This window comes from Ranitomeya variabilis, chromosome 4 (genome assembly GCF_051348905.1).
Source record: "Ranitomeya variabilis isolate aRanVar5 chromosome 4, aRanVar5.hap1, whole genome shotgun sequence".
NCBI lineage: Eukaryota > Metazoa > Chordata > Amphibia > Anura > Dendrobatidae > Ranitomeya > Ranitomeya variabilis.
The window spans coordinates 372,215,666-372,287,754 of record NC_135235.1 but is presented as its reverse complement, the minus strand read 5'-3'; the positions used below and the strand labels follow the sequence as shown (position 1 = coordinate 372,287,754).

The following is a 72,089-nucleotide window of genomic DNA, read 5'->3' as shown; positions in this document are numbered from 1 at the left end:
GGTTTTGGGGCCTTTTTTGGAGGTCGATCGTGCGCCACCAGATGGCCGGAGGAATGGTTTGTGAATGGTTTGGTTAAGAACATTACTTTGCTTGAGATTTTCCCGATTTTGGTGGCTGTGCATCTGTGGGGCATTGAATTTCGGAACAAAAGGGTCTGTTTTAATTGCGATAATATGGCAGTTGTTTGTGCTATCAACAGTTTGACTATGTCTTCGTCCCCGGTTATTAGGGTTCTTCGTCAGTTGGTTCTGTCTTGTTTGTCCTTGAATGTTTATGTTACGGCATCTCATGTTCCCGGTGTTCAAAATTCCATTGCCGACTCTTTGTCTCGTTTTCAGTGGGAGCGTTTCCGGTTGCTGGCTCCGGAGGCAGAGGAGACGGGGCTGGAATGCCCAGGGGAACTTTGGAGCATGGTGTCCGGGCTGCGGAACCTCTAATTCAGGCATCCTTGGCTCCCAGTACGTGGTCGGCTTACCAGTCGGTATGGTGTTCTTGGGAGAATTGGTAGGCGTCGTGCGGGGGTGATAATATGGGCCAGGATCAAGTTGGGGTTTTGCTTCTATGGTTGAGACATGGGGCGGACCAAGGATAGTCGGCGGCTAAGGTCGACAGGATGATTGCAGCTTTGGTGTTTGGTTTCCGATTTCGGGGTACTCGCGATTTGACGAAGTCCTTTTTGGTGAAGCAAGCGGTGAATGGGCTGAGAAGAACATGTGCCTGGGGTGATCGTCGGCGCCCGGTGTCGTTTGTGATGTTAGAACAGTTGGGCGCACGGCTGACTGATATCTGTGTTTCTCGTTTTGAGGCGGCCTTATTTCGTCTAGCTTTTTCCCTTGCCTTTTTCGGGGCATTGAGAGTTGGGGAGCTTGTGTCACCTTCTATGGTTCGTCAAGGGGGGCTTTGGGCTGGGGACGTTTTTGTTACCGGGGGGTCTTTACAATTTTGGATTCGGAGGTCCAAGACGGATCAGGAAGGTCGAGGCAAAAGAGTGGTATTGGGTTCCATGCCGGGTTCGGAAATGTCCCATCCGTTGTTGGCAGATTTTTGATAGTTTTCACCCGAGCAGGGACGGGCCTTTGTTGCGTCACAAAGATGGGTCCTTTCTTTCCAGATACCAATTTGTGGCAGTTTTTCGGCAGGCATTGGGGGCCATCGGGCTGGACCCAGCCAGGTTTGCCTCACATTCGTTTCAGATTGGGGCTGCTACAGAGGCAGCGTTGGGTGGTTTGGCTCCTGCGGTGGTTCAGAGGATAGGGCGGTGGGAGTCTGGCCGTTATCGGAGTTATGTTAGGCCTGGTGACGTGTCGGCTGATTGTTGATTCTTCTGTTTTCCCGTGCAAGTTTTTTTTTTAACGTTGTTTGTATTTTTCAGGTTCCTCCTCGCTTTTGGTTTGGATTGTCGGCCACTCATACGTGTATTGGGGCGCGAAGCGGGCGGACGTTCGACAGGATGGAAGACAGCTTGGTTTTTCTAGGGATGTGGCTGTTATCCGGTGGTTGGGTTTCCGGGGCCTGGGCTGGAACAGGGTTATGCAGGAGGTGCACAACGGAGTTCGTTTGGACAGGCCGCCTGATATATTGGTGTTGCATGTTGGGGGAAACGATTTGGGAGTCCGCCCTTGTCGCAAATTGATTAGAGACATCAAACACGATTTACTAAGATTATGGATTTCGTTTCGGGAAATTCTATAGTGTGGTCGGAGATTGTTCCGTGGAAATCTTGGAGGCATGCCAGGTCGGTTGACAAGCTGAATAAGGCCCGCATTAAAGTAAATCGGGCTGTGTCTGGTTTTGTGGTTAGGAATGGGGGCTTGGCAGTTCGTCATTTTGAGTTGGAACGTGGAGGAGATGATTTCCTTCTGGGCGATGGTGTCCATCTGAACGCCGTGGGCAGTGATTTGTGGGCCCTGGGGCTGCAGACTGGAATTGAAAGAGCCAAAGCGGTTAGGGGTGGTGGGGACTCGGGTACTTGAGGGAGGTCAAGTACTCTCGTTGTGGCGGTGGGAGGGGTCCTTGGAGTTGGTGCTAAATTGGCCTGGGGGATCCGTCGGGATACGGATTCTTCAGTTGTGATAAGTTTTGGTTTCGGGTCTGGTGTTCTGGGGGAGTCTTGGCAATGGTGGGCCAGATTCCTAAGTTGGAAGTGGACAATGGTAACCCTTCGGGGTATCTTCGGTGCTCTCGAGCCAGTGGGGTAATGGCTGAGAGTAAACTATGGTGGTTTTCTGTCCACTAGTTTTATCCTATGGTTGACACCAGATTTTTAGCTTCAAGGACCCCTTCCCAGCTTGTTGTACTGTTATATGTTTGTTTGTTTATAATAAAGGCTGCTGTGGCCCTTTATATCCAATTTAGGAGTCATGTCATTATTTTGGGATGGGGTGAGGGTCAGAAACTCATGGGAGGATGCTCATTACCTGGGTATTGACAATACCAATGTCAAGCCCAGGCTGGAGCGAGCCGCCCCCCCCCCCCTCCCCCACGGGCGGCTACGTGGAGGCCAACATGACAGGGTGTTTGGAGCCAGGTTAGGTGAAGTGGGGGTTAATTCTTTAAGGGGGAGGGTTTTCTATGCAGGGAAGGGAGCTATAGTGGTGGTGGAGGGGTGGAGCCTGTCACTCTCCCGCTCAGGAGACAGCGAGCAGTCCCGCCCGCCCGCCCCTTTTTCTTTGGTTAATTTTGAAAGTCTGGTGTGTCAGGGCTTGGGTCATAGTGGCTGTAGGCGGTGGGAGGGGTCCTTGGAGTTGGTGCTAAATTGGCCTGGGGGATCCGTCGGGATACGGATTCTTCAGTTGTGATAAGTTTTGGTTTCGGGTCTGGTGTTCTGGGGGAGTCTTGGCAACGGTGGGCCAGATTCCTAAGTTGGAAGGGGACAATGGTAACCCTTCGGGGTATCTTCGGTGCTCTCGAGCCAGTGGGGTAACGGCTGAGAGTAAACTATGGTGGTTTTCTGTCCACTAGTTTTATCCTATGGTTGACACCAGATTTTTAGCTTCAAGGACCCCTTCCCAGCTTGTTTTACTGTTATATGTTTGTTTGTTTATAATAAAGGCTGCTGTGGCCATTTATATCCAATTTAGGAGTCATGTCGTTATTTTGGGATGGGGTGAGGGTAAGAGACTCATGGGAGGATGCTCATTACCTGGGTATCGACAATACCAATGTCATGAAAAATGGGTTAAGTACAACACATTCCGTCCTGTTACCGAAATTGCTGAAACGGGACTACTTACGTGCTCGAGTCTGCTGCCTAGGTTCAAGGTCCTCCCAGTTGTCCACAACGATGAAGCATATTTGCTCCCAGAGCCGACAGGTAACAAACTGATCAGCATGGCTGCGGTCAGCCATGTTCCACAGCGGCTCACGCACCTCTTCGATGAGGCGGTCCACATCTATCCCACCCTCCTCACATCTGAGTCGGGAGCATGCTGTGAAGACTGTTAAAAAATAAGAAAAAAAAAATTAGTACACTGAAATACAAAACTACCAAAAAATTACTTACTGGAGGCTGACCGCTGCGACGATCACGACGCCAACTCTGGGAGCTGCTGGGAGGACCTTCATGGCATTGGCCAGAACGTGCAGCAGACTAAAAAAAAGGAAAATTAATTATGTTGGATGTAGGCATATGTTGTATGTGTACTATGATGTATGATGATCTGTTTTGTATGTGCTGGGTGCACTGTGAGGTCTGAAGTTTCTGCACAACTTATACTCTGCGCACCCGCTCCTGGCATTTCTCCACCCACCCCGTCTCCTTCTGAGAGGTCCTCGGCTGCTTCAGCTTCCTGTGAAAACATAAGTAATGCATATATAGTGTTAAGCCAAAAATGTAAACAAAAAAAAAAAAAAAGATAAAAATACCTGAATACGACTACGCTGGAAAGGGGGGCTCTCAGAAGAAGACATTTCAATTTTCTTTTATCTGCAAGTACAAAGACACTTCTTAGCTACTATACAATTTGTATTCAAAGCTTTGTGGTCTTTAATACTTACATCACCAGAAAGTCACGATGGGTCAAAACCACTTCTGTCAGAAAGGGCACAGCTGACAATAGTTCGGCCTGGTATGGCCTGGCACTGCAAGTACAAAGACACTTGTTAGCTACTATACAACTTGTATTTAAAGCTTTGTGGTCTTTAATACTTACATCACTAGAAAGTCACGATGGGTCAAAACCACTTTGGCCTGGCAGGGCACGGCTGACAATAGTTCGGCCTAGTACTGCAAATAGAAAAAAAATAGTGAAAGTTATGTGTAGGCTGCTGAATTTGAACATAAAAAGTTGCTCCACAGCTACAACCCCTGGCAAAAATTATGGAATCACCGGTCTTGGAGGATGTTCATTCAGTTGTTTAATTTTGTAGAAAAAAAGCAGATCACAGACATGGCATAAAACTAAAGTCATTTCAAATGGCAACTTTCTGGCTTTAACAAACACTAAATGAAATCAAAAACAAAAAATGTAGTAGTCAGTAATGGTTACTTTTTTAACCAAGCATAGGGAAAAAATTATGGAATCATGAAAAACAAACAAACAAAAAAACACTCCAACACATGACTAGTATTTTGTTGCACCACCTCTGGCTTTTATAACAGCTTGCAGTCTCTGAGGCATGGACTTATTGAGTGTCAAACAGTACTCTTCATCAATCTGGCTCCAACTGTCTCTGATTGCTGTTGCCAGATCAGCTTTGCAGGTTGGAGCCTTGTCATGGACCATTTTCCTCAACTTCCACCAAAGATTTTCAACTGGATTGAGATTCAGACTATTTGCAGGCCATGACATTAACCTTATGTGTCTTTTTTCAAGGAATGTTTTCACAGTTTTTGCTCTATGGCAGGATGCATTATCATCTTGAAAACATCCTTTCAATTGATGGGATAAGAAAAGTGTCCAAAATATCAACATAAACTTGTGCATTTATTGAAGACTAGATGGTAGCCCGATTCTAAACGCATTGGGTATTCTAGAATATGTATGTAGTTTATTTATGAAGATTTTAGAATAATATATTGAATACACAGGATTCATCCGGCCGCGACCAATTAGCGAAGCGTGGTTAAAAATCCTGCGCCAATTGGCGGCCGGACTGCACCTGTCGCTGATTGTTCACAGCCAGCCATGTAGTATATAGCACAGCCACGTAGTATATAACAGCCCACATAGTAAATAGCACAGCCACATAGTACATAGCACAGCCACATAGTATATTGCACAGCAACGTAGTATATAGCACCACCACGTAGTATATAGCACTGCCCGCGGAGTATATAGCACAGCCACGTAGTATATAACACAGCCGCATAGTATATAGCACAGCCCACAGAGTGTATAACAGCCCACGGAGTATATAGCACAGTCACGTAGTATATAACACAGCCCACGGAGTATATAGCACAGCCATGTAGTATATAGTACAGCCCACAGAATGTATAACAGCCCACATAGCATATGACACAGCCACGTAGTTTATAACAGCCCACGTAGCATATAACACAGCTCATGTAGTATATAACAGCCCACGCGCGCAGTATATAACACAGCCCATGTAGTAAAATATACTAGCGAAAAAGGGAGCATAGACACCAAAACGTATAAAAACTATATAAATGTTTTATTTCATTCTCAGTATCAAAAAATAACATACACATAAATATACACATGACAGAATACATAAAAAATTCCAACACGTGGAAAGGAGGAAAAGCCAACCAGTACACTAAATGGTAGGACACACATCCATAATATGACCTGGGTAAGTATCAAATGGTCTCTGAGTTTAACAATGATCCTACAATCAGGAATCATTCCTTGGAGGCCATAGCCTCATATTTCATATAAGCCCATGTTTGTGCATATCAATGAGGTAAAGTAAACTCACCCATAGTAAGTCCGGACTCCTGTGTGGCCTTCCCACAACCCCTGATGCGCGTTTTGCATGATTGCTTTCTCAAAGGGGGAGTGATACGAGTGTCTCGCCTCAACTGCACTTTTTATAGGAAACCGGCACACCAGTATGCACGGCGCATGCGCACCTGAACTCTGCACATAGAAAATTGCTCATTCCATGAGCGTCATTATGCGGCGCACATGAGGGCGAAATCTCGCCTATGGTACCTATAATCATCCGCGCCGCATAAGTTCCAGACGCAAATAAGAATAAAGCAGTGTCGGATAAATTGAAGTGCGCATGGGCACCACTAGCACTGACCTTCCCAGAGCCACACAAAAATCCAAACCGGAACTAAATAGGCCATATGAAAATCAAACGCCTTGCGCATGCGTATGGGAAGAGCAACAATTTCCCAAAGCCGTGCCATGACTCCATCACCATGGTAATCTCGATCCCTGTGCGCACACGCACAAACAGACATATCACGCATGCGGAGTGCATCATATCCCCAAAGCCGCGCCGTGACTCTAACACCATGGTAATCTCGATCCCAGTGCGCATGCGCACGATCGATCACAGCACTGCTGATCTGGAAACAAGATCTAACAGGTAGTGGTATCACACAAGCTACATGAACTGATCGCGCATATGTATACCGTACACAAGAGATATACCATGCAGAAACAATGTAATGTACTGTATATAATCCAGACGAACATTGTGCATCAATATATTGTAAAAAGCCGATCAGGTGAGCAATTTTGTACAGATGATATATCGGTCAACTCACCCATACACTAATGCACAAGGAAAATTCCATTCAAAGGGGAAGGAAGGAGGAGGAGGAAAAAAAAAAAGAAGAAGGAAAAAGAAAAAGAAAAGACCCACAGTGAGGGTCTATTTATATACCTATGATACAATTGAGAAAGTGATATTAACTTAATCACAAAGACAAAAACACCTATATATTCAAAGGAACCCACAAAAAGTTCAGAACGCTATACTATATAGCAAATAAATATAAACAACCCACATGTGATGATAGGATAATAAGTGTGGGGTGAGAAAGGACATAATACATTATAGTGCATAATAAAATGCATATATAGCATTATAAATTAACATATATATGGTTATCCCCCTAAAATCTTCTTCCCATCCTCTCTCCATTCAGTCCAAAACCCAATAAAATATTGTCCAAGTATAAACTTGATAGGATCTTTTCCATGATGTAATGGATCTTGAAGGCCGGAGTCTAAAACAGTGCAGAGATTGCGGATCACATGTAAGGAATTTGACATACAAATACTAAATAACAAATAAAAACACACATAATTAAAAACATACCATGATTCCAAGATATATCTGTTATCAATTGCCTATAATCTAAGTGAAAACGAAAAAGCTGTGGGGACATGACACCCTGGACCAGCAAAGGTGAACATCATGCCTAATTTCCAAAGTTCACAAAAAGGGTACAAACGTTAATTTCTTATTTAAACCCTTGGGTGATAGGATATCTAGGGTGACAATCCACCTACACTCGCGTTGAGCAAGGATTTGTTTCAGATTGCCACCCCTGACACCCCCATGAACGCAATCAATTCCCCTAATTCTCAGGCCCCCGGGGTCACATCCGTGGCATTTCCTGAAATGTCTTGGCAGGGTCTTAAGTGTTGAAATATCTAGTACTTATTTCACCGCTTTGATGTCACGGACGTGCTCCCGGGTCCTGATTTTCAGTTCTCTTGATGTGAGACCTACATATATCAGGGAGCAGGGATAAGTCACGTAGTATAATACATATGATGTATTACAAGAGATATATTCTCTAATCTTGTACTCCCTGCTCCCATCGGAGGATTTGAAGGTCCCACATCTCATTATATTAGGGCATGCCACGCAAGATCCACCACATGGAAAGCAACCTTGCCTCTTAGCACCCTGATTAAATATCACCGGCTGTTTAGCCATGTAGTGGCTATTCACTAACTGATCCCTCAGATTCCTGCTGCTTCTTTGTACCATCTGCAGAAACTCTGACAGGTGAGTAGCCAGGACACTATCACTGCGCAATACCGGCCAATGCCTTCTCAAGATTTCACGCATCGTGTCCCAACGGCAGTTAGACGTTGAGATGTAACTCAGTTTGTAATCACTTCTCTGCTTAGCTTTTTTATTATTATCTGGGGGTTTTAGCAAGTCGTTCCTTCTTGTGGATTGCACACGTCTGTATCCTGATTTGATGCATCGGGTGCTGTATCCCCTGGCCTTAAATCTATCCGTAAGGATACTAGATTGCTGCTCAAAAGGAGTCTCTGTTGAACATACTCTCCTGTTCCTAAGGTACTGGCCAACTGGGATGGCTTTAATAGTTGAATAGCTGTGGGCCGAGGAGGCATGTAGGAGGGAATTTACAGAAGTTTCCTTCCTATATAAATCAGTTTCTATACGTCCGTCCTCTCCGACCCACAAACTAATATCCAAAAAATCAACGTGTTTTCTGTGCCACTGAAAAGTAAATTTCAAATTTAACAAATTGTCATTTAATTGTCGCATAAAATTTAATAGGCTGGTCTCGCTACCCTCCCAAAACATCAATACTTCATCAATGTAGCGAAACCAGCCTATTACTGGGTCCGCGGCCTGTGCCCCGTCGCCCTGGAAAACCTGCCTCTCCCAAAAACCGACAAAACAGGTTTGCATACGATGGCGCACAGGCCACGCCCATCGCAGTGCCCTGCGTTTGTAGAAAAAAACGATCCTTAAATACAAAAAAACTGTGTGTCAAAGCAAATTCCAATAAATCTAAAATAAACTCAGAAAAATGGCCATCCCAGTGGGCCGCCTCAAGGAAGAAGCGGGCTGCCCTGAGACCGTCAACATGTTTGATCGATGTATACAGTTTCTCGATATCAATGGTGACTAATAATGTCCCCTCGTCAACTGTAACACCATCAATTTTGGTAAGTATATCAGCTGTGTCTCTGACATAGGAGGGGAGCGTTTCTACCAAAGGTTTTAAATGGAAATCAATAAATTTACAAATGTTCTCGCTCAACCCTCCTATGCCAGAGACTATAGGTCGGCCAGGGGGATTCACAGCATCCGTATGCACCTTGGGTAGAAGGTAAAATGTAGCTACCTTTGGGAACTTGGGTAAAAGTGCATCAACTACCTTTTATGTGACGATACCCGACTCGTAGGCATACGTTAAAATAAATTCCAATTCGGCGCAGAAAGATTGCATAGGATTGTTGGATAACATGCGGTAAGTATCTTTGTTTCTAAGCTGTCGAAAGGCTTCCCTTTCGTACTTCTCGACCGGCCAGATCACGACATTCCCTCCCTTGTCTGCCGGCTTGATTACCACCGTGTCCAGTGACCGTAATTCTCTTAAGGCTTGTCGCTGCCTAGATGTAAGATTGTCATTACATATATTTTGAGGTATCCTTTTAAGGTCCTCAGTTACCAGTCTACAAAATATATCGACTGGTGGACAAACAGACAAGGGAGGGAATGCCGCCGACCTTGGCACAATTGAAGGTGGGACAGTACCTGTAATCTCAGGTTGTTGCTCATTGAGCAAATCCTCCAAATCCACCAAAGTTTGTTGTTCAGTAGTATCTAGCTGTGGGTCAATCTGATGGTATAATTTCTTAAGAACAAGTTTGCGGCAAAATAGGTGGACATCTTTCTGAGCTGTAAAAAAATCAAAACCATTACGTGGCACGAAATTCAAAACTAATTTTAATAGGTCGCTCTGTGTTTCAGACAAGGGATATGAAGAAAGGTTAATTACTTCAAGATTGGTGTTTTTCGCCTTCCGTTCATATTCAGGGGAGGATTTCTGTTTCCTTTTCTTATTAACTTGGTGACTTCTCAAGTAATGCATATTTTTAGTTTTTTCCTGACCCCAGTCCTGACATTTTCTGAAGCTACGCTTGATTCCTCAGCTGATGTAAATGAAGATATAGAGCCTGACCTCTTTTGTGCAGTGAATCGGCGGCCAATACGATTACCCTTCCATCTATACACCTTGTTTTCTTGATAATCAAGTTTGTCCCGCTGTAATTTTTTTTGCTTTGAATGCCCCAATTACTTGTTCCAATTTAGAGAAATCCTTCTCAAGATCCGCATTTAATTTGTCCAAAGCATCTGGGGTTAATTCACCCTTGATTTTCGCCTGGATGTTGTCAATGTCTTTTTCCAAATCACCCAATTTAGCCTCATCAAGCTTCATCAAAAGTTCTATAAACCCACGGGAGCATTTTGTTGCCAATTCCTCCCATTCCTTTTTAAAAATATCATCGTCCACATCAAAAGATGGGAATATTTGTATCGAAGTCCCCTAGGGATCAACCCATGTGTCAGGTATTGTCCCAGGGAGGCCCTGTTCCACCACAGCCTTGTACGTTTGTGCAAAAGACTCTTTAGTCTAACATTGTGTTCCTTGGAATTCCCAGTACATGATTCAGAAATACCGGTTGGGTCCTCCTTAAAAACCTCGTTCAAACGAGAAAGCCAGGTTTGATCCCGGGCACGGAAATCCATATGCTTAGGACTGGACACTGTGAAAGACACAGACAAGATACAAGCAAATACAATAATCGATAAGCACGTAGTGACGTAAGGGGCCAAGAGCATATTCAATATAAAAGCTCTCCCAAATATAAACAAAAAAATATATGGAGGAGTGTCACTCCTAATTTAGAACAATATACTAGAGAAAAAGGGAGCATAGACACCAAAACGTATAAAAACTATATAAATGTTGTATTTCATTCTCAGTATCAAAAAATAACATACACATAAACAGACCCCCTAAGAAGAAGCTAAACACGAAACGTGCGTCGGGGAAGACACCACATATACAGGTTATGTATTTATTTTTTTCTTTACTATAGCTAATTGAGGCACATGTTTATGGAGCACTTGCTCTGGATTGTATTCTACCCCCTGATAATCTATATTTTCTTAGGCGCATGTCTATGGAGCACCTGCTATGGAGTATACTCTACCTCCTGATAATCTATATATCAGTATGGCTATGGCATTAGTGACATGATTTAATGGTCTGGGATATATAACTTACTTGCACTATTGCAATTATTTATATGACATTAAGCACTTTGTACAATATCCCTATGTGGCTATATATGTATTGAGCACCGCACTTGAGCTAAATTATCATCTGTGGACATCTGTGCAATAGTCTTATCCTGTCTATGGGGATTGGTATGGTAGTTTTTTGAGCCTCAGTTTAGACTATGATGCCTAGTTAAACTAATTGTCAGTATATGGATCGTTATATACATACCTTATTTTTTGCATTATCTAGTATATGGTGGTGTTAGTTTCTTGCATTTGTATCTCTGTCTCTGTGGTTATTTTTTAATTATTTAATAAAGAATCTTGTTAAACTTTATTTGGATATTTGGCATTTTGCTTCCGTGTTTTTTTTTGTAGGATTTTCTTATAAATATACACATGACAGAATACATAAAAAATTCCAACATGTGGAAAGGAGGAAAAGCCAACCAGTACACTAAATGGTAGGACACACATCCACATATGCGCGATCAGTTCATGTAGCTTGTGTGATACCACTACCTGTTAGATCTTGTTTCCAGATCAGCAGTGCTGTGATCGATCGTGCGCGTGCGCACTGGGATCGAGATTACCATGGTGTTAGAGTCACGGCGCGGCTTTGGCGATATGATGCACTCCGCATGCGTGATATGTCTGTTTGTGCGCGTACGCACAGGGATCGAGATTATCATGGTGATAGAGTCATGGCACGGCTTCGGGAATTTGTTGCTCTTCCCATACGCATGCGCAAGGCGTTTGTTTTTCATATGGCCTATTTAGTTCCGGTTCAGATTTTTGCGTGGCTCTGGGAAGGTCAGCGCTAGTGGTGCCCATGCACACTTCAATTTATCCGACACTGCTTTATTCTTATTTGCATCTAGAACTTATGCGGCGCGGATGATTATAGGTACCATAGGCGAGATTTCGCCCTCATGTGCGCTTCATAATGACGCTCATGGAATGAGCAATTTTCTATGTGTGGAGTTCAGGTGCGCATGCGCCGTGCATACTGGTATGCCGGTTTCCTATGAAAAGTGCAGTTGAGGCGAGACACTCGTATCACTCCCCCTTTGAGAAAGCAATCACGCGAAACGCGTGTCAGAGGTTGTGGGAAGGCCACACAGGAGTCCGGACTTACTATGGGTGAGTTTACTTTACCTCATTGATATGCACAAACATGGGCTTATATGATAATATGAGGCTATGGCCTCCAAGAATGATTCCTCATTGTAGGATCATAGTTAAACTCAGGGACCATTCGATACTTACCCAGGTCATATTATGGATGTGTGTCCTACCATTTAGTGTACTGGTTGGCTTTTCCTCCTTTCCATGTGTTGGAATTTTTTATGTATTCTGTCATGTGTATATTTATGTGTATGTTATTTTTTGATACTGAGAATGAAATAAAACATTTATATAGTTTTTAAACGTTTTGGTGTCTATGCTCCCTTTTTCGCTAGTATATTGTTCTAAATTAGGAGTGACACTCCTCCATATATTTTTTTGTTTATATTTGGGAGAGCTTTTATATTGAATATGCTCTCGGCCACTTACGTCGCTACGTGCTTATCGATTATTCTATTTACAGCCCATGAAGTGTATAACACAGCCCACATAGTATATAACAGCCCACATAGTGTATAACACAGCCCATGTAGTATATAGCACAGCCCACGTAGTATATTGCACAGCCCACGTAGTATATTGCACAGCCCACGTAGTATATTGCACAGCCCACATAGCATATTGCAATGTGGGCATCATATCCCTGTTAAAAAAGAATTAAAATAAAAAATAGTTATATACTTACCTTCCGTTGGCCCCCAGATCCAGGCAAGGTGTTTACTGATGCTCCTTGCGACGCTCTGGTCCCAAGAGTGCATTGCGGTCTCACGAGATGATGAAGTAGCGGTCTAGCGAGACCGCTACCTTATCATCTCGCTAGATCGCAATGCATGGAGTGGTCACCGGAGCGTCGCGAGGAGCTGGAAAGGCATGTTCTGGATCTGAGGGGCTGACAGAGGGTGAGTATATAACTATTTTTTATTTTTTTTTTAATTATTTTTAACATTAGATCTTTTTACTATTGATGCTGCATAGGCAGCATCAATAGTAAAAAGTTGGTCACACAGGGTTAATAGCAGCGATAACGGAGTGCGTTATACCGCGGCATAACGCGGTCCGTTAACGCTGCCATTAACCCTGTGTGAGCGCTGGCTGGATGGGAGTATGGAGTGGGCACTGACTGCTGGGAGTAAGGAGCGGCCATTTTGCCACCGGACTGTGCCCGTCGCTGATTGGTCGTTGCTGTTTTGCCGCGACCAATCAGCGACTTGGGATTTCCATGACAGACAGAAAGACAGACAGACAGAAGGACAGATAGAAAGACGGAAGTGACCCTTAGACAATTATATAGTAGATGTAATGACAGCCATCTCCCCAGTGCCTTTACCTGACATGCAACCCCATATCATCAATGACTGTGGAAATTTGCATGTTCTCTTCAGGCAGTCATCTTTATAAATCTCATTGGAACGGCACCAAACAAAAGTTCCAGCATCATAACCTTGCCCAATGCGGATTTGCGATTCATCACTGAATATGACTTTCATCCAGTCATCCACAGTCCACAATTGCTTTTCCTTAGCCCATTGTTACCTTGTTTTTTTCTGTTTAGATGTTAATGATGGCTTTCGTTTAGCTTTTCTGTATGTAAATCCCATTTCCTTTAGGCGGTTTCGTACAGTTCGGTCACAGACGTTGACTCCAGTTTGCACCCATTCGTTCCTCATTTGTTTTGTTGTGCATTTCCTGTTTTGGAGACATATTGCTTTAAGTTTCCGGTCTTGACGCTTTGATGTCTTCCTTGGTCTGCCAGTATGTTTGCCTTTAACAACCTTCCCATGTTGTTTGTATTTGGTCGAGATTTTAGACGCAGCTGACTGTGAACAACCAACATCTTTTGCAACATTGCGTGATGATTTACCCTCTTTTTAAGAGTTTGATAATCCTCTCCTTTGTTTCAATTGACATCTCTCATGTTGGAGCCATGATTCATGTCAGTCCACTTGGTGCAACAGCTCTCCAAGGTGTGATCGCTCCTTTTTAGATGCAGACTAACGAGCAGATCTAATTTGATGCAGGTGTTATTTTTGGTTATGAAAATTTACATGGTGATTCCATAATTTTTTTCCTCAGAATTTAGTGATTCCATAATTTTCCCCTATGCTTGGTTAATAAAAAGTAACCATTACTGACTACCACATTTTTTGTTCTTGATTTCTTTTAGTGTTTCTTAAAGCCAGAAAGTTGCCATTTGAAATGACTTTACTTTTGTGCCATGTCTGTGATCTGTTTTTTTTTCTACAAAATTAAACAACTCAATGAACATCCTCCAAGGCCTGTGATTCTATCATTTTTGCCAGGGGTTGTAGTATGATTTTGAAACTCACCCCTAAAGTAATCCCCATAGGACCCAAAAACCTCCCAAAATAGCTAATGTAATAGATTTATAAACCACCCTGCTCAAATGTTATATCTGAGCAATGTCCAAGCAGGCCAAAAAACACCGTTTTGTAAAACCCCCACAAAAATATACCCAAGGCACACAAGTCTGAGCTGGATATCCTAGTTCAATAATATGCGCAAGCTGTAAAACCATCCCCCCCTGAAAAAAAAAATGAACAAAATACGCTCATTCAAAGTTGAAATGCCTAAACACCAGTTAAAAATATATTGACCACATATGTGAAAAGATCCCTTTACAAATTACAAAAAGAAAAAAAAAATTGCTATTACATTTTTCCTACACCTTTTATTTAAAAAAATAAACCCTCAACCAACTCTGTATTGCATGTTGTGTGTACAGTTTTACATACACCACACTTTAAAATTTACCTTTGTGAAATGATACTACGTACAGTTTGAAGAAATTTTTTTTTTTTTCTTTAAAAAAAAAAAAAAATCACAATTAGGAGCTACAATGCTCTTTATTTTAAATACAAGTACATTAACTGTAAACTTTTTCAACAATACAATTTAAAAAAAAAACGGACGCACACATGCACCACACACACACACACCGCCATTACACACACACGCCACACACACACTGACACAACATTTTACACACGCCACACTACTTTATAAATAAATCACAGTATTAAAAAAAATAAAAATAAAAAACATGCACGCACACACACACGCACACGCACACAGACAGACACACACAGACACATACACACAAAAATGGCAGGACTCACACTGGCTGGCAGGACTCACACTGGCAGGCAGACCTGTGGCTGGACGCTGGATGGCTTCTGGCTGGATGCTGGCTGTCCTCTGGCTGGTTGGCAGGAGTCTTGATAGTTGTAAGGCAGGGGTCTTGCTGGCGCATTGAGGAATGAGGCCACAGGCCAGGTTTTTATACATTTAGAAATCCTATATAGAAAATAAATACCAAATAATATTTCATAAATAACCAAATAGTAAATATTACCAATAAATATATACCCCCAAAAAAATATTTACTAAAAAAATGAATCAATAAATTCAATCATATTATTTTATCTTATTGGCATAAAAGGCGATATGACACAATGCAAGAAAATACTTTTAAAATATTGTTTTATTACAAATTAATTTAACATCAATACAATAAAAATCAGTATGTGGGGGTTAGGGCAAGTCAGATTAATTGGTAAAAAAGGGAGTGTTGAAAAAATAATTAATAAGATAGCAATAATTAATAATATAATACAAATATGAATGAATTCAATAAAAAATATAATATAAACAATTTCACATGACTGGTATAGAGAAAAATATAATAGTTGATAAATAGCTGATAAATAAATAATAATAAATATAACACAAAGGAAATGAACCCAATATTTCATATAGCAATAAAGTGCATTGATAATATATTTTATATTTTAGTAGCCAATTGCATACAGTATTTTATACAAAAATAAAGTCTTTAAAGTGCATATATATATATATATATATATATATATATACACTCACCGGCCACTTTATTAGGTACACCATGCTAGTAACGGGTTGGACCCCCTTTTGCCTTCAGAACTGCCTCAATTCTTCGTGGCATAGATTCAACAAGGTGCTGGAAGCATTCCTCAGAGATTTTGGTCCATATTGACATGATGGCATCACACAGTTGCCGCAGATTTGTCGGCTGCACATCCCAAAGATGCTCCATACAAGGCAGGATGGATCCATGCTTTCATGTTGTTTATGCCAAATTCTGACCCTACCATCCAAATGTCGCAGCAGAAATCGAGACTCATCAGGCCAAGCAACGTTTTTCCAATCTTCTACTGTCCAATTTCGATGAGCTTGTACAAATTGTAGCCTCAGTTTCCTGTTCTTAGCTGAAAGGAGTGGTACCCGGTGTGGTCTTCTGCTGCTGTAGCCCATCTGCCTCAAAGTTCGACGCACTGTGCGTTCAGAGATGCTCTTAGGCCTACCTTGGTTGTAACGGGTGGCGATTTGAGTCACTGTTGCCTTTCTATCAGCTCGAACCAGTCTGCCCATTCTCCTCTGACCTCTGGCATCAACAAGGCATTTCCGCCCACAGAACTGCCGCTCACTGGATTTTTTTTCTTTTTCGGACCATTCTCTGTAAACCCTAGAGATGGTTGTGCGTGAAAATCCCAGTAGATCAGCAGTTTCTGAAATACTCAGACCAGCCCTTCTGGCACCAACAACCATGCCACGTTCAAAGGCACTCAAATCACCTTTCTTCCCCATACTGATGCTCGGTTTGAACTGCAGGAGATTGTCTTGACCATGTCTACATGCCTAAATGCACTGAGTTGCCGCCATGTGATTGGCTGATTAGAAATTAAGTGTTAACAAGAAGTTGGACAGGTGTTCCTAATAAATTGGCGGGTGAGTGTATATATATATATATATATATATATATATATATATATATATATATATATATATATATATATATATATATATATATATATATATATAAAAAATCTGAAAAAATGACGACAAGGTGTAATTTTGAATAAAAGAGAATAATGAACCAATAAATTATAAAAAATAGAAAAAGTATAAGAAATAATGAAATAAGGGCATATAGTACTGTCCAAAATAATGTTATTTTGCCAAAAAATATATAAGATAAATGAAATAAAAGTGCAATAGCAATCAGTGCTAAAGTAATAATGGTGCGCCCCCACGCTAAGGGCAAAGGGGTACTCGGTACCCGGTCCCTCTCGGTTCTGGGGATGTCACGGTGGCCTGACCCGGTCCGTGGCCCTTTGAGGGGCGTCCAATTAAAGGTGTAGTTTGTACGGTGTTCGTGACGCCACCTGTGGTACTCAGTCAGAGTGACCGACGCTGCTTAGGGGTCCGCTGGGGTGATGTTATAGCAGCAAGATGGTATACCTTCCCACAGGTGAAGTGTATCCCCAGGGCATCCCAGAAGTGTAGCTGGTAATGGTGGAGGATGTGAGGTGCAGGGAATAACGAGAACACAAGGTTTCAGTCTCTTTACCTTTTACTGGAAGCTTCAGCATCCACAGTCCAGGGTATGGACCACAGGGTAGGCAGAGTCCGGCCGGTCGGAAGGCAAATCCAGAGTCCCCTTATCCAGGTGGAAATCAGTAGCCTTCCTACTAGCGCCTGTGTGTTGTAGTCCCTCCCTGCTGAGCAACTCGGTAAGTTCCTCACAACTTTTGTGGATGTTTCTGATGTCTTCTCTCTGTCTCCCAGATGGTATGGATAGGACAAACCCATATGACTGGGATGGCCTGAGGCTTGTTTATAGGGACCCTAGAGGCGCCCCCGACCCCCACAATTTGCCACCGTGTCTTCTTAGATATTAAGGTCGGGCAGCCAACTAGGAATTGATTGTCCTGCCGGTCTCTGAAGTAATGCGTAAAGTCAATTACTCCCTTGGTGTTCCGGCCACCGGCTACGCGTCTCAGAAGGAGGCTGCCTGTCTCGGGGCAGAACTCCTCCCGGTGTTTTCTCCTTGTGCTGTGACTTCGTTTCTCACTCTCTACAACACAGTTCGCTTTGTGTCCTTTCTTTGGATACTGCCGCACGTGGGGCAGGCGCAGCTCCGTAGCTTTCTATCCCTCTAGGCCTCTGTCAGGGTCCCACCCCTGACAGGGACCCTCTGTCTGCAGCTCAGATGTTCCTCCTTTCCCCCCTGTCTGCCTGACAGGTACTCACTGGGTCAAACCCAGGCAGCGTCTCACTAACTTTCTATCCAAACCACCAGTTTTACCCTTCTGTGAGGAGTGCCCTACTAGATAGGAGCATGGCTCCCCCTTGTGGATTGGAGTGTGACGTGTGGTGTATGTTTGGTGATACCTGGAAGGATGGACTCCTTTATTACCTTCAGACGTAATATCACTCCCCCTGGTGGAAAAATGACATTACTGCAGCAACCAGGACTCTGGGGCGCTGCACTAATGTAATGATAATCAAAATAAAATCCAATGTGGAGAATGTGATTAATATGTAAATGAAATACAAAATACAAAAAATAACAAAAAAATAACAAAAAAATATAAAATATTCTACTGTGCAGCCAGTAACATTATGCCCCCCCCCAAAAAATATATATGTATATATATATATATGTGTGATGATGATGTGAAAGAGAAAGACTTTTCCACTAACAGTCAATAAATGCAATAGATGTAATGGCTACTATATGAGATAAGAGATGGTAAATAAATAAATAAATAACCATAAATTTCAACAGTGCACAGTGCAAAAGAAATAAATAGTGAAAGTAAACACTATCAAGGTGTGGAATTCACAAATGCAGGGATGCACATATACTGAAATACTATGGGGGTATAAGGAAATGATTAGTGAAAAAGACCAGCCATGTGTACCAACCAAAATGACATGCCGCATCCCCCGCACACACCACTCCAACGCACGTTTCGCAACCGCTTCGTCAGGGAGTGGCATGTGTAGGGTGCGACAGCAATATATAGTGCCCAAGCAGCTGCCAATAATTGTAAATCAGGGGCGCTATAGTTACATCAGAGTGCGCGTCCACCACCATCGCTGAAGCCGGAACCAGAAACGAGTCACCGAGTGCGGCCAAAGGTCACAGTCAATGATGCGCCAGGCTCACAGCCCCAAGATGGGGTGCACGCACGCGCAGTGCGGTGCTCAGCACACCCGCAGCCATATTGGGTGTGGGATAGATAAAGGGCAAGAGCGGACCTAAATAAAGAAAATGGTTAATAAATACATCTAATATATAAAGCTGAATGTGTGTGTGTGTGTATGCGTGTATGTGTGTGTGTGTGTATGTCCGGGATTGGCATCTGCACCGTCGCAGCTACAGCCACAAAATTTTGCACAGTCACACATCTGGACCCCGAGAACGTCATAGGCTATGTTCTGAGGCGAAATTTTAACCCCGTGCGTTCCAATTCACCAAATAATTTTGCCCCTATCTACATAATGGGGAAAAAGTGAAAGAAAAGTGTTGGAGGCAAATTGACAGCTGCCAGATGTGAACAAGGGGGACTTAAAGAGTGAGAGCGATGGCGCCAAAGAGTATATACCGTACAGTTGCTAAGGTGGGGCTCCGACATGGGATACTCACCACACACGGGGATATGAACACACACACAAAATGTGCCACACACTACCACGTGCTTGAACACATATATCACCCTCAGCACACATTTCACCACACATACACCAACCTCGCCACATAAAAGTCGAAACACAAAAGTCGCCGCTCAAAACTCGCCATGCGCAAAACTCACCTCATGGAAAACTAGGCTCATGCAAAACTCGCCACACGTGCAAAACTCACCTCATGGAAAATTCACCTCACGCAAAACTTGCACACGAGGAAAAATTGCCACATGCACAAAAGTTGCAACACAAGCAAAAGTTGCCTCACACAAAACTTGCACAGACTCAAAATGCACCACACATAAAACTCGCCACTCGCAAAACTCGCCATGCACAAAACTTGCTGCACACAACTTGATACACTAACCTGTCGCATGCAACTCGACACAAAAAAAGTTGCTACACGCATGTCGCCACGCAAAACTCATCTCACAAAAGTCGCTACATGCATGTCGCCACACTCAACTCAACACACACAACTTGACACATGAAACTCGCCCTAAAACACACACAAGTCTGGTATTATCCTTCAAAAATAAAAATCTGCTTAATAAGCAGACAAACTACAAAAGCAACAACTTTCAGTCACATGATGTGTATGTGTATGTGTGAGCTAATATACACTGCCAGGGGGAAGGGCTTCCTGTTGGCTGGGGATTTATCAGGCTGCCAATTTAGCTAACAAATACTGAGGTAAAAATACTGACCAAATAACGTGTGAACCTGGTCTCATACAGGAGGAGATGACATACAGATATATAATATATACAGGGGAGATGACACACAGGTATATACTATATACAGGAGGAGATGACATACAGGTATATGCTACTGTATATATAGGAGATGACACACACATATATACTATATATAGGAGAGATGACACACAGGTATATACTATATACAGGAGGAGATGACACACATGTATATACTATATACAGGAGGAGATGACACACACATATATATTATATACAGGGGAGATGACACACAGGTATATACTATTTACAGGAGGAGATGACATACAGGTATATACTATATACAGGAGGAGATGACACACATATATACTATATACAGGGGAGATGACACACAGGTATATACTTGAAGCTCATCAAGAGAATGCCAAGAATGTGCAAAGCAGTCATCAAAGCAAAAGGTGGCTACTTTGACGAACCTAGAATATAAGACATATTTTCAGTTGTTTCACACTTTTTTGTTAAGTATATAATTCCACATGTGTTAATTCATAGTTTTGATGCCTTCAGTGTGAAAGTACAATTTTCATAGTCATGAAAATACAGAAAAATCTTTGAATGAGAAGGTGTGTCCAAACTTTTGGTCTGTACTGTATATACTATATAAAAGAGGAGATGACACATAGGTATATAGAGAAGGAGATGACATACAGTAGGTATACATTATATACAGGGAAGATGACATACAGGTTTATACTATATACAGAAGATGACATACAGGTATATACTATATATAGGAGGAGATGACATACAGGTATATAGTATAAACAGAAGAGATGACATACAGGTATATACTATATACAGGAGGAGATGACACATAGGTATATACAATATACAGGAGCAGATGACATACAGCAGGTATATACTATTTACAGGGGAGATGACATACAGGTATATACTATATACAGGAGATGACATACAGGTGTATACTATATATAAGGGAGATGACAAACATGTATATTCCTTCCTCTAGTGTTAGGGTCGTGACCGACCCGTTTTAGGTTTTAAATGCATACAAATTCTACATACATTTGTTTATTGCATCAAGACTTTTTGACTTTTTCAGGAACTTATTTTAAAACAAAATACAATAAAATAAAACTATTTTACTAAATTGTAAAATGTTCTTATTAAAATTATAACATTTGTGTTGTTGGGGTCAATTTCGACCCAGGTCTAATATAAGAGTAAAAAAACAATAATAGGTCCCAAAACTGAACTCATAAACACAATATAAACCAACAGCCCACAGCCAGCTCTACCTCCAACAACTTGAGTTAGGGACATGTCCAGGCATGTATGGCCAAATCAGCTTAGAGTTGGTACTTTGCAGAGTATACATCTCCAGTTTACACATGCAACAATGAGGAGAAGATTTGATGTAAGCCAAATTCTGGATTATATCTTAGATGATAATGAATCAGAGGACACACAGCAGCAAATTGATACAGATGAACAGGTTTCTGAGGAGGAAGATGATGTGGAGTATCAACCAGAAGACACAGACAGTTCTGATCAGTCTGATGAGGAGGTCACTGGTGCTGAAGCTGCTCCCGCTGAAAGATTCAAATCCAAAAGTGGCAAGATCAGTTGGAGCTCAGTACTAGGGTTGAGCGACTTTTATTTTTATAGGATCGGGTCGGGTTTCACGAAACCCGACTTTCTCAAAAGTCGGGTCGAGTGAAATCGGCTGATCCTATAAAAAAGTCGGAGTCGGGGTCGGCCGAAACACGAAACCCTATGCAGTGCAATGGGATACTATGGTTCCCAGGGTCTGAAGGAGAGGAAACTCTCCTTCAGGCCCTGGGATCCATATTAATGTGTAAAATAAAGAATCAAAATAAAAAATATTGATATACTCACCCTCTGACGCGCCCTGGTTGTAACTGACAGCCTCCGTTCATAAGAATGAGCGCTTGAAAGTCCTTAGATGACGTCACGGCCTGTGATTGGTCGTGGAGCGGTCACGTGACCGCCACGCGACCAATCACAAGCCGCGACGTCATCTAAGGTCTTTCAAGCGCTTGAAAGACCTTAGATGACGTCACGGCTTGTGATTGGTCGCGTTGCGGCACGTGACCGCTCCGCGACCAATCACAGGCCGCGATGTCATCTAAGGACTTTCAAGCGCTCATTCTTATGAACGGAGGCTGGCAGTTACAACCAGGGCGCGTCCAAGGGTGAGTATATCAATATTTTTTATTTTGATTCTTTATTTTACACTTAAATATGGATTCCGATACCGATTCCCGATATCGCAAACATATCGGAACTCGGTATCGGAATTCCGATACCAGATTCAGAAGATCGCCGACCTCATGGCCGACCCCACACAGGGGTCGGGTCGGGTTTCATGAAACCCGACTTTGCCAAAAGTCGGCGACTTCTGAAAATGGCCGACCCATTTCGCTCAACCCTACTCAGTACCTCCAGATGTACATGGCAGGGCAGATGCTGCAAATGTCATAAAAATGACCCCTGGGATCACAAGGTTTGCTGTGACAAGAGTAAGTGACATCAAGACATGTTTTGATCTGTTTATGCTATTGTCAATAAAAAAAGTCATTATTGCTATGACAAACCTTGAAGGAAAAAAGTCCACGGCAACATGTGGAATGACCTTCATGATGATGTCATGGATGCCTACATTGGTGTTCTTCTCCTTGCTGGAGTGTACAAGTCCTGCAATGAGGCCACTGATAGTCTCCGGGACGCATCGACAGGCAGGAATATTTTCCGGGCAACAATGTCACTTCAAAAGTTTCAAATGATATCAAGAGTCCTCAGATTTGACAACAGAGACACCAGAACAAAATCTGACAAACTTGCTCCCCTCAGGGATGTTTGGGAGAAATGGGTGCAGCTCCTTCCACTGATGTTCAACCCAGGGCCAGAGGTGACAGTAGACGAACGTTTTCTCCCTTTCCGCGGAAAATGCCCCTTCCGGCAATACATGCCAAGTAAGCCAGGCAAATACGGCATGAAAATCTGGGCAGCCTGTGATGCAAAAACTAGCTATGCATGGAATCTACAGATTTACACAGGCAAGTCTGCAAGCGGCATCCCTGAAAAAAAAACAAGGAAAACGTGTAGTCCTCGATATGACTACTGGACTGCAGGGTCACAACATTACTTGTGACAATTTTTTTTACCAGCTATGACCTTGGACAAGAACTTCTCAGGAGGAAAATCACCATGGTGGGCACAGTGAAAAAAAACAAACCTGAGCTGCCTGCTGAATTGTTGCAGATGAAGGACAGGGCTCCACTTTCCTCAAAGTTTGTTTTTACAGACACCACCACTGCTGTTTCATACTGCCCCAAAAAACGACGGAATGTGGTACTGATGTCCACACTTCACAAAGATGCAGCTGTGTCATCAGGAAGTGACAAAAAGCCCAAAATCATCCTGGACTATAACAAAAACAAAGGAGGAGTAGACAACCTGGACAAGCTGACTGCCACCTACACTTGCCAGCGAATGACTAGGAAATGGCCAATGGTTGTATTTTACAACATCCTTGATGTGTCAGCATGCAATTCATTTGTGTTGTGGACCCACATTCACCAAGGATGGAATTCAAAGAAAAAAAACAAGCGGAGGATGTTTCTTGAGGAACTAGAAAGATCCCTTGTCAAGGCGCACATTGACCAAAGGGAACGAGTGCCCCGAGACCCAGCTGCTGCAGCCTTGGTCCGACAACTCCAGAGCTCAACAAGTGCTTCGTCCACACCCACAGCAACACAAAGAGAATCATCACCAGCATCCTCCTCAACCAGCCCTGCCTCAACATCAACCACAACAGCCACAACCCCAGTGAGACCACCTGATTCTAAAAGAAAGAGGTGTCAGGTCTGCCCTAGCAATAAGGACAGAAAGACAAACACATCGTGCTTCGCCTGCAAAAAATACCTCTGCAAAGAACACACAAAAAGTGCCACTTTTTGCCACACATGCATCTAAATACTAATGAATCTAAAAAATAGTACTTGATTTCTGTTGATTTGATTTGCTTGATTGATTGTTGTTTGTTTGTTTGTTTGACCTAGAAAAGCTACTTTTTATTATTATTGCTATTAATGTTAATATAATTTTCATCTTTTATTTGTATTAAAGTTCTATAAAAAAAAAAAATCTGTTTTTTGCCTTTTTCATAAAGTAGTTAGATATGGGTCAAAATTGACCCGTAACACCATAGACTAGAGTTAATAATATAAAATATATATATGTAATTTTTTTTACATTTAAGAAATGTGTTCTAAAACCCTTCAGTAATAGTCAGGTAATATAACAAACTTTTTAAAGTTTATATTATCCTCTTGAGGTTCATTTGACAATATTTTTATATTGAAAATGAAGGGTATGCTCTCAAATGAAAGGCCCAGGGGGCCACAACAAAAATATTAAAATCAATCCTTCCATGGATGAGAAACCCTTAACAAGGTAACTAAGAGGGAAGAAACAAATTGGATAATAAATAACTGTTTTTAGGGTATACTAGGGGTGATTTAAGACAGGGGTCAAAACCGACCCGTTAACATAAGAAAGAGTAACAGAAAGCTAACACTAGAGGAAGGATATACTGAGGGGAAAATGAGAGGTTTGAGGTGAAAAAGAGGGGTGTGAGGTGAAAATGAAAAGGTGTGAGTGCAAAATGAGAGGAGTGAGGGAAAATAGTGGAGTGATCGGAAAATGACAGATGTGAGGTCAAAATGACAAGTGTTAAGGGGGAATGAGAGGAGTGAGGGGGAAAATAAGAGGAGTGAGGGGGAAAGAAGAGGAGTGAGAGGGAAAATGAGAGGTGTAAGGGAGAAAATGAGAGATGTGAGGGGGAAAATCAGAGGCATGATGGGAAAATAAAAGAAGTGAGGTGCTATAACTAACCACAGATATTTACTATGCCCAGGCAACGCCAGGCTCTTCAGCTAGTATATATATATATATATATATATATATATATATATATATATATATATAAATAACTGATAACCAAATAGGAAATACATTTAACTACTATAGGAACCATTTAAAATAATTGCAAATGAATGAAATGAAGATAATGTGAGTAATAATTGAATTGAATATAATAAAGTGCATAGCGCAAAGTGCAATAACACGCAAAAGTATACATCACATTAACCCCTTCATGACCGTGGGATTTTTCGTTTTTCCGTGTTTGTTTTTCACTCCCCTCCTTCCCAGAGCCATAACTTTTTTATTTTTCCGTCAATTTGGCCATGTGAGGACTTATTTTTTGCGGGACAAGTTGTACTTTTGAATGACATCATTGGTTTTACCATGTCGTGTACTAGAAAACGGGAAAAAAATTCCAAGTGCGGTGAAATTGCAAAAAAAGTGCAATCCCACACTTGTTTTTTGCTTGGCTTTTTTGCTATGTTCACTAAATGCTAAAACTGACCTGCCATTATGATTCTCCAGGTCATTACAAGTTCATAGACACCTCACATGACTAGGTTATTTTTTACCTAAGTGGTGAAAAAAAATTCCAAACTTTGCTAAAAAAAAAAAAAAAAAAAAAAAAAAAATTGCGCCATTTTCCGATACTCGTAGCGTCTCCATTTTTCATGATCTGGGGTCGGTTGAGGGCTTATTTTTTGCGTGCCGAGCTGGCATTTTTAATGATACCATTTCGGTGCAGATACGTTCTTTTGATCGCCCGTTATTGCATTTTAATGCAATGTCGCGGCGACCAAAAAAACGTAATTCTGGCGTTTCAATTTTTTTCTCATTATGCCGTTTAGAGATCAGGTTAATGCTTTTTTTATTGATAGATTGGGCGATTCTGAACGTGGCGATATCAAATATGTGTAGATTTATTTTTATTGATTTATTTTGATTGGGGCGAAAGGGGGGTGATTTAAACTTTTATATTTTTTTTATTTTTTTCACATTTTTTTAAACTTTTTTTTTAAACTTTTGCCATGCTTCAATAGCCTCCATGGGAGGCTAGAAGCAGGCACAGCACGATCGCCACTGCTACATAGCAGCGATCTGCTGTTCGCTGCTATGTAGCAGAAAATGAGGTGTGCTGTGAGCGCCGACCACAGGGTGGTGCTCACAGCTACCGGTGATCAGTAACCATAGAGGTCTCAAGGACCTCTATGGTTACTGTCCTGACACATCGCCGACCCAGATCATGTGACGGGGGTCGGCGATGACGTCATTTCCGGCCGCCCGGCCGGATGCGGTAGTTAAATGCTGCTGTCTGCGTTTGACAGCGGCATTTAACTAGTTAATAGCAGCGGGTGAATCGCGATTTCACCCGCCGCTATTGCGGGCACATGTCAGCTGTTCAAAACAGCTGACATGTCCCGGCTTTGATGCGGGCTCACCGCGGAGCCCTGCATCAAAGCAGGGGAGCTGACCTCGGACGTACTATACCGTCCGATGTCAGTAAGGGTTAATAATCACCATAATACATAAATACGTTTGTGTGTGTATGTATAAATGTGAAATGCAATTATAACACCAATACTCACAAAAGCTAGATAAAATAAAACAAAATCATGCAAGTGTGTGTATATAGACCTGCACATACATATCAAGCCATACATGAAAATTATATATACACTATATTCACATGCAATAATATATTATTATAATAACAGATGAAGAAATAAAATAATAAGATATACACAATATACATACATACATACACACAAACACATGTACATACACACATACTTGTACATACATACGCACATAAGCATAAATTCATATATATGCATACGTAGAGTGCACACATACACACCAAGGTGATATACATCTTAATAAAAAGTAGTATGTGTGTAATTCAATTGGTGCATAAATAAAAAGTGATATGTGTATAATTTGGTAAGAATGTATATGTATGTATAAGACATCATTTCTCACAAATGTTCAGGTCTTGACATCCCCTGAAAAAAAATTTCTTAAAATAATAAAAAACAATTATATATTAGAAACAAATCTAGGCACCAAAATGGGAGGAAAAAATAGGAGATAAATATAAAAAAAAGTATGGAAAAATAATAATAATAATAATAATAATAATAATAATAATAATAAAATATGATGAAAAAGGAATTATTTAAAAAATATACAACAAATAATAATCAATAATAATGGGAACCAAAAAGAGGAAAAAGGAATTTAGATGATAATGGAATAACATTTAGAGACAGCTAGAGAAACCCCATAGTTCATTGAGACCCACTGGAGTCATGCTCTGCAAGAGGGTGATCCATTTGCACTCCTTTTTTGCAAGTCTCTTACTGGCATCGCCCCTTCTGTTGCCCAAATGAAGTCTATCTATCCCCTTTACTTTAAGTAAATGGGATTGATGGGGGTGATGATTGCGAAAATGTCTTGCTAGAGGCTTCAACTTCGATATGCTGTCAATATCATCGATTTCAATCTTGTTTGCTGTTTTAATGTCTTTAATATGCTCCAAAACACGAACTCGCAACTCCTTTGTGGTCATACCCACATATAGACGATCACAGGGACATGTGGCCTGGTAAATCACCATTGATGTACGACAATTCAAATGGTGTAGAATCTTATATTCCCGAGTTTTCATTGAGTTGTGGAAGATATCCGTTCTTGTCATATACTTGAAGGCCTTACATAAGCTGCAACTATATGATTCCCATTTAGGGCCCTTAGAATCAAAAATGTAATTAGACACTGGAGGTACATAGTGGCTGTGGACTAATGATTCACCCAAAGTGTCACGGGGAGACTAGGTGAGCGAGAGCTAATAACCCGGGCTCCTGCAATTTCCCTCAGACTAGGGAAATCCTGACTGACCCTCTACCTGGAGTTTACACTGATGGTGTGCATGTCCAGGCCTCGAACCTCACCCTGTCTTCTGTTTCAACCCTAGGCTGAAACCTCCGCCCACCACCCAGTGAAGATGTAATTCACCAATACCCACAGTTAGCACAGACAAGGATAAAGGAAAATATACACCACGCCGCAGTCACTCAGGAATACACTATAAATGTGCAGGGCAAAATATTGTAAATACAAATATAGGAAGGAGTAAATAAGACAAAGGAAAATACACCACCAGCAACGAATCTCCAGCAACCAGCTCTCCACTCCAGACCGAGATAACAACGCACAAGACAGAAGCTATAATCGGCGACGCCCAATGATCAGGAGAGCTATTTAAACGCAATGGGCATGGCCCAGCTTCCAATCTGAGGATCAGGTAAATTAACCCCGGAACAGCTAGATAAAATCTAGCCGATGCCAATGAGCAAATAGTGGTCAAGAGCGGAATTACCGCTGTCTGTCGAACGACCTGGTCTGAACAGTGTCCGACATGACAGTACCCCGCCTTCTACGAGGGACCCCAGGGCCCTCACGGCTTATAGGACCCGGCTTGTATGGATGGCGACGATGAAAAAACCTGACCAGCCGATCCGCATGAATGTCCGAGGCTGGTACCCAGGACCTCTCCTCAGGCCCATAACACGCCAGTGTACCAAGTACTGAAAAGTGCGGCGCACTACGCGAGAGTCAACCACCTTGGAGACTTCAAACTCCAAATTACCATCCACCAAGACTGGAGGTGGCATAGGCGCCGCGTCCACAGAACCCACCACCTTCTTTAGAAGAGACCTGTGGAACACGTTGTGTATCTTATACACCGTAGGGCGCTCCAATCGGTACACTACTGGGTTAATGACGGCAGTGACCCTAAATGGACCAATAAACCGTGGACCCAATTTAAGGGATGGTATTTTGAGTCTTATGTTTTTTGTGGATAACCACACCCAGTCATCCACACTCAGGTCCGGACCTGGCACACGCCTACTGTCAGCCACATGTTTGAACCTAGCACTCACACTCAACAGGCGCTGTTTAACTCTCCTCCAGACTGATGACAATTGTGCTCCTAACTGGTCCTCCTCCGGAACGCCGGAAGAGCCCCTCTGACTCAAAGTACAAAACTGAGGATGTAGCCCGTAAACACAAAAAAACTGAGACTCCCCAGACGACTCCTGGCAGTGATTATTGATGGCAAACTCAGCCAAAGGAAGAAAGGTAGACCACTCCTCCTGGTTATCAGAGACAAAGCAGCGTAGGTACTGTTCTAAATTTTGGTTCATACGCTCCGTCTGACCATTTGACTGAGGATGAAACGCCGAAGAATGAGACAACTTGATACCCAGCCGTGAGCAAAATGCTTTCCAAAATTTTGCCACAAACTGAGACCCCCTATCAGAGACACGATGTCAGACGGAACCCCATGAAGTCTGACCACCTCCTGCACAAATACCTGAGCCAGAGTCTTAGCGTTAGGCAACGAAGGCAAAGACACAAAGTGCGACATTTTAGAAAACCGATCAACAATCACCAAGATGACCGTGTTCCCAACTGATGAGGGCAAATCAGTGATGAAATCCATGGAGATTTCCATCCACGGCTTACTAGGTACCTCAAGAGGAAGTAGTGTGCCAACAGGACGGGAGCGGGGCGTCTTAGCCCTAGCGCACGTGGTACAAGCTGACACGTATGAGACCACGTCCTGTCGGATCTTGGGCCACCAAAACCGACGTGACACCAACTCCAAGGTACCTCTAACCCCTGGGTGGCCAGCCAGGACAGCATCATGATGCTCCGCCAAAACCTTTAAGCGGAGATGATGCGGTACAAAAGATTTGTTGATGGGAAGCTCAGATGGTACCTCCTCCTGAGCTTCGGCAATCTCAGCCTCAACCTCGGTAGTGAGAGCCGAAACCACAACACCCTTTTGGAGGATGGGTACTGGATCCTCCCAAGGTTCTCCCCCCGGAAAACACCTGGACAGAGCATCCGCCTTAGTGTTTTTAGACCCCGGTCTATAAGTGACAACAAAATTGAACCGCGTGAAAAACAATGCCCAGCAAGCCTGCCTGGGGGACAGACGCTTGGCTGACTCCAAATACAGCAGATTCTTATGATCGGTAATAACAGTTACCTGATGTACCAACCCCTCCAAGAAGTGTCGCCATTCCTCAAAGGCCAACTTAATTGCCAACAACTCCCTGTTGCCGATATCGTAGTTATGTTCGGCGGACGACAGTTTCTTGGAGAAATAGGCGCACGGACGGAAACCACTCAAAGATAAGCCTTGAGATAGTACCGCCCCCACACCAACCTCAGATGCATCGACCTCCACAACAAAGGGTTTTGATACGTCTGGCTGCACAAGAATGGGGGCTGAAACAAAACTGTTCTTAAGAAATTCAAATGCGCGCACAGCAGCCTCAGGCCATACGGAGAAATTGGTACTCTTTTTAGTCATGTCAGTTAGCGGTTTAGCAATGATGGAAAAATCCTTGATAAATTTCCTATAGTAGTTAGAAAACCCAAGGAACCGCTGAAGTGCTTTCAGGTTATCAGGACGTTCCCAATGCAGCACCGCTTGCACCTTAGCGGCGTCCATATTAAAACCAGAAGCAGACACAATATAACCCAAGAAAGGCAACTCTTGAACAGAAAACACACATTTCTCAAGTTTAGCATACAGCTTATTCTCTCTGAGAAGCTGTAACACCTGCCTGACATGATCTAAATGAGTATCACGGTCGCAAGAATATATAAGAATGTCATCTAGGTACACGATAACGAATTTCCCCAAAACATGCGAGAACACATTATTGTTGAAATGTTGGAACACTGCAGGTGCGTTAGTCAACCCAAATGGCATCACCAAATTTTCAAAATGACCCTCAGGGGTATTAAAAGCCGTCTTCCACTCATCACCTTGACGGACTCTTATGAGGTTGTACGCCCCCCTGAGGTCAAGCTTGGTAAACCACTTAGCACCTGCCACCTGGTTGAACAAATCTGGTATCAGTGGCATAGGGTATGGATCACGAACTGTAATCTGGTTCAACTCCCTGAAATCCAAACACGGGCGTAATCCGCCATCTTTCTTCTTCACGAAGAAGAACCCTGCTGCCACCGGCGAGGATGACGGCCTGATGTGCCCTTTGCTCAAGCTTTCAGCAATGTAATCTTTTAACACTTGTCTCTCCGGAACGGAGATGTTAAACATCCTTGCTTTAGGCAATTTGGCCCCTGGTTTAAACCTGATAGAACAGTCATAGGGACGATGTGGCGACAAGTCTGAACAACCCTTCTCAGAGAACACATCCACAAAATCCAGAAGTGACTCCGGAATGCTAGAAGTCACCGCAGCCACACATGTGGCCAGTAAATTCTCCTGGCAGAACTCGCTCCACTGAATTATGTCCTGAGTTTTCCAGTCAATTACCGGGTTGTGCATAGACAACCAAGGAAAACCCAAAACCACCTGAGCAGGAAGATTCCTGAGCAACTTACATGTAACCCGCTCGGAATGTAGAACTCCAATGTGGAGTTTCACCTCAGCCACAAATTCAGTAATCTCCCCCTGAGAGAGAGGAGCAGCATTGATGGTGACCACGTGGATAGGATGAGACAGTTTTTCAATTCTGAAACCTGCTGTGCGCGCAAACTCCTCATCAATGAGATTTGTGGCTGAACCACTATCCACAAAAACAGTAATTGGCAGCTCACTGCCAGTGATAAAAACCTTAGCAGGGAGCATGCATTGAGAAACCACCATGGAGGATATACAAAAGCTCAGATTGGTCTCCTCCGCACCCTCTGAGCTTAGAAGTTTTCCGCCGTTGCGTTTTTCTTAGACAGCAGAGGACAGATGTTAATAAAATGACCAGTTTTACCACAGTAAAAACAGGCTCCCTGCTTCCTGAGCTCAGGGACTCGACGCTTCACATGTGACACCCCTGCGATTTGCATAGGCTCCGTGGGCTCACCTGCAGCAACCTCACGTGAACCTAAACCCTCTCCCATAGGCGGTATCTCATGCTCCCCCTGACGCAAACGGAGATCAATGCGGACAACCAGACTCATTGCGGAATCTAGAGAAGTAGGAGTCTCGTACATCAGAAGGGCTTTTTTAACCCTTCCAGAAATCCCATGTATAAACTGACTCCGCAATGCTGGATCATTCCATTGTGTATCGATCACCCAGCGACAAAATTCAGAACAGTAATCCTCTGCAACTCGCTCCCCCTGGTGAATAGTGCGTATCTTAGGTTCTGCTAGAGCCATTCTGTCAGGTTCATCGTAGATTTTTCCAAGAGAGGAAAAAAAACTCTCCACAGAGTCAAATGCAGCAGAATCAGATGGCAAAGAAAACGCCCATGCTTGGGGATCCCCGCTTAACAATGACAACACCAGGCCCACACGCTGAGCCTCATTACCCGAGGAGATCGGGCGCATACGGAAATATAGTTTGCAAGCTTCACGAAAAGAAACAAATTTACTGCGTTCCCCAGCAAATTTTTCAGGCAAAGGAAATTTAGGCTCAGCAACTCTGCCTGTCGCTCCAGCTTGCACATTAGATACTGCTAGTCCCTGTTGCTGTACTTTGCTGTACTGCCCCCCTCAACTCAGTGACCTGTAGGGACAGCACCTCCAACTGGCGGGTTATGGAAGTCATGGGATCCATGACAAACTCAAAAAAAGAACCCCCCCCTTTTTTTTTTTTTTTGTTGGGCCGATTATAATGTCACGGGGAGACTAGGTGAGCGAGAGCTAATAACCCGGGCCCCTGCAATTTCCCTCAGACTAGGGAAATCCTGACTGACCCTCTACCTGGAGTTTACACTGATGGTGTGCATGTCCAGGCCTCGAACCTCACTCTGTCTCCTGTTTCAACCCTAGGCTGAAACCTCCGCCCACCACCCAGTGAAGATGTAATTCACCAATACCCACAGTTAGCACAGGCAAGTATAAAGGAAAATATACACCATGCCACAGTCACTCAGGAATACACTATAAATGTGCAGGGCAAAATAAATACAAATATAGGAAGGAGTAAATAAGACAAAGGAAAATACATTACCAGCAATGAATCTCCAGCAACCAGCTCTCCACTCCAGACTGAGATAACAACGCACAAGACAGAAGCTATAATCGGCGACGCCCAATGATCAGGAGAGCTATTTAAAGGCAATGGGCATGGCCCAGCTTCCAATCTGAGGATCAGGTAAATTAACCCCGAAACAGCTAGATAAAATCTAGCCGACGCCAATGAGCAAATAGTGGTCAAGAGTGGAATTACCGCTGTCTGTCGAACGACCTGGTCTGAACAGTGTCCGACATGACACAAAGTTTTGCACCGTTTGGCAATAATAAGAGGTTTCTTAGGTATTATTTTTTATATACTTGGATCTTGCAGAAGGATAGGCCAAAATTTTGAAAAAATGTCAGTCATTTCGCACCATCTCGAGTGAAAATTAGTGATAAAGCGTACTTGTCCATCTGTTTCTTTGTTCTTTTTCTGAGAGACCATTAGAGACTGTCGTTCCGTATTTCTCGCCCTGGTGTAAGCTTTATGTACAATGTCTCTTTTATATTCACGTTGCAAGAACCTGGTAGTAAGGTCCTCAGCCTGTTGTTCAAAGGTGATATCCTGATTGCAAATGTGTCTCGTCCTCAGAAATTGTCCGGTTGGCATTGCACGAATGACATGGGCTGGATGAGCTGATTGAGCATGTAAGAGTGCGTTAAAACTAGTTTCCTTGTGATATATAGATGTGTGAAGATGGCCAGAGTTATCAATCCTAATTCCAAGGTCCAGGAAATTAATGGAATCCTGCTTCACCATATAGGTAAGTTTGATGTTGATGTTATTTCTATTGAGATACTGAAGAAAGTAATCCAATTCATTTCGTAGGCCCTGCCAGATAAACAGAACATCATCTATGAATCTCATCCATAATACCACTGAACCTGTTGTAGTATGATCCACATTCTGGACATAATCATGCTCCCATGATCCCATAAAGAGGTTTATGTAGGATGGCGCAAAAGCTTCGCCCATAGCCACGCCTCTTTTCTGGAGATAAAATCGATCCTTAAAAACAAAATAATTATGGAATAAGGAATATTCTAGTAGCTTCATTAGAAATTCTACAAAAGATGCATCAAGGTTACGACTAGATAAATAGCGTCTAACTGCAGATAGACCAAATTCATGGGGTATTGACGTATATAATGACTCAACGTCACATGTTACAATATGCATATCAGTATTTATATGTATTCCATCTAGTCTCTGTAGAGCTTCAGTGGTGTCTCTGATATATGATGGCAATTCAGCGACTATAGGCTTCAAATAAAAATCCAAAAATTTAGAGATCGGTTCTAGTAGACTACCATTCCCAGATATAATCGGGCGTCCCGGAGGATCCGTCATACTTTTATGAACTTTGGGCAGTAAATACAGGCACAATATCATTTTTTTGGGACAGTACTATATGCCCTTATTTCATTATTTCTAATACTTTTTCTATTTTTTATTATTTATTGGTTCATTATTCACATCTTTTATTCAAAAATACACCTTGTCAACATTTTTTCTGATTTTTATACATATATATGCACTTTAAAGACTTTATTTTTGTATAAAATACTGTATGCAATTGGCTACTAAAATATAAAATATATTATCAATGCACTTTATTGCTATATGAAATATTGGGTTTATTTCCTTTGTGTTATATTTATTATTATTTATTTATCAGCTATTTATCAACTATTATTATATTTTTCTCTATACCAGTCATGTGAAATTGTTTATATTATATATTTTTATTGATTTCATTCATATTTTTATTATATTATTCATTATTGCTCTTATTAATTATTTTTTCAACACCCCCTTTTTTTTACCAATTAATCTGACGTGCCCTACCCCCCACATACTGATTTTTATTGTATTGATTTTAAACTAATTTGTAATAAAACAATATTTTAAAAGTATTTTCTTGGATTGTGTCATATCGCCTTTTATGTCAGTAAAATAAAATAATATGATTGAATTTATTGATTCATTTTTTAGTAAATTTTTTTTTATACATTTGGGGCTGTCTGGCCAATTGGCTACTAAATACTGATTTGGAGCATGCTCAGAGTAAAAAAACGTATTCCAGCGCTGGTTTCATCATATGACGTGCCACGACGGATCCTGCGTCCATAAGCTTCCATTCTAACCAATGACGTATGCCGCAGGATGCGTCGTCGCACGTTTTTCCAACGCAGACAAAAAGCTTTTCATTGTACGTTTTTTCCAGACTATGTGTCGCCAAATTCCGCAGGATCCAGTGCACGACGGACAAAACGTGTGGCAATACACTGCTGTCCAGGACTTTGTTGAAGAGGACCAGAGAGACGCAGCACAGGAAACAGGTGACTGTGGGTCAGCTTTTGTGTGCGTATCTCCTCTCAGACTCAGCCTCACAGTCAGGTGTTCTGCTGACTGTGCTGGCTGAAGTGAGGGTCGGCACGCACACACAGCTCTCCTGGCAGAGTAAAAGAAGCCGGCAGCGGCAGCAGGTGATGTGAAGGAGCTGCGCCTGCACTTCCCATCACATGTGCAGTCTGACAGCCGGTGCCGGCTATACAATAAAGTGCGCACAGCTCGGCGTATGCTATGAGCATGCAGGGCAGGCACAAATGAAGGAGGCAGGAACTGGAGCTGGGGGCGGTGTCCCGGTGCCTCAGTCCGAATCTGGTGATGAGTGAGTTTACTCATTGCTCGGGTTTTCCCGAGCACGCTCAGGTGGTCTCCGAGTACTTATGATCGCTCGGAGATTTAGTTTTCATCACCGCAGCTGAATGATTTACAGCTACTAGACAGCTTGATTACATGTGGGGATTCCCTAGCAACCAGGCAACCCCCACATGTACTCAGCCTGACTAGTAGCTGTAAATCATTCAGCTTGGGTGATGAAAACTAAATCTCCGAGCAGTTACAAATAATCGGAAACCACCCGAGCGGGCTTGGGAAAACCCTAGCAATGAGTACACTCGCTCATCACTACTCTTAGTATTTCATACATTATTTATTTACATATTGGTTTTATGGGGTAATTTTTAACCATATTTATTATACAGTCTTTATTGCTCTTTATCAAAATGAAAAAGCGAAAGATACCAAGGTCGTGAAGGGGTTATAGGGCAATAAGGCTTCTTAACATCAAATATATTTTTTAAAGAAATTGGTTTTAACCCCTCTCTGACCTTAGACGTACTATTCCGTTGAGGTGACCTGGGCCTATCTGACCCTCGACGGGATAGTACGTCATACCCTTTAATGCGATACCGTGTCTTAAGTCGCGGTAATCGCATTAAAATTCCGACACCATCTTACATTAGGGAAGATGGTGTCAGCATCCAGGGTACTGTCACCGCCCACCTGGCCTCCCGATCGCTGTGATTGGCTGTTCAATTCTGAACAGCCAATCACAGCCATTCTCATTGTTTCAGCCAATCGGAGCGGCTGAAACAATGAGGTCACAGGCAACGCCAGGCATCGGCAAAAATACCCCGGATTGGCACGATCGCCGATCGCATCGATTGCGCCAATCGCAGGGCACAGCGTGGTATTACCACGCTGTGCCCTGCCGGAACCTGCGTGGATCGGTGCTCTGGATTGGTTAGGACCTAGGACAGGCCCAGCAGGGCCTGCAGGAGCTGATTGTCGCGATTGATGTCATCGTCGATCGCGCCAATCACAGGGCACAGCGACGATCTTGCTGTGACCACTCTGTGCCCTGCAGGTGACCTGGCTGTGACCTGCCTAGGATCGGAGCTAACAGCTCCGATTCTAGGCAGGTCACAGCCAGGTCAACAGCAGATGCCAGGGTGACCAGGAAAGCTCTGATTGGTGGGATTGATGTTATGGTCGATCCCACCAATCACAGGTCACAGCAACAGTATGACCGCTCTGTGACCTCTCTGTCACCTGCCTGACCTGTATATGACCGCTCTGCAGGGGTCCTCTCTCTAGCTGAGGATTCCTACAGAGCGGTCATACCGCTGGATCTCCCTGCTGGATCTTGTGCCTAAATCTCCCTGCTGTGCTGGGTACTGTTTTATCCCTGATCCCTGCCCAATCCCCCTTCATCCACCCCAATCCCCACAAATCCCCCTCTTTTTTTACCCCCCTCCACCCCCATTTGCACCGCCTCTGTGCACACATTTAGTAGCCGCCAAGCATTAATTGGTAACGCAGTTCACGGATCAACGCTCGTGCTCGCTTTTTTTCCTCAGCCCCCTTTTCGCCAACTCCGTACACACATCCCGCAGCCGCCAAACTTTGATATGTGACGCAGATCACTTATCAGAGTTTGTCCCTGCCGTTTTCCTTTTTTTTTCACCCCCTTTTGTGCCACCTGACTACAACCGTACGTTTTGATCACTGATCCCTGCCCAATCCCCACATTCACCCCCATCCCACTCTTTTACCCCCCTCCACCCCCCTTTGCACCTCCTTCCGTGCCCCCATTTAACAGCCGCCGAGCGTTCATTGGTGACGTAGTTCACCGATCAACTCTCGTGCTCGCTTTTTTTCCCTCAGCCCCTTTGGGCACCCTCCGTACACATCCCGCAGCTGCCAAACTTTGATAAGTGACGCAGTTCACTTATCAGAGTTTGTGTCTGCTGTTTTCACCCCCCCTTGTGCGTCCCCCGTGTGCACATCAAGCAGCCGCCAAACTTTGATAAGTGAAACAGTTCACTTATCAGAGCTGGGCCTGCTGTTTAGACACTTTTATTTTTGTCATCTCCGTGCACATATCCAGCAGCCGCCGAATTTTGATAAGTGACGCAAGTTCACTTATCAGAGCTAGGGCCTGCTGTTTTAGACTTTTCTTTTCACAGGTATTTTTTTCTCCTTTTAGCGTTTTCTTTTCAGATAATAGTTTACACAAATCACTATCCCCCCACACATACAGTTATCAATAAAGTGCACCCAAGCACCATATTTACACAAAAATTTCCCGCTCGTAGCATTCGTCCCAACAGCGCTATTCATTAGAGGAGGCATATTCTTTCCTTGTTTCCGACAATGATAACGAGGGAGAGGATCCCACTTTTCTTTACTTTTCCGATTCTTCATCCTCATCCTCTTCTTCCTCCTCCTTCTCCTCATCTTCCTCCTTGGGTCCTGTGGAACCGCCACGCAGATGCCCCAGGACAGAAGATAAGGCAGCGCCCACCATTCCTGAACCAGCGCTCCCCACTGCGGACCCCATATGGACCTCGCCCCCTGAAAATTACGAGCCAATGATTCCTGATTTTGTGGCAGAATCAGTAAATCAAGTTTGACACCGCCGGCCTCACAGAAACAGACTTTTTCAAAGTCCTTTTCTCTGAGGATTTTATTAACCTCATGGTGGAGCAAACTAATTTGTATGCTCGTCGATTTTTGGAGCAAAACCCCGGTTCATCATTTTCCAACTGGTCTCCTGTAGACATAGTTGAAATGGTGCAGTTTTGGAGCCTGGTCCTCCACATGGGGATCGTGAAGAAGCCAGAAATTCTGCAATATTGGAGTGCAGATATTTTATATAACACTCCAGTGTTCTGAATGGTCATGGTTCAGAAGCGTTTTGAGGCCATCCATAAGTTCCTGCATTATTCCGATAATGGACAGTGTCCCGCACGAGATGACCCCAATGTTGACCGTCTGTTCGAAGTTTGGCCGGTCATCGAACACTTCAACAAAAAGTTTTCTGAAGTGTACGTGCCCAAAAGGGACATCTGCGTGGATGAGTCCTTGGTCCATTTTAAGGGGCGGCTCGGATTCCGCCAGTACCTGCCCTGCAAGAGGGCCAGGTACGGAATCAAACTCTACAAGTTGTGTGAGAGTAGCTCAGGGTACATCCACAAGTTTAGAGTGTACAAAGGAAAGGACACCAGAATTGAACCCCCGAGTGTCCTCCTGTCCTGGGAGTGAGTGGGAAGATTGTGTGGGATTTGGTGCACCCACTGCTGGATAAAGGTTATCACCTCTATACCGATAACTTTTATACCAGCGTCCCACTCTACAAATCCCTCGCTGCGCGAGGTACCGCAGCCTGCGATACTGTCTGCAAAAATCAGAGAGGCCTCCCGAAGACACTACTTGGGCAGATGCTCAGAAAAGGTGAGAGCAGAGCCCAATGTAGCGACCACCTGCTGGTGGTCAAGTACAAGGACAAGAGGGATGTCCTTCTCTTGACCAGCATACACGGTGATGGCAGCGCCATCAGAACTGTACGGGGTACCTCTACACAGGTCAGCAAACCGGACTGTGTACTGGGGTACAACAAAAGCATGGGGGGCGTTGATCTCTCTGATCAACTCCTCCAACCATACAGTGCTTTGAGAAAGGCCAAGGTGTGGTACAAAAAGCTGGCCATGCACATTGTACAAATGGCAATGCTCAATGCTTTCCTGCTGTCACGATGTGCACGCCACACCGATACATCGTACCTTCAGTTCCAGTAGGTAGTAGTTAAGGCCCTGATATTTAGCACTCCGGAAGGAGCAGGCCCCAGTACTTCCGGAACTGAAGGTGCTCGTATCGTACCAGGCCAGCATTTTCCGGGGGTGGTCCCGCCAACTGGAAGAAAAGGTAAGCCGCAAAAAAGGTGCCGAGTGTGTTACAAAAGGGGAATATGCAAGGACATCATTTATCAATGCGACACCTGCCCCGACAAAACTGGCCTGTGTATGAAGGATTGCTTCAAATTGTACCACACCTCCATGCACTACTAATTTCCTTTACAGGAAACAGTACATTAGTTCAAAAAAGGGGGCACATCTAGATAAGTTCCTTGGGGGTCTAGGTTCCAAAATGATGTCTCTTGTGTTTTTTTTTTACTGTTTAGGCACATCAGGGGCTCTGCAAAAAGAACATGACGACTGCAGACCATTTCATCAAAGTCTGCATTCCAAAATGTCACTACTTCCCTTTCTAGCCCCAAAGTGTGCCTAAACAGTTTTTTCCCACATATGGGCTACCAGCGTAATCAGGACAATTTGGACAACAATTTTTGATGTCCAATTTCTCCTGTTACCCTTGGGAAAATTAAAAATTGGGGACTAAAAGATCATTTTTGTGGGAAAAAATAGGATTATTTATTTTCATGCCTGGGCATTATAAACTTTAGTGAAGCACTTGGGGGTTCAAAATTCTCACCACACACCTAGATAAGTTCCTTAGGGGGTCAAGTTTTCAAATTGGGGTCACATGTGAGGGGTTTCTACTGTTTAGGCACATCAGGGGCTCTGCAAACGGAACATGATGCCCGCAGAACATTCCATCAAAGTCTGCATTCCAAAACGTCACTACTTCCCTTTTGAGCCCCAACGTGTGCCCAAACATTAGTTTTCTTCCACATGTGGGGTACCAGCATACTCAGGACAAACTGGACAACAGCTTTCGGGGTCCAATTTCTCCTGTTACCCTTGAGAAAATTAAAAATTTGGGACTAAACGATCCTGTTTGTGGAAAAAATAGGATTTTTTATTTTCACGCCCGGGCGATATAAACCTCTGTGAAGCATTTGGGGGTTCAAAGTGCTCACCACACATCTAGATGAGTTCCTTAGTGGGTCTAGTTTCCAAAATGGGGTCACTTGTTGGGGGTCTCCACTGTTTAGTCACATCAGAGGCTCACCAAATGCGACACGGCGTTCGATCTCAATTCCAGCCAAATTTAGCTTGAAAAAGTCAAATGGCGCTCCTTCCCTTCCGAGCCCTGCCATGTGCCCAAATAGTGGTTTCCCCCCACATTCGGGGTATCAGTGGACTCAGGACAAATTGAACAACTTTTGAGGTCCATTTCCTTGTTTTACCCTTGGGAAAATAGAAAAATTGTTGCTGAAATATCATTTTTGTGACTAAAAAGTAATATGTTCATTTTTTCCTTCCACGGTTCTTCTGCTCCTGTGAAACACCTGAAGGTTTAATAAACTTCTTGAATGTGGTTTTGAGTACCTTCAGGGGTGCAGTTTTTAGAATGGTGTCACTTTTGGGTTTTTCTAACATATAGACCCCTCAAAGTGACTTCAAATATGAGGTGGTCCCTAAAGAAATGGTTTTGTAAATTTTGTTGGAAAAATGAGAAATTCATTCAAAAAAAATTCATGTTCCAAAATTGTGCCGACGTAAAGTAGACGTGTGGGAAATATTGCTTATTAAGTTTTTTGTGTAACATAATTCTGTGATTTAAGGGCATAAAAATTCAAAGTTGGAAAATTGCGAAATTTTCAAAATTTTCGCCAAATTTCCATTTTTTCCCAAATAAACGCAGGTAATATTAAATAAATTTTACCACTATCATGAAATGCAATATGTCACGAGAAAACACTGTCAGAATCATCATGATCCATTGAAGCGTTCCAGAGTTATAACCTCATAAAGGGACAGTGGTCAGAATTGTAAAAATTGGCCGTCATTGGGGGTTACCCTTGGGGGTAAAGGGGTTAATCATCATCACATAATTTATACTATTTTAAAGCAAGTTTAATAAAGATCTATATTTTAACAGTAGCATTCCACAACCTACGTCTACAGAAACTCATGCAAAAGATAGGGTATATATTAAAGTACATACTTCCTTCCTTGCCATTCATTTTTTAATTAATTGATTTCACCATCTATCAATAAAACAAATTCAGTGAATTATTTCAGCACTTTATCTTTTTTCACCTCATCAGCCTTTTTATTCATTTGTGGGGGGTGGGGGGTAGGTACGCCATGGGTTAACAGTTTGTACCATGGCCATAAACTATATATAGAAGCTGCAAGAAGGGGGCGGTAACCCTGATGAAGAATAAATAGCACTTAGTTTCATAGCTCACTGCAGGTTGTGCCCTATATTTACCTTTTTCCTAGTAGGAATTAGCTCTAAGTAGCACAACATGCTAACTGGCATTGGTCTGTTGAATGCACCTTTATAATAGGTTTTGCAATTATTGATTAATTCTTCACCAGATTTAAATAGCTGGGTTTTATCAAACATATTACTATCCAATTTATTTCACTCTTAGCGCTGTACCTTACTTTATTTATCAGTACGTTTATTCTGACAGGGCAGGCACAACCTCTGTCTTGGTACCAGCAGCTCCGTTATTCTGTAATTTGGTTAGCGCCAGTGTATTTTTATCTATATATTAGAAAATAGTTTAGATTCTGGCACCAAATAGATTGGAATATAAATAAAATTTATTTACGTACGCCTTTGGACCACACCTTTAAACCCTTTACCCCTCAAGGTGGTTTGCATGTTAATGACCAGGCCAATTTTTATCATTCTGACTAGTCTCGCTTTGAGGTAATAACTCTGGAACGCTTCAATGGATAATGATGATAATGATAATGGTAAAATGTCTTCAATTTAATTTGTGTTTATCTGTTATAAAATTGGAAATTTGATAAGAATGTGGAAAATTTAGCAATTTTCAAACTTCGAATACTTATACCCTTAAATCAGAGAGATACGTCACACAAAATAGTTAACTAACAACATTTCCCACAAGTCTACTTTACATCAGCTCAATTTTTTAACCATTTTTTTTTTGTTAGGAAGTTATAACGTGTAAGGAGAAGCACCAGACCACGGGAACTTGTACCACGCCGGGCCCGGAACTGCTGAGGCTGCATCCCCTGTTGTCTGGGGGAGGGCATAAGTGTCATGAATCCCCAATGGCATGGGTAGCACAGGACAAGCAAGGTACAAATAAATAACGGACGAGCTCTAGGGTGATGGAACCTGGGCTGACCGCTGCCCTACGCCTGACAAACACAACTAGAGATAGCCAGGGAGCGTGCCTACGTTGGTTCTAGACGCCACGCACCAGCCTAAGAGCTAACTAGTACTGCAGAGAAAATAAAGACCTCACTTGCCTCCAGAGGGATGAACCCCAAAAGGTATAGTTGCCCCCCACATGTATTGACGGTGAAATGAGAGGAAGGCACACACATAGAGATGATATATATAGGTTTAGCAAATTGAGGCCCGCTGTAAACTAGAAAGCAGAACAATACAAAAGGGGTCTGAGCGGTCAGCAAAAAACCCTAATCAAAAAAACCATCCTGAGATTACAAGAACCCATGTGCCAACTCATGGCACATGGGGAGAACCTCAGTCCACTAGAGCTACCAGCTAGCATAGAGACATAATAAGCAAGCTGGACAAAAAAAACCAAACAACTGAAAATCAGCACTTAGCTTATCCTGAAAGATCTGGGAGCAGGTAGGCAGGAACCAAACAGAGCACATCTGAATACATTGATAGCCGGCAAGGGAATGACAGAAAGGCCAGGTAAAATAGGAAACACCCAGCCTCTGATGGACAGGTGGAAACCAAAGGCCGCAACCCACCAAAGTCACCCAGTACCAGCAGTAACCACCAGAGGGAGCCCACAAACAGAATCCACAACAGTACCCCCCCCTTGAGGAGGGGTCACCGAACCCTCACGAGAACCCCCAGGGCGATCAGGGTGAGCTCTATGGAAGGCGCGGACCAAATCAGTCGCATGAACATCGGAGGCGACCACCCAGGAATTATCCTCCTGACCATAACCCTTCCACTTAACCAAATACTGGAGTTTGCGTCTGGAAACACGAGAATCCAAGATCTTCTCAACAACATACTCCAATTCTCCCTCCACCAGCACCGGAGCAGGAGGCTCAACCGAAGGAACAACGGGCACCTCATACCTCCGCAACAACGACCGATGGAACACATTATGAATAGCAAACGATGCTGGGAGATCCAAACGAAAAGATACAGGGTTAAGAATCTCCGAGATCCTATAAGGACCGATGAACCGAGGCTTGAACTTAGGAGAAGAGACCTTCATAGGGACAAAACGAGAAGACAACCACACCAAATCCCCAACAAGAAGTCGGGGACCCACGCGGCGACGGCGATTAGCAAATTGGAGTCTTCTCCTGAGATAACTTCAAATTGTCCACCACCTGATTCCAAATCTGATGTAGCCTGTCCACCACCACGTCCACTCCAGGACAATCCGAAGACTCCACCTGACCAGAGGAAAAACGAGGATGAAACCCCGAATTACAAAAAAAAGGAGAGACCAACGTGGCAGAACTAGCCCGATTATTAAGAGCAAATTCGGCCAGTGGCAAAAAAGCAACCCAGTCATCTTGATCAGCAGAAACAAAACACCTCAAATAAGTTTCCAAGGTCTGATTAGTTCGCTCCGTCTGGCCATTCGTCTGAGGATGGAATGCAGACGAGAAAGACAAATCAATGCCCATCTTGGCACAAAACGTCCGCCAAAATCTAGACACAAACTGGGATCCCCTGTCAGAAACGATATTCTCCGGAATCCCATGCAAACGAACCACGTTCTGAAAAAATAAAGGGACCAACTCAGAGGAGGAAGGCAACTTAGGCAAGGGCACCAAATGAACCATCTTAGAAAAGCGGTCACACACAACCCAGATAACGGACATTTTCTGTGAAACCGGGAGATCCGAAATAAAATCCATGGAAATGTGCGTCCAAGGCCTCTTCGGGATGGGCAAGGATAACAACAACCCACTGGCCCGAGAACAGCAAGGCTTAGCTCGAGCACATACTTCACAAGACTGCACAAAGGTCCGCACATCCCTAGACAAGGAAGGCCACCAAAAAGACCTGGCCACCAAGTCTCTAGTACCAAATATTCCAGGATGACCAGCTAACACAGAAGAATGGACCTCGGAGATGACTCTACTGGTCCAATCATCCGGAACAAACAGTCTTTCTGGTGGACAACGATCCGGTTTATCCACCTGAAACTCCTGCAATGCACGTCGCAAGTCTGGGAATACGGCGGACAATATTACCCCATCCCTAAGGATACCAGTAGGCCCAGAGTCTCCAGGAGAGTCAGGCACAAAACTCCTGGAAAGAGCATCTGCCTTCACATTCTTTGAACCTGGCAGGTATGAAACCACGAAATTGAAACGAGAAAAAAACGACCAACGAGCCTGTCTAGGATTCAAACGCCTGGCAGACTCAAGGTAAATGAGATTCTTGTGATCAGTCAAGACCACCACACGATGTTTAGCACCCTCAAGCCAATGACGCCACTCCTCAAATGCCCACTTCATGGCCAAAAGCTCCCGATTACCCACATCATAATTGCGCTCGGCGGGCGAGAATTTTCTAGAGAAGAATGCACATGGCTTCATCACCGAGCCATTAGAACTTCTCTGTGACAAAACCGCCCCCGCTCCAATCTCGGAAGCATCAACCTCAACCTGGAAAGGAAGTGAAACATCTGGTTGACACAACACAGGAGCAGAAGAAAACCGGCGCTTAAGTTCCTGAAAGGCCCCCACGGCCGCAGGAGACCAATCAGCAACATCAGCACCCTTTTTAGTCAAATCAGTCAAAGGTTTAACAATACTGGAAAAATTAGCAATGAACCGACGATAAAAATTAGCAAACCCCAAGAACTTCTGTAGGCTCTTAACAGATGTAGGTTGTGTCCAGTCACAAATTGCCTGAACCTTGACGGGATCCATCTCAATAGTAGAAGGAGAAAAAATGTACCCCAAAAAAGAAATCTTCTGGACTCCGAAGAGACACTTTGAGCCCTTCACAAACAGAGAATTGGCCCGCAGAAACTGAAACACCTTCCTGACCTGTAGAACATGAGACTCCCAGTCATCAGAAAACACCAAAATATCATCCAAATACACAATCATAAACTTATCCAGATATTCACGGAAAATATTGTGCATAAAGGACTGAAAGACTGACGGAGCATTGGAGAGTCCAAAAGGCATTACCAAATACTCAAAATGGCCCTCAGGCGTATTAAATGCGGTATTCCACTCATCACCCTGTTTTATCCGCACCAGATTATACGCACCGCGAAGATCTATCTTAGTGAACCACCTAGCCCCCTTAATGCGAGCAAACAAATCAGTCAATAATGGCAATGGATACTGATATTTGACTGTAATCTTATTCAGAAGGCAATAATCTATACAAGGCCTCAGGGAACCATCTTTTTTTGCCACGAAAAAAAAACCTGCTCCCAGAGGGGACGAAGATGGACGAATATGTCCCTTTTCCAAGGACTCCTTAATATAATTCCGCATAGCAGTATGCTCTGGCAGTGACAGATTAAATAAACGACCCTTAGGGAACTTACTGCCAGGAATCAATTCTATAGCACAGTCACAATCTCTATGAGGAGGGAGCGAATTGAGCTTAGGCTCCTCAAAAACATCCCTATAGTCCGACAAAAACTCAGGGATCTCAGAAGGAGTAGATGAAGCGATTGAAATCGGAGGTGCATCATCATGAACCCCCTGACATCCCCAGCTTAACACAGACATTGTTTTCCAGTCCAGGACAGGATTATGAGTTTGTAACCATGGCAGACCCAGCACTAGTACATCATGTAAATTATACAGTACAAGGAAGCGAATCACCTCCTGATGAACGGGAGTCATGCGCATGGTCACTTGTGTCCAATACTGCGGTTTATTCATAGCCAATGGTGTAGAGTCAATTCCCTTCAGAGGAATAGGAACTTCCAGAGGCTCCAGACTAAAACCGCAGCGTTTAGCAAATGACCAATCCATAAGACTCAGGGCAGCGCCCGAATCCACATAGGCATCAACGGAAATGGAAGACAGTGAAAAAATCAGAGTCACAGACAAAATGAACTTAGGCTGCAGAGTACCAATGGCAAAAGATTTATCAATCTTTTTTGTGCGTTTAGAGCATGCTGATATAACATGAGCTGAATCACCACAATAAAAACACAATCCATTTTTCCGCCTATAATTTTGCCGTTCACTTCTGGACTGAATTCTATCACATTGCATAGTCTCAGGTGCCTGTTCAGAAGACACCGCCAACTGGTGCACGGGTTTGCGCTCCAGTAAACGCCGATCAATCTGAATGGCCATAGCCATAGACTCATTCAGACCTGTAGGCGTAGGGAACCCCACTATAATATCCTTAATGGCCTCAGAAAGACCATTTCTGAAGTTTGCAGCCAGGGCACACTCATTCCACTGAGTAAGCACCGACCATTTCCGAAATTTTTGACAATATATTTCCGCTTCATCATGCCCCTGAGAGAGGGCTAACAAAGCCTTTTCAGCCTGAATCTCCAGGTTGGGTTCCTCATAGAGCAATCCCAATGCCAGAAAAAACGCATCCACACTGAGCAATGCAGGATCCCCTGGTGCCAATGCAAATGCCCAATTCTGAGGGTCGCCCCGCAGGAAAGATATTACAATCCTGACCTGTTGAGCAGGGTCTCCAGAGGAGCGAGATTTTAAAGAAAGAAACAATTTACAATTGTTCCTGAAATTCAGGAAGGTAGATCTATCTCCAGAGAAGAACTCTGGAATAGGAATTCTAGGTTCAGACATGGGAGTGTGAACAACAAAATCCTGTATGTTTTGAACTTTTGCCGCGAGATTACTCAGGCTGGAAGCCAAACTCTGGACATCCATGTTAAACAGCTAAGATCAGAGCCATTCAAGGGTTAAGAGGAGGTAAGAAGCAGCTAGACAGCAATTAAGGGCTAGGCAGCAAAACTCTGAAGGGAAAGAAAAAAAAAAAAAATTTCCCTTAAACACTTCTTTTTCTCCTGCTTCAGCCCAAACAATTAACACTTTGTGGGCCTGCTATACTGTCATGAATCCCCAATGGCTAGGGATAGCACAGGACAAGCAAGGTACAAATAAATAACGGACGAGCTCTAGGGTGATGGAACCTGGGCTGACCGCTGCCCTACGCCTGACAAACGCAACTAGAGATAGCCAGGGAGCGTGCCTACGTTGGTTCTAGACGCCACACACCAGCCTAAGAGCTAACTAGTACTGCAGAGAAAATAAAGACCTCACTTGCCTCCAGAGGGATGAACCCCAAAAGGTATAGTTGCCCCCCACATGTATTGACGGTGAAATGAGAGGAAGGCACACACATAGAGATGATATATATATAGGTTTAGCAAATTGAGGCCCGCTGTAAACTAGAAAGCAGAACGATACAAAAGGGGTCTGAGCGGTCAGCAAAAAACCCTAATCAAAAAAACCATCCTGAGATTACAAGAACCCATGTGCCAACTCATGGCACATGGGGAGAACCTCAGTCCACTAGAGCTACCAGCTAGCATAGAGACATAATAAGCAAGCTGGACAAAAAAACCCAAACAACTGAAAATCAGCACTTAGCTTATCCTGAAAGATCTGGGAGCAGGTAGGCAGGAACCAAACAGAGCACATCTGAATACATTGATAGCCGGCAAGGGAATGACAGAAAGGCCAGGTAAAATAGGAAACACCCAGCCTCTGATGGACAGGTGGAAACCAAAGGCCGCAACCCACCAAAGTCACCCAGTACCAGCAGTAACCACCAGAGGGAGCCCACAAACAGAATCCACAACACATAAGGGCCCGGACAGAACCCCTGACCCAGAAGCAGGGAAGCAGGGGGCGTACACAAGAAAAAGCACGCACGGCAGCAGTTAATTTTGGTGCGGACAACAGCATGCAGCAGGCTGAGGGGTGTGCTCCGTTGCCCGAGCACCCACGCTTCGTCGGTCTATGCCCGCTAGATCCCGCCACCACCCGAGTGAAAGTCAGAGACCAAGGTGTCGGGTGCCCTGCCTCTGCGTGACTGAGAGGTACCGCATGCCCTGTGACTGGGGATACAGTGTACGGGCCGCCTAGAAAGAGCTGTGTAGCAGACGAACTTCTGCAGCCTACCTGGCCCATTTCTGCTGATCACCTCACGTTGGACCCTGCAAGTGCCGCAGCCATTTTCATCCCGGCCGCGCCAACTTATGGACTAGGGGCTCAGCAGAAGGTACCGCAGACAGACCACTGCCGCCAGAAGATGGATAGATGTTTGCTGGAACCCACTGGAACAGCACCCCACTGGCCGTTGTTGTCGCTGCCGCCCTCCAAGCTTCAGCAGAAGACTGGGGAGCCTTTGACAGGATAAGTGATTTAAGTAACTGCCATTATCTTGTTTATTGCTCATTAACTCTACCTATCGCCTACCCTAGAACTGTTTTACACTCATTTAACTGTTTATCTCCCTGCATGGAGTATCTCCTGTTAAATTAAAACTGTCAACCCTTGCTCTGCCTCTCTTGTGTCACTGCATCCAGCCACCTGCTTACAAATGGTTTAAAGTTGATCAGCGATTTCTGCTTTTTCCAACAAAATTTACAAAACCACATTTTTTAGCAACCACCTCACACCTCAAGTAACTTTGAGGGGTGTATATGATAGAAAATATCCAGAAATGACACCATTCTAAAAACTGTACTTTTAGGTGCTCAAAACCACATTCAAGAATTTTATTAATCCTTCAGGTGCTTCACAATAATTTGCAAAATGTGAAAAAATTGAACATTTAGCTCTTCCCCCCCAAAAAAAAAAATAAAAACATTTAGACACAATTTTTTTATTTTCACAAGAGTAACAGGAAAACATGAAGCCCAAAATTTGTTGTGCAATTTCTCCTGAGCATGCTGATCCCCCATAAGTGGGGGAAAACTATTGTTTGGACGCATGGCGGGCTTGGAAAGGAAGGAACATCATTTGACTAGTGTTGAGCGATACCGTCCGATACTTGAAAGTATCGGTATCGGAAAGTATCGGCCGATACCGGCAAAGTATTGGATGTAATCCGATACCGATACCCGATACCAATACAAGTCAATGAGACTCAAGTATCGGACGGTATCCCTGATGGTTCCCAGGGTCTGAAGGAGAGGAAACTCTCCTTCAGGCCCTGGGATCCATATTAATGTGTAAAAGAAATAATTAAAATAAAAAATATTGCTATACTCACCTCTCTGACGCAGACTGGACCTTACCGAGGGAACCGGCAGCGTTCTTTGCTTAAAATGCGCGCGTTTACTGCCTTCCGTGACGTCACGGCTTGTGATTGGTCACGTGCCGCCCATGTGGCCGCGACGCGACCAATCACAGCAAGCCGTGACGTAATTTTCAGGTCCTGAATGCCTAATTCTAGGCATTCAGGATTTGAAAATTACGTTACGGCTTGTGATTGGTCGCGTCGCGGTCACATGGGCGACGCGACCAATCACAAGCCGTGACATCACGGGAGGCAGGAAACGCGCGCATTTTAAAATTACGTCACGGCTTGTGATTGGTTGCGTGCCGCCCATGTGACCGCGATGCGACCAATCACAGCAAGCCGTGACGTAATTTCAGGTCCTGAATGCCTAATTCTAGGCATTCAGGACCTGAAAATTACGTCACGGCTTGCTGTGATTGGTCGCGTCGCGGCCACATGGGCGGCACGCGACCAATCACAAGCCGTGACGTCACGGAAGGCAGTAAACGCGCGCATTTTAAGCAAAGAACGCTGCCGGTTCCCTCGGTAAGGTCCAGGCTGCGTCGGAGAGGTGAGTATAGCAATATTTTTAATTTTAATTCTTTCTTTTACACATTAATGTTGTTTCGATACCGATATCGTTACCACAAAAGTATCGGATCTCGGTATCGGAATTCCGATACCCGCAAGTATCGGCCGATACCCGATACTTGCGGTATCGGAATGCTCAACACTACATTTGACTTTTTGAATGCAAAATTTACTGGAACCATTAGCGGACATCATGTCCTGTTTGGAGAGCCCCTGCAGTTCTTAGACAATGGAACCCCCCACAAGTTACACCATTTTGGAAATTAGACACCTCAAGAAATGTATTTAGATGTGTGGTGAGCACCTTGAACGCCCAGGTGTTTCACAGAAGTTTATAACGTTGAGCTGTGAAAATAACAAAAATCACATTTTCCCAACAAAAACGTTATTTTAGAACCAATTATTTCATTTTCAGAAGGGTAGCAAGAGATATTGCACCATACAATTTGTTGTGCAATTTCTCCTGAGTATGCTGATACCCCATATATGGGGGGATACTACTTTTGAGGCACAGTGCAAATCTCAGAAGAGAAGAAACACAATATTGGAGTTCATATTTTTCAGGAAAAGTTTGAGGGTCACATTGGCAGACATGTGACATACGACATACAACATGCACCATACAACACACATGCACTACATACAACATACATATAGACATACAATACATATGACATAGAGTACATACTCACCATCACCTTGTCACCTTGATCCCCGAAGCCATTGTCACCTTTAAAAAAAAGTTAAATAATAAGCAAACACTATACTCCCTGATCCGCAGAAATCCAATTAAAAGGAGTGTCCCACGATGATCTCCCGTGGAGAACAGCCACATCACCTGATGCGACCGCTCTCCAGGGGCTCCAGGAATACAATGAAGGAAGGTATCATTCAGCAATGTATTCCTCCGCCTCTGAGAGAAATAGCCCCTACTCTTACTTGTGGCACTGCTGTGTGTTCTATAGGGGAGATCATTGTGGGACATTCGTTATTAATTGGTCTACAGTGGAAAGGTAGTATACGGCTGGTTTATTATTTTTTATTTTTTGCAGGTGACGAGTATGGTAAGTATGGTGAAATTAAGAATATTAAAATACTTTTTCTGGCTGTGTCTTTTTTTATTTTTAACCCTTTCACTACTATAGGATTAATAATGGACAGGCGTCTTATTGACGCCTCTCCATTATTCAGATAAATCAAAAAACAGCGCCTCAAACTGTAGTGAAGATTAAATCTTACATTTTATTCTGCCTCCTGTGGAGATGTTTTGGTCCAGAGACCTTTTTCAAGCACAGTACACAGTGTTCTAACCACCATTATATACACAAAGTTACACCCACTAATTAACAAAGCACCAATAGGATATACACATAATTGTGAACACCATCCCATCACATCAGAAAAACACGTATACATATAAAAACAATCCCACCAGAGCATCTACTATATTATCGCCTGATCTAACATCAAACCGCTATCTCTGATTGTTCTTATGCACATAATTAAAAGCATAATAGCGCAAAAAGAATCCTGTTGGTAAATTGTAAACAAATAATTCCCCACCTATCACTGCAAAGCATTTCCAGTCATCATAGATACAGCCAACCCCTTAGGCGTGTATCTACAATCCCCAGTCCAATCATAGTGAAGCACAGTAACTCACATGACAGTGATTTCCAGATACACAGAGCTTTGCATGTCATAGTTCTCCTACAGCTTCTACAGGGGTCTGACATCCATGCTTACTGCGCAGGTCATAATGTTCGACATCCATCCTTACCTAGCAAACAATTGATCAATTCTTTGAGCTACCCCGCCACTTCACGGCATTCTCATAATTTACATTTACTAGGCCGTAATGGCACAATGTAAATAAAATATGTAAAGTAGGACTGCCCCATTATGAGAATGCCGTGAAGTGGGTAGCTCAAAGAATTGATCAATTGTTTGCTAATTGTCTCATATTTGAAATACAGATAGAATTCAGTATGTGCATATGCACCTTATGTATTGTGTCCTGACTTTAGCAGTGCTGGCTTCTCCCTTTTTTTTTGTCTTTACATTGGTAAGTGGCTGACCACCACTGTTGCCGCGCACGCTGGGGCTGGGTTAGGTACGCTTTTCTTTCTGTGTTCATTGTGATAGATAGGCTGCTGTTCACACTCACAGCAGCCCTGCCCTGCCTCAGGCTCTAGTTAATTGTGCACCTGTGTCTCAGGGTACCGTCACACAGTGCCATTTTCATCGCTACAACGGCACGATCCGTGACGTCGCAGCGTCGTATGATTATCGCTCCAGCGTCGTAGACTGCGGTCACACTTTGCAATCACGGCGCATGAGCGATGCCGAAGTCCCCGGGTAACCAGGGTAAACATCGGGTTACTAAGCGCAGGGCCGCGCTTAGTAACCCGATGTTTACCCTGGTTACCAGCGTAAACGTAAAAAAAACAAACAGTACATACTTACATTTTGGTGTCTGTCCCCCGGCGTTCTGCTTCTCTCCACTGTGTAAGCACCATAGCCGGAAAGCAGAGCGGTGACGTCACCGCTGTGCTCGCTTTCCGGCCGGCAGGCGCTGTTGTGTATCCGCTTTTTGGGCTCCCCTGGTGGTTGCTGGTGGTATTGGTGACTTGTTTGCACTTTGCTGCTTCTGTTTACCTGCTTCCATCAGCGTTTGGGAGTTTCCTATTTAGCCTTGCTCTCCAGTCATTTCCTTGCCGGTCATCATTGTAACCAGAGCCTTCGGTTGCATGTTCCTGCTACTAGTCTGCTGATCAGCTAAGTGGACTTTGTCCTTTTGTTTTGTATCTTTTGTCCAGTTTGCAGTTTTTGTAATTCTCTGTAGCTGGAAGCTCTTGCGGGCTGAAATTGCCACTCCTGTGTCATGAGTTGACACAGGAGTCTTAAAGTAATTTCAGGATGGTTTTTGAAAGGGTTTTCAGTTGACCGTGAAGTCCTCTTTTGTATCTTTCTGCTATCTAGTAAGTGGACCTCTCTTTGCTAAATCTACTTTCATACTGTGTATGTCTTTTCCTCTTAATTCACCGTTATTACATGTGGGGGGCTGCTATCATCTTTTGGGGTATTTCCCTAGAGGTAAGCCAGGTCTGTTTCTTCCTCTACCAGGCGTAGTTAGTCCTCCGGCTGGCGCGTGGCATATAGGAAGCCGTAGGTATGCTCCCTGGCTACTATTAGTTGTGTGGTAGATTTAGCTCACGGTCAACTCGAGTTTCCATCACCCGAGAGCTCGTTCGTTATTTATATGTTTCTTACGTTCCCTTGCCATTGGGAACCATGACAGGCGCTCACAGTGCAGAGAAGCTGAGACGCCGGAGGACAGACACCGGAATGTGAGTATGTACTGTTTGTTTTTTTTACGTTTACGCTGGTAACCAGGGTAAACATCGGGTTACTAAGCGCGGTCCTGCGCTTAGTTACCCGATGTTTACCCTGGTTACAAGCGAACACATCGCTGGATCGGTGTCACACACAACGATCCAGCGATGTCAGCGGGTGATCAAGCGACGAAAGAAAGTTCCAAACGATCTGCTACGACGTACGATTCTCAGCAGGGTCCCTGATCGCTGTTGCGTGTCAGACACTGCGATATCATAACAATATCGCTAGAACGTCACGAATCGTACCGTCGTAGCAATGAAAATGGCACTGTGTGACGGTACCCTTAGCCTGTTTCACTCTTTAACTTTGGTGCTGGTTTGGAAGTGTGGAAGCCAGATCTGAAATGTCCGCACAGGACCTGATCGGCTTTTACCTGCGCTTGCCTTTCGCGGCACCAAGGGAGTGATTCTGAAATGCTCCAGGTACAGTTTGCATGTTATGGTAATGTTATTTAATGTGGTCTTTCCTTTTTTTTTTTTTTCTCACTCTTAATACATTTAGGAGGCCGTAATGGCACAATGTAAATAAAATATGTAGAGTAGGACTGCCCCATTATGAGAATGCCGTGAAGTTGCGGGGTAGCTCAAAGAATTGATCAATTGTTTGCTAAATGTCTCATATTTGAAATACAGATAGAATTCAGTATGTGCATATGCACCTTATGTATTGTGTCCTGACCTTAGCAGTGCTGGCTTCTACCTTTTTTTTTTGTTTAAATCCCACACCAATTCGCGGCCGGACTGCGTTTCGCTGATTGGTCGCGGTTGGCCGGGCACGACTAATCACCGAAGCGGTGTTTAAATCCTGCAGCAATATCGCTGATTAGTCGCGGCCGACCGCGTAGTATATAACACAGCCACGTAGTATATAGCACAGAGATGTAGTATATAACACAGCCCACACAGTATATAACACAGCCACGTAGTGTCAGAGGTGTATCTAGGGTTTCTGGCACCCGGAGCAAGAATTCATTTTGGCACCCCCCCTCCCCAGGACATATGCGATTTGCACACTTAGTCATGTACCCACGAGCTTCTCTTCCTAATGCTCTCAATGTTCAGTGATAAACTGAGAGAAGCAGGAAGAGAAGCTCGTTGTCACAGGACCATAAGTATGAAGGTCGCATGTGAGTGAAGTGTTCATGTGACGGCTACTGGAACCTGCAGAGCTGAATCCTGACATCGCAGGCTTCTGAATTCTCACAACTCATGCACTGCACACTTTTAGGATTCTCCCTTGCCAGTGGACAGTCATGTAAGCACAAGCATGTGATTTGTATACTTCTGACCACATTCCGACTAGACATGTTCGGCCTCGCTCAGTTCATTTTCATTGGCTGAGGCCACACATGTCTAGTCAGTATGTGACCACATGTATGTAAATCGCCAGCATGAGAGAATCCTGACAGTGTGCAGTGCGCACTGTGAGAACTCAGAAGTCTGCAGTCACAAAGAATGACTCATTACACACCTGGACATTCCATTTAATGCTCCTAAAATAAATAAAAACATGATAATTAGTATCACACATAACATTTATATCCAGGTACCTTATAGATGACGTAGTCTCTGGAGCCGTTCTCCTTCTTTTCTTCATTTTGTCCAGACCACATGATGAGTTTTCTCATCCACAGCTCGTCTCTGCAGACCTCCATCTTCTCCGCTCTTTTGCAGAAAATCTCCACGACGCCCTTAAAGATAGAAGTGTCATTATTAGTGTTGAGGGATACCTTCCGATATCCAAAAGTATCGGTATCGGATTGGATCGGCCGATATTCCAAAAATATCGGATTTCGCCGATACTGATACCCGATACTAATGCAAGTCAATGGGACCAAAATATCGGAATTAAAATAAACCCTTTCTTTCCTTGTAGGTTCATTCTACATGAAGGAAAACAACTAAGAATAATGTAGGATGTATTGTGGGAGGTGGAGGAGACATTAAAGGCATAGAGGTTTAGCCCAATCAAATGGAATAGCAGGAATTAAGTTTTTTTTAAGACGTTCAGAGTTACAAAGATATTGACTATGTTAAGATTTTTTATATTTTGTTAGATATTGATGTTTCACTAATTCCATGCTCTTCACCTTCTTTTTTACTTCTCCAACACTTTCTTCTTCATCATTCTCAGCAGCAGCATCTTTTATATCAACTTCTTCTTCACCTTATTCATCTTCTTCTTCATCTTCTATCTATTATTCTTTTTTGTTACATTCTTCATATTCTTTTTATTCAACTATTATTCTTCTTCATATTCTACTTCTTCATCATATTCTTATTTGTGACAGGCATTCCTGTAGTTGTTATCTATAAAAGTTTGAAGATTACACCTTCCGCTCTGCCTGTCACAAAAGAGTTACAACAGGATTTGTCCGCGTTCAGTTAGGCCTGCAGCAGCAGGCTTTTTTCAGGGGCACCACGAGGAGGAACAGACTCACCCCCATACACTGCTTAGTCTTCTTCTGCTTATAATTTAGATAATATCTTTTGCTCTGATGTTTAGTCTTATGCTTAATGATCTTCTGCTCTTTGTTCTGCAGCTTCTTGTTCTTCTGCTTCTCGGTCTTCAGGGTCGTTGTCTCCAGGGTTGTCGTCTCCAGGGTTGTCGTCTTTGGGGTGGTCTTCAGGGTCGTTATCTCCAGGGTCGTTGTCTCAGGGGTCGTCGTCTGTGGGGTCATCGTCATCTTAGGGGTGGTCTTTAGGGTCGTCGTCTTTAGGGTCTTGAACTTGGAAATGTAGCAGAAGGTACAAGAAGGCTAAGGAAATGCCGAGAACCAGCTGACGGTACTGGAACCCGGATGGCTACCAGAAGGTCCAAGAGCCAATGGAACTACCGAGGACCTGCTGACGGTACTGGAAGCTGGTTACAAAGCAGGAGGTACCCATGCCAGAAAGCACTACCAAGGACCACCTGACATTGGTGGAACTCGGATACCCAGTAGGAGGCACCTAAGCCAAAGGCTCTGCCCGCAACCAGCTGACGGTACTGGAACCAGGATGGGGAGCAAAAGGTATAAGAGCCAAAGACACTGCCAAGAACCAGCTGACGGTACTGGACCCCGGATGGGTAGCCGAAGGTACAAGAGCCAATGGAACTACTGAGGACCAGCTGACGTTACTGGAACCCGGTTACTAAGCAGGAGGTATTCATGCTAGAAAGCACTACCAAGGACCACCTGACGTTGGTGGAACTCGGATACCCAGAAGGAGGCACCTAAGCCAAAGGCTCTGCCCGGAACCAGCTGACGGTACTGGAACCTGGGGGACCTATTCAAGATTGTCCTCCTAAAAACCAGCTAATGGTGCTGGAACTCTGATAGGCAGAAGAAAGTCCACAGGAAAAACAAAAGTAGCTAGGCCGCGAGCTGGCCGTGGTTACTGAAAATCCACAGTTCTACAGGGGGAGATTGTCCTATTGGCACTACGAATCAGCCTTGATTGCCAGTTCCCGCAGCCCACATAGGAAGCACCTAAACTGCAGGCACCAAGGAGTTGGCTAACCTGACCTCAACCCGACAGGACAACGTATTGGAGGCCAAGTGACCTTGACACTACCCGGAAACAGCTGGCATGCTGTACCTGGGCTGGGCAGGAGGGAGTACCTGTGCCAAAGACAATTCTGAGCAGCAACTAGTGGTGTTGGAGCCCAGGGACAGCAGGAGGAGCAGGGTAGAGTTATTGCCGCAACACAGCAGGGGCGCAGCTGGCATTACTGAACCCCACTAACACAGGAGCGAGTGTCTTTTTCTGTGCAGACAGCACTTCCGAGCAGCAACTAGCGGTTTTGGAGCCCAGGGTCAGCAGGAGGAGCAGAGTGTAGGCCGAAGCCTGCACTCGAGGCAGTTTAATATCTGTTGTTGTGTCAGCATGGCGGTCGCAGGACACATTGCAGGATACACAGCTGGGGATCAGCTGATGTTGCTAAAACCCAATAACAGAGGAGCAACTGTTGACTGTGCAAACAGCACTTCCGAGCAGCAACTAGCGGTGTTGGAGCCCAGGGTCAGCAGGAGTAGCAGAGTGTAGGCCGAAGCCTGCACTCAAGGCAGTTTAATATCTGTTGTTGTGTCAGCGTGGCAGTCACAGGACACATTGCCGGATACACAGCAGGGGAGCAGCTGATGTTACTGAACCCCACTAAAACAGGAGCAAGTGTTTTTCTCTGCAAACAGCACTTCTGGGAAGCAACTGGCAGTGTTGGAACCCAGGGAATGCAGGAGGAGCAGAGTGTAGGCCGAAGCCTGCATTCGAGGCAGTTTAATATCTGTTGTTGTGTCAGCGTGGTGGTCGCAGGACACATTGCCGGATATACAGCTGGGGATCAGCTGACGTTACTGGATCCCAATAACAGAGGAGCAACTGTTGACTGTGCAGACAGCACTTCCGAGCACCAACTGGCGGAGTTAGAGCACAGGGTATGTAGGAGGAGTAGAGTGTAGGCCGAAGCCTGCACTCGAGGCAGTTTAATATCTGTTGTTGTGTCAGCGTGGCGGTCGCAGGACACATTGCCGGATACACAGCAGTGGAGCAGCTGACGTTACTGAACCCCACTAAAACAGGAGCAAGTGTTATTCTCTGTGCAAACAGCACTTCCGGGAAGCAACTGGCGGTGTTGGAACCCAGGGAATGCAGGAGGAACAGAGTGTAGGCCAAAGCCTGCACTCGAGGCAGTTTAATATCTGTTGTTGTGTCTGCGTGGCGGTCGCTGGACACATTGCCGGATACACAGCTGGGGATCAGCTAATGTTACTGAAACCCAATAACAGAGGAGCAACTGTTAACTGTGGAGACAGCACTTCCGAGCACCAACTGGCCCAGGGAATACAGGAGGAGCAGAGTGTAGGCCGAAGCCTGCACTCGAGGCAGTTTAATATCTGTTGTGTCAGCGTGGCGGTCGCAGGACACATTGCCGGATACACAGCTGGGGATCAGCTGACGTTACTGAAACCCAATAACACGGCAGCAAGTGTTGACTGTGCAAACAGCACTTCTGGGCAGCAACTGGCAGTGATGGAGCCCAGGGTCAGCAGAAGGAGCAGAGTGTAGGCCGAAGCCTGCACTCGAGGCAGTTTAACATCTGTTGGAGTGTCAGCGTGGCAGTCGCAGGACACATTGCCGGATACATACCAGGGGAGCAGCTGACGTTACTGAACCCCACTAACACAGGAGCAAGTGTTTTTCTCTGTGCAGACAGCACTTCCGAGCACCAACTGGCAGTGTTCGAGCCCAGGGAATGCAGGAGGAGCAGAGTGTAGGCCGAAGCCTGCACTCGAGGCAGTTTAATATCTGTTGTTGTGTCAGCGTGGCGGTCGCAGGACACATTGCAGGATACACAGCTGGGGATCAGCTGACGTTACTAAAACCCAATAACAGAGGAGCAACTGTTGACTGTGCAAACAGCACTTCCGAGCACCAACTGGCGGTGTTAGAGCCCAGGGAATGCAGGATGAGCAGAGTGTAGGCCGAAGCCTGCACTCGAGGCAGTTTAATATCTGTTGGAGTGGCAGCGTGGCAGTCGCAGGACACATTGCCGGATACACGGCAGGAGAGCAGCTGACGTTACTGAACCCCACTAACACAGGAGCAAGTGTTTTTCTCTGTGTAAACAGCACTTCCGGGAAGCAACTGGCGGTGTTGGAACCCAGGGAATGCAGATGGAGCAGAGTGTAGGCCGAGGCCTGCACTTGAGGCAGTTTAACATCTGTTAGAGTGTCAGCGTGGCAGTCGCAGGACACATTGCGGTTACATAGCAGGGGAGCAGTTGACGTTACTGAAACCCACTAACACAGGAGCAAGTGTTTTTTTCTGTGCAAACAGCACTTCCGGGAAGCAACTGGCGGTGTTAGAGCCCGGGGAATGCAGGAGAAGCAGATTGTAGACCGAAGCCTAATTGAAGCAAGTTGAAAGGGAACCTTAACCCCCCCCAGGAATTTGTAGCTGAAAGAGCCACTTGTGCAGCACTAATGCTGCAAAAGGAAAAGGTGGCTCTTTTAATTATGCTCCTTGCAAACGCAGAACTAAACACTTATAAAATGTGTCACCTGATACCGTGAAACCATCCCAGAGGTGGGACTTTCCTTCGTAATGGGACACATTGCCGGCTACACAGCAGGGGAGCAGCTGGCGTTACTGAACCCCACTAACACAGTGACGAGTGTTTTTCTCTATGCAGACAGCACTTACAGATAGCAACTGGTGGTGTTGAAGCCCAGGAGGAGCAGACTTTAGTTATTGCCGCAACACAGCAGGGGAGCAGCTGGCGTTACTGAACCCCAATAACAGAGGAGCAACTGTTAACTGTGCAGACAGCACTTCCAGGCATCAACTGGCGGTGTTGAAGTCTAGGGATAGCAGGAGGAGCAGGCTAGAGTTATTGCCGCAACACAGCAGGGGAGCAGCTGGCATTACTGAACTCCAATAACAGAGGGGCAACTGTTTAAGGTGCAGACAGCACTTCCGGCAACAACTGGCAGTGTTGAAGCCCAGGGAATGCAGGAGAAGCAGAGTGTAGGCCAAGGCCTAATTGGAGCAAGTTGAAAGGGAACCTTTAACCCCCCCAGGCGTATGTAGCTGAAAGAGCCAACTTGTGCAGCACTAACGCTGCAAAAGGAAAAGGTGGCTCTTTTAATTATGCTCCTTGCAAACGCAGAACTAAACACTTATAAAATGTGTCCCCTGATATCGTGAAACCGTCCCGGAGGTGGGACTTTCCTTCGTAATGGGACGCAGCACAGCCGTCATTCCTACCCCCTTGCCACTGTGCGCTGCCTCCTCAGCATTGTTTGAATCTTTCCCGGAGCCTGCGCTGTTATGTTATCCCTTGGCCATGCGCAGTTAGCGCTGCCCGTCTTCTGATATCATTTGTTGTCAGGCTGGCTGCACCTGTGTGGCCGTGCTGCCCGAGATCCCGCCTCACAGTGTCGTGTAATGTAATAACACTGCGGGTCTGGGATCCATGGGCATGCACAGTACATGTGCCAGACATGGGATGTGAGTGAGGTTACCTAGGGCCAGAGCTGCCACCAGATTTCAGCCATTGTCACACACTACCATGCCTGGCTGGAGATTCGCTGGCACAAACCACACGTCGCTCTCCTGCTTGATGGCATTCCAGAGCTCCTGCGCTGTGTGGCTTCGATTCCCCAAAGAAATTAATTTCAAGACGGCCTGTTGAAGTTTGGCCACGGCTGTGCTCATATCGGTCGTAACAGGTAAACGTTCACAGGTCCATGTGGAGGTGGACTGTGACGGCTTCTGCAGCGCTGATTCTGAGGAACTTGAGTATGAGGAGGAGTCAATGCGTACAGACTGGATTCCTTCAATCCTTGGAGTTGGCAGAACATGTCCTGCGCCACTCGCACGATCTGTACCCGGCTCAACAACATTAACCCAATGGGCAGTGAGGGAAAGGTATCGCCCCTGTCCATGGTGACTGGTCCACGCATCGGTGGTGAGGTGGACCTTGCTACTGATGGCGTTCAGTAGCGCGTGTTTTATGTGTCCCTCCACAAGCTTTTGCAGGGCAGGGATTGCTTGCCTGCTGAAATAAAAGCGGCTGGGCACATTGTATTGTGGGACTGCCAATGCCATCAAGTTACGGAAGCTGTCAGTCTCCACCAGCCTGAATGACAGCATTTCAAGGGACAGTAGTTTTGCAATGCCAGCATTCAGAGCCTGTGCTCGGGGGTGGTTTGCTGAGAACGGCCGCCTTTTCTCCCATGCCTGTGCTACCGATGGCTGTAGACAGGGCTGGGAGTGTGAGGATGACTGGGAACGTGGTGGTGTGGGTAGAATTACACTGGGTCTGTGGACAACAGTGCCAGCGGTTCTTCCATGGCGATCCTGTGAGGAAGCCGAACCAGCTGTGCGTGAGCTGTAGGAAGAGGCAACAACACGAGCTGAAGAGGTGGTAGGTGCCGCTGTTGGTTGGCCTAGGTCTTCAGTGTGTTTTTGTAACTCCACCGCGTGCTTGGTCCGCTCATGTTTCCACATATTTGTGGTATTGAGGTTGCTGACACTTTTCCCTCTTTTGACTTTCTGATGACACACCTTGCATTTGACAAAGCAAATGTCATCTGCAACTGTGTCAAAAAAGGACCAGGCACTGCAAGTCTTGGGAGCGCCCGTTTTGGCTTTTGGAAGAGGCATGCTCCTAACGGGTGCCGAAGTGGAGCCTACAGGAACCGCAGTCTTCCCCCTCCCTCTCCCTCTTTGGCCCGTTCGGGGAATCTCTTCCTCAGAGCTGCTCCCACCACCTTCCTGTACCTCACGCCATGATGGGTCAAGGACCTCATCATCTACACACCCCTCTTCCACCAACTGCTTCTCCGGGGTAGTCTCAGCAGCACAGTATGCACCTGAAAGTAGCACCAGAGTCTCATCATCAGATGCGTACTGAGGAGTGCTGACCAAAGGCACTAGCCCACCCGTCTCTTCAGGGTCAGAGAGACAAAGCTGTTGGGCATCACTGCATACTGCCTCTTCTTCCATTTCTACAATGCTGCTTGGCTGGCCCCCTCTTTCCAAGCCAAGAGATTCAGAGAACAGAAGTAGAGATTAGGGTTGAGCGACTTTTACTTTTTTGGGATCGAGTCGGGTTGAGCGAAACCCGACTTTGTGAAAAGTCAGGTCGGGTGAAATCGGCCAATTATTGCGTAAAGTCGGGGGCCGACCGAAACACGAAACCCAATACAAGTCAATAGGGAATCAAAGTCGGCAGAGAGTGGAGGACAGGAAAACACCTACAGTGCCCATTTTAATGCCAAAAACATCAATTCTTATTACTGAAGCTTGTCAATCTTAATTTACTTTATAATAATAGTTAGGCATTGAAAACTGGGGGTCATTTGGCTAAAGTTGTGGGGGGGTATGGCTGGCTCAAGTTTTTCGTGGGCCCAGGAAATGCGGAATATGTCACGGCGGTGGAGCAGGAAGAGGTAAGTATTTCAACTTTGCAAGTGCTGTGATCCTGAGCAAGCAGGGGGGCCCACTCATTCGCATTGGCACTGGCACAGGGTCCCCTCAAAGTTCAGCGGCGTGTTTGACGGCAGTGGCGCTTCTCACCGGCAGAGACACTTTTGCGTACTATGAGGGGCCCTGTGCCAGTGACGTCGCCAATGAGTATGCCCCCCTACCTGATGAAGGAACCTGCACTTTCATCTGCACCTTCCTCTTTGTCCCCGTGTAAGGTGGTATAGTATGCGGGAAGGGGAACCTGACTTTCAGCAGGGTCAGATTCTAACTGTGTAGAGTGCAAGGGGAATGTAGTGGTCTGGGTCAATGTACCAGCAGACTCATCTAGCAGTGGCTGGGCAATGGACAGGATAAGGAGGAAACACAGATCTAGGCCCAAATAATAAAGTGGGCTAAATGCAGTTCAAAATTGGTAACAGGACTAACCAGGCAGCATTGATTTGTTCAGTGGAGGACAACTGTAATGAGAGGCTGACACAGTAATTAATATTAACAGAAAATCCGAATGCATAGCAAACAGACCCGGGATAAAGTACTAGTGACTAAATAAGGTAATAACCCGGATAATAAATTTCCTTGCTCCAAACATGAATATCAAAATAGGAGAACCAAGAGCCAGAAGTATGAATGTATATAAAAAACCTTTATTAACCCCTTCCTGACATCAGACGTACTATCCCGTCGAGGTGGGGTGGGCCCGTATGACCGCCGACGGGATAGTACGTCATCACCGATCAGCGGCGCTCACGGGGGGAGCGCGGCCGATCGCGGCCGGGTGTCAGCTGCATATCGCAGCTGACATCCGGCACTATGTGCCAGGAGCGGTCACGGACCGCCCCCGGCACATTAACCCCCGGCACACCGCGATCAAACATGATCGCAGTGTACCGGCGGTATAGGGAAGCATCGCGCAGGGAGGGGGCTCCCTGCGGGCTTCCCTGAGACCCCCGGAGCAACGCGATGTGATCGCGTTGCTCAGAGGGTCTCTTACCTCCTTCCTGGCTGCAGGTCCCGGATCCAAGATGGCCGCGGCATCCGGGTCCTGCAGGGAAGGAGGTGGCTTACCGAGTGTCTGCTCAGAGCAGACACTTGGTAAGCCTGCAGCCCTGCACAGCAGATCGTCGATCTGGCAGAGTGCTGTGCACACTGCCAGATCAATGATCTGTGATGTCCCCCCCTGGGACAAAGTAAAAAAGTAAAAAAAAAAAATTTTCCACATGTGTAAAAAGAAAAAAAAAAAAATTCCTAAATAAATAATAAAAAAAAAATATATATTATTCCCATAAATACATTTCTTTATCTAAATAAAAAAAACAAAACAATAAAAGTACACATATTTAGTATCGCCGCGTCCGTAACGACCCAACCTATAAAACTGCCCCACTAGTTAACCCCTTCAGTAAACACCGTAAGAAAAAAAAAAAAAAAACGAGGCAAAAAACAACGCTTTATTACCATACCGCCGAACAAAAAGTGGAATAACACGCGATCAAAAAGACTGATATAAATATCCATGGTACCGCTGAAAACGTCATCTTGTCCCGCAAAAAAAAAGCCGCCATACAGCATCATCAGCAAAAAAATAAAAAAGTTATAGTCCTGAGAATAAAGCGATACCAAAATAATTATTTTTTCCATATTTTAGTTTTTATCGTATAAAAGCGCCAAAACATAAAAAAATGATATAAATGAGATATCGCTGTAATCGTACTGACCCGACGAAAAAAACTGCTTTATCAATTTTACCAAACGCAGAACGGTATAAACGCCTCTCCCAAAAGAAATTCATGAATAGCTGGTTTTTGGTCATTCTGCCTCACAAAAATCGGAATAAAAAGCGATCAAAAATGGTCACGTGTCCGAAAATGTTACCAATAAAAACGTCAACTCGTCCCGCAAAAAACAAGACCTCACATGACTCTGTGGAGCAAAATGTGGAAAAATTATAGGTCTCAAAATGTGGAGACGCAAAAACTTTTTTGCTATAAAAAGCGTCGCTGGTTTCACACTTGCGTTTTTGTCTGCAGCGTTTTTTGCACAAAAAAACGCATGCGTTTTTTCCCTATATTTAACATTGAAAACACATGCGTTTTTTTTGTACGCGTTTGGTCGCGTTTTCAAACGCATGCGGTTTTTTTCTGCATGCGTTCATTTTCAGAAATACAACCTGCAGTATTTTCTTGCGTTTTTAAGCACATGCGTTTGTTTGTGTTAAAAACGCATGCATTTTTTCGAAAAAAAACAGAAAACACACTGAAAAGCCACCCACCACCATCAAGGTGATAAAGGGATCCAAACCCTAACCCTAACTCTACCCCTAACCTCACCCCTAACCGTTTAATGAACATTTTCTGACAGTCATAGTGCCACGTATTTCAGTGCCACGTATTTCAGTGCCACGTATTTCAGTGCCACATATTTCAGTGCCACGTGTTTCAGTGCCACGTGTTTCAGTGCCACGTATTTCAGTGCCACGTATTTCAGTGCCACGTATCACGTTTTTCAGTGCCACGTATCACGTATTTCAGTGCCACATATTTTAGTACCACGTATTTCAGTTGCACGTATTTCAGTGCCACGTATTTCAGTGCCACGTATTTCAGTGCCACGTATTTCAGTGCCACGTATTTCAGTGCCACGTATCACGTATTTCAGTGCCACGTGTTTCAGTGCCATGTATTTAAGTGCCACGTATCACATATTTCAGTGCCACGTATTTCAGTGCCACGTATTTCAGTGCCACGTATTTCAGTGCCACGTATTTCAGTGCCACGTATTTCAGTGCCACGTATCACATATTTCAGTGCCACGTATTTAAGTGCCACGTATTTCAGTGCCACGTATTTCAGTGCCACGTATTTCAGTGCCACGTATTTCAGTGCCACGTATCACGTATTTCAGTGCCACGTGTTTCAGTGCCACATATTTAAGTGCCACGTATCACGTATTTCAGTGCCACGTATTTCAGTGCCACGTATTTCAGTGCCACGTATTTCAGTGCCACGTATTTCAGTCACGTTTAGGGTTAGGGTTAGGGTTAGGGCTAGGGTTGGAGGTAAAGTTAGGGTTGGGGCTAAAGTTAGGGTTGGGGCTAAAGTTAGGGTTAGGGTTTGGATTACATTTACGTTTGGATTAGGGTTGGGATTAGAATTATGGGTGTGTCAGGGCTAGGGGTGTGGTTAGGGTTACCGTTGGGATTAGGGTTAGGGGTGTGTTTGGGTTAGGGTTTCAGGTAGAATTGGGGAGTTTCCACTGTCCAGGCACATCAGGGGCTCTCCAAGCGCGACATGGCGTCCAATCTCAATTCCAGCCAATTCTGCGTTGAAAAAGTAAAACAGTGCTCCTTCCCTTCCGAGCTCTCCCGTGCGCCCAAAAAGGGGTTTACCCCAACATATGTGTTATCAGCGTACTCGGGACAAATTGAACAACAACTTCTGGGGTCCAAGTTCTCTTGTTATCCTTAGGAAAATAAAAATTTGGGGGGCTAAAAATCATTTTTGTGGGAAAAAAAAGATGTTTTATTTTCACGGCTCTGCGTTATAAACTGTAGTGAAACACTTGGGGGTTCAAAGTTCTCACAACACATCTAGATAAGTTCCTTGGGAGGTCTAGTTTCCAATATGGGGTCACTTGTGGGGGGTTTGTACTGTTTGGGTACATCAGGGGCTCTGCAAATGCAACGTGACGCCTGCAGACCAATCCATTTAAGGCTGCATTCCAAATGGCGCTCCTTCCCTTCCGAGCTCTGTCATGCACCCAAACAGTGGTTCCCCCCCACATATGGGGTATCAGCGTACTCAGGACAAATTGGACAACAACTTTTGGGGTCTAATTTATCCTGTTACCCTTGTGAAAATACAAAACTGGGGGCTAAAAAATCATTTTTGTGAAAAAAAAAATTTTTTATTTTCACGGCTTTGCGCTATAAACTTTAGTGAAACACTTGGGGGTTCAAAGTTCTCAAAACACATCTAGATAAGTTCCTTGGGAGGTCTAGTTTCCAATATGGGGTCACTTGTGGGGGGTTTGTACTGTTTGGGTACATCAGGGGCTCTGCAAATGCAACGTGACGGCTGCTGACCAATCCATTTAAGTCTGCATTCCAAATGGCGCTCCTTCCCTTCCGAGCTCTGTCATGCGCCCAAACAGTGGTTCCCCCCCACATATGGGGTATCAGCGTACTCAGGACAAATTGGAAAACAAATTTTGGGGTCCAATTTATTCTGTTACCCTTGTAAAAATACAAAGCTGGGTGCTAAAAAATCATTTTTGAGAAAAAAAAAAAAATTATTTTCACGGCTCTGCGTTATAATCTGTAGTGAAACACTTGGGGGTTCAAAGCTCTCAAAACACATCTAGATAAGTTCCTTAGGGGATCTACTTTCCAAAATGGTGTCACTTGTAGGGAGTTTCAATGTTTAGGCACATCAGGGGCTCTCCAAACGCAACATGGCGTCCCATCTCAATTCCAGTCAATTTTGCATTGAAAAGTCAAATGGCGCTCCTTCCCTTCCAAGCTCTGCCATGCGCCCAAACAATGGTTTACACCCACATATGGGGTATCAGCGTACTCAGGACAAATTGCACAACATTTTTTGGGGTCCAATTTCTTCTCTTACCCTTGGGAAAATAAAAAATTGGGGGCAAAAAGATAATTTTTGTGAAAAAATATGATTTTTTATTTTTACGGCTCTGCATTATAAACTTCTGTGAAGCACTTGGTGGGTCAAAGTGCTCACCACACATCTAGATAAGTTCCTTAGGGGGTCTACTTTCCAAAATGGTGTCACTTGTAGGGAGTTTCAATGTTTAGGCACATCAGGGGCTCTCCAAACGCAACATGGCGTCCCATCTCAATTCCAGTCAATTTTGCATTGAAAAGTCAAATGGCGCTCCTTCCCTTCCAAGCTCTGCCATGCGCCCAAACAATGGTTTACACCCACATATGGGGTATCAGCGTACTCAGGACAAATTGCACAACATTTTTTGGGGTCCAATTTCTTCTCTTACCCTTGGGAAAATAAAAAATTGGGGGCAAAAAGATCATTTTTGTGAAAAAATATGATTTTTTATTTTTACGGCTCTGCATTATAAACTTCTGTGAAGCACTTGGTGGGTCAAAGTGCTCACCACACATCTAGATAAGTTCCTTAGGGGGTCTACTTTCCAAAATGGTGTCACTTGTAGGGAGTTTCAATGTTTAGGCACATCAGGGGCTCTCCAAACGCAACATGGCGTCCCATCACAATTCCAGTCAATTTTGCATTGAAAAGTCAAATGGCGCTCCTTCCCTTCCAAGCTCTGCCATGCGCCCAAACAATGGTTTACACCCACATATGGGGTATCAGCGTACTCAGGACAAATTGCACAACATTTTTTGGGGTCCAATTTCTTCTCTTACCATTGGGAAAATAAAAAATTGGGGGCGAAAAGATCATTTTTGTGAAAAAATATGATTTTTTATTTTTACGGCTCTGCATTATAAACTTCTGTGAAGCACTTGGTGGGTCAAAGTGCTCACCACACATCAAGATAAGTTCCTTAGGGGGTCTACTTTCCAAAATGGTGTCACTTGTAGGGGGTTTCAGTGTTTAGGCACATCAGGGGCTCTCCAAACGCAACATGGCGTCCCATCTCAATTCCAGTCAATTTTGCATTGAAAAGTCAAATGGCGCTCCTTTCCTTCCGAGCTCTGCCATACGCCTAAACAGTGGTTTACCCTCACATATGGGGTATCAGCGTACTCAGGACAAATTGTACAACAACTTTGGGGGTCCATTTTCTCCTGTTACCCTTGGTAAAATAAAACAAATTGGAGCTGAAATAAATTGTGTGTGAAAAAAAGTTAAATGCTCATTTTTATTTAAACATTCCAAAAATTCCTGTGAAACACCTGAAGGGTTAATAAACTTCTTGAATGTGGTTTTGAGCACCTTGAGGGGTGCAGTTTTTAGAATGGTGTCACACTTGAGTATTTTCTATCATATAGACCCCTCAAAATGACTTCAAATGAGATGTGGTCCCTAAAAAAAAATGGTGTTGTAAAAATGAGAAATTGCTGGTCAACTTTTAACCCTTATAACTCCGTCACAAAAAAAAATTTTGGTTCCAAAATTGTACTGATGTAAAGTAGACATGTGGGAAATGTTACTTATTAAGTATTTTGCGTGACATATGTCTGTGATTTAAGGGCATAAAAATTCAAAGTTGGAAAATTGCAAAATTTTCAAAATTTTCGCCAAATTTCCATTTTTTTCACAAATAAACGCAAGTTATATCGAATAAATTTTACCACTAACATGAAGTACAATATGTCACGAGAAAACAATGTCAGAATCGCCAAGATCCGTCAAAGCGTTCCAGAGTTATAGCCTCATAAAGGGACAGTGGTCAGAATTGTAAAAATTGGCCCGGTCATTAACGTGCAAACCACCCTTGGGGGTGAAGGGGTTAATTACAAAATTAAAAACATGACATAGGTACTAGTGCCAAGTATTCCACAGCACTACATGAGAAAGGGGAAAGAAACCAGCCCTAACTCAATCCACCCCAATGCTATGTACGGTAAAGGTACTGAAAAGTGATGGACAATTAGTCCCATGTGGTAACCCCTATGAAAAAGGGTCCCACACATTGGTATGAAAACAGCACATAGTGGATAGTAATATAAGCATGGGAAGTGTGCGGCACAAAAATAAGATGACTAAAAAGTCTAAGGCAAGTACAGCAGTACAATTATTTAGCTGGCCCAGAATACATCCACAATAAATGTTAGCGCCATGCTTACCAATGTAGAGGGGGGAGAAGGAGAAGGGATCCCACCGGTGGATAGCCCCCGACGCGCGTTTCGCGACGTACACACGTCGCTTCCTCAAGGGGAGATAGCGTGTGATGGAGGAGGACCTGCCTATAACCCCCCTGACCTTAATCACATGTCCGGCAACCGCCAATCCCAGTGGCGGAATCGGCGCATGCGCACTGCGGCGGGAAGGCTCCGCACAAGGACCTGATGTCAAACCGAGCGCGCACACCAGGAGAAAACTCCGGACCTGCGCACAAGGCCTGGGAGACACCCGTCCATGTGCGGCAACCCCCCACCAACAGGGCGATGCGCACTGCCACACGGGGGCGTGTGCTGAAATGCCAGATAGTAAGAAAGGAGGTAAGAACCACACCGGAACCTGCACAGAGGAGAGCACACAAAGAGTGGTATATTGCAGGCATCACTATCTCTAATCAAACACCTGCTTCGCATGATAATAACAATACATAATAAAAATAATAATAATAACAACAACAATTGCTATATAGACAAATGTTGATTAGTGATGCAGACTGGTCGCAGAAGTGTCGCAGATCTCCTCATATGTGCGGCAGATGTATAGATAATCAAAGTGGTTCAGGAACTCATAGGTGCGGCAAATGTCGTGGCTCCCAAAAGAAGAAAATGGCATGCAGCAGGAACAGAGAAGCCAAGGCTAGGTCCACATGAACTAGTAACTAATAACAATAAAAAAGAGAAATCAGATTAAAAAAACAATAAAAACACGAAAAAAACAATGAACCACCGGAAAAGAAATGATGGAAATCAAAAATGAGTCACCACACAGAGAAGTAATATAAACGCAGACACAACAAATGCTCAGATCAGAGGTAGGGGGCGAAACTAAGGGATTCGTTAAGACCATTAGGAGTCATGGTGTTGAGCGTGATAATCCACTTAGTCTCGATTTGAGCTAATCGCTTTTTATAATCTCCACCCCTGATACCCAGATGAAGCACATCAATCCCCCTCACTTTGAGCAATTTCTCATTGCATTGATGGTATGACTTAAAGTGACGGGGGATAGTTTTGAGATCCACCCCCGGGGACACCGTCCTGGCCGTGCCAATGTCCCGCACGTGCTCACGTACGCGAACTCTAAGTTCGCGGGTGGTAAGACCGACGTATATCCTGGGGCACGGGCACGTAGCATAATATATAACATTGGTAGTGCCACAGGATATACGTTCTTTAATCTGAAATGTCTTAGCGCCATCACTGGAGGCGAAATCAGAGCAGCGCAGGACATTGGCGCAGGCAAGACAGTGCCCACAGGGAGTGCATCCCGCACGAGGGCCACCTGAACTGAACACATTCCTGACAGGAGTTGGAACATAGTGGCTCCTCACCAGTATATTACTAAGATTAGTGCCTCTTCTGGGGGTCATGAGCGGAGAGGTACCCAAGGTGGCACGCAGGGAAGGCTCAGCCTGGAGAACGTGCCAATGTTTCTTCAAAATAGACCGCATACTCTCCCATTCATGATTGAAGGTGGAGATGAATCTGGTATGTCCATCTCCACCTTCAATGCGGCGTTGGGTCCTAGGATGTAAGAGATCACTACGTGATGTACAACGTGCCCGATCATAACCGGCCTTAATAGATCTGCAGCTATAACCACGAACCGCAAATCTATCCTTCAAGTCGAGAGCCTGTGATTCGAATTTAGCTTCGGTGGAGCAAATCCGTCTAACCCTGAGGAACTGTCCGACCGGGACGGCCCTAATAGTGGCAGGATAGTGGGCAGAAGATGCATGAAGTAAAGAGTTAACGGCAGTCGGCTTCCTGTACACATCCGTCTGGATGCGCCGGTCAGAATCAACCTCCAGACGAATGTCCAGGAAGTCGACTGCAGCCCCACTATACTGATGTGTAAGTCGTATGTTAAGAGGATTATCATTGAGACACATCATAAAGTCTCCGAGCTGGTGAGCAGACCCCCCCCACAGAAAAAGAATGTCATCAATATAGCACAGCACAGCACATGGGTAGCTAGCGGTGGGCCCTCGTCGCCAAAAATCTCCCTCTCCCAGGCGCCAAGGAAGAGGTTGGCATACGAGGGCGCACACGCCGCACCCATGGCTGTGCCCCGCTTCTGAAGATAAAAATTGTCCTTGAAGACAAAAAAATTGTGGGTGAGGATATACTCCACCAGTTCAAGGATAAGCCCACACATAGGGCCGTCCAGGTCGGA

The 72,089-nt window shown here is 44.4% G+C and overlaps 1 long non-coding RNA gene across 1 annotated transcript; it reads right to left on the bottom strand.

The window, feature by feature from the left end:
* Positions 1 to 15,287: 15,287 nt before the first annotated feature.
* Positions 15,288 to 69,970, bottom strand: LOC143768932 (uncharacterized). Its single transcript, XR_013214129.1, has 3 exons — positions 69,860 to 69,970; positions 55,647 to 55,787; positions 15,288 to 15,433 (listed from the first exon to the last, which is right to left on the bottom strand). It is a non-coding gene; the product is annotated as an uncharacterized LOC143768932 (long non-coding RNA).
* Positions 69,971 to 72,089: the final 2,119 nt, after the last annotated feature.